This window comes from Pyrus communis, chromosome 13 (genome assembly GCF_041283825.1).
Source record: "Pyrus communis isolate YQ-2024b chromosome 13, ASM4128382v1, whole genome shotgun sequence".
In the NCBI taxonomy this organism is placed as follows: Eukaryota; Viridiplantae; Streptophyta; class Magnoliopsida; order Rosales; family Rosaceae; genus Pyrus; species Pyrus communis.
Window position 1 is genome coordinate 16,525,943 of NC_142577.1, and position 71,129 is coordinate 16,597,071.

A 71,129-nucleotide genomic window follows, 5' to 3' on the forward strand; every position below is an offset into this window, starting at 1 on the left:
CTACTCGATCGCCACACGTTTAGCCTGGGCACCATCTCAGCAACAGTACCATCTGGAGCTTCACCCCCAGTTACTCCAGCCTGGGCACCAGTATCTCCAACTACTTCACCAATAGAAGCCTCAAAAGTAAAGGCATGCAAGTCCTCCGAAGAAATAGAAAAGGTCTCGAAGTATTTCCCAGCACACTCAAAGTTAGACGGCCTACCAAAGAGATGATCTACATAACTTAACTTGTAGAAATTGGCCAGATTCTGCATAAGCGAAGCCTCGAGTCCAGTCTTCTCACCTTTCAGCTGCTCGTTTTCCTTGAGCAAACCAACACGGACGCGCTACAGTTCATCCACTTCTTTCTTCGAACTCTCGTTGATCTTCAAAGCACCTTGGAGTTCCAATACTTGGGGTTCAAGCCTATCAACGACCTTCTTGAAGTGGATCACTTGATTATAAGCAGCAATCAACTCTTCATCCTTTGTATAAGCAGCAAAACAAAGTTTAGAAATAACACGCTCAAGATCTTGAATCTGAGGTATGTAACATCTAATCTCCTCATCTGCACTTTCATACTCAACTTGGATCGTGTCAAGCCTAGTCTTTAAGTCAAAGATCTCTTGGCAAGCAGTCTTAAGCTATAAAGAAGTGGGGGCAGAGATATTAGACCTTTTCAAAGCGACGAGCTCCGATTTCAACATCTTGATCTTCTCAGTAGAAGAATAAGTTTCGGCTGCCACGCCATCTCCTTAGCAACATTGGTATCCTCTTGGTTAAGAAGCATAAACTCGGTTGCCAGAATAACCGTCTTCTACATCATGGCAAGTAAAGCAATCTTCCAATACTCGGTCGTATGCGTCGCAAATGAGCTTAGGTAAACAACCTCTCTAACGCTATCGACAAACGTGGCACTAACGTCTATGTCTTCAAGCAGATTTGGTTTCAAAAACGCACAGATTTTAGTAGCCTCCCTATAAGCAGGCTTGGTGAATTTCTCACAACTGCCCATGCGAGTATTCTCCTCTTTCCCAGTAGGTGAATCAATCTTAGCAGAAGGAGGAGTAGGCCTTGGCACCACTTTAGCAGCATAGTCCACCTTATCACTCATCATATTAACAAGCCTCTCCAAAGGTGAACCAGACTTAGCTCCCAACGGACGCCTTGGCACTAGTTTCGGCACTAGGGGCACGACGGAATCTCTACGCTGAGCAACCCTATTAGCAATTAAACTAGCCATCTTTGACATACCATGCGTCATTGGCTCAAATTTAGTAACTTCATATTTCGTCCCCTTGGAAGAAGTCAAGTCAATCGCAAGCCTGGGGGTAGCCGGCGAACCCTCGCAAATAACGGAAGAAGTCTTTGGTTTTTTCTCAACTGGCATCTCTTGAGTAGGCGGGGAAGATCTTTTTTCCCAACTTCACTTATAGCGGGATCCACAACAGCGATCGGACGAGCCAATGCATCCGTCTTGATCCTATTCATCTCCTTTCTTAGGAGTAGCCCACATTTTTCCTGGCGAAGAGGACTAAGCAGCCAATGCCATTCACGGTACTCAGCATGGGAACTCAATCCATGCTGGCTTTTCCCTAATTTTTCTTTTGGACCAGCAAGTAGGAGGCTTGCATAACCAGAATTCCAGCAACCCACAAGTCCCGTGATCTCCTAATTTTTCTTAATCGCCAGCTTGGCCCATGACAAGTTCAAGAGCCCAAAGGACATGAGCCATGCAACTTGCCTTGCACTGCAGCCCAACACCACAATCTGTGGCCCTAGCCGCACAACTGCTCTTGGCTTTAGCCAAGACGAGCAGCCCAAGCATTGGTCCCAGCCACAACACTCCTTGGCCTATGTTGAGCCGACTCTTAGCCCCTGCTAGCTCACGTGCCACACCACCCCGATGGCTGCCCCGCAACAGCACTATCCAAGAAAAAGACAAGTAAAATTAAATTTTTCTTACCTCTGTGCGGTGAGGAGAAGACGAAGAAAGCAACAAAAGACGATCATCTGCACAGGCAAGTGTAGAAGATTGCTAAGGGATGGGGAATGAATATCCTCTAGCATTTTCTCTCTTGTAGGGTAGAATAAATTGCTCTATGAAGTTGATTTAATCATCTGCTTAAGGTAGACTTAAAAAGACTTTAGAAGTGATTTATTTCCCTTTCCTAGAAGGATCTAATTTCCAATTAAAGAGGGAATCTACATCAAAATAGGAAGCGATCCTATGTTTCCTAAAGCAATAACATCTATACACCTGCTGCCCTTTCCTACCAGCAGCCTAACAGGTGCGGGGGCATTTGTGGAGCCAAAAATAATCAGGAAGAATACGGAGGTGACACGTGGATTTTAGGGTAAAAAGGACAAATTACTCTTAAGGAACATCGGAACTCCTACGTGCAAGCAGTGAACAGTCATCCCTCAATCAAGTTAAAAGTGCCCAAAATAGATATTTATTCAAAACCTATTTCATCCATCCTCATCAAATCTTCTCCACAAGGTAACCCACAAATCATTCATTTCTAATTATATTAATTAGCTAATTAATAAATTAATTAGCTAAGAAATCATGAATCTCACCCAAATAACCATCCAAGTGGCCGGTCCCCATCCTTCCAAAGGGGTCGGCCACACCCCTATAAATACCATCTCATTTTCTCCAAAAATTCAATTCCAATTCTCTTGCTAAATTCTCTAAGGTTCTTTGGCCAAAGCCCCCCTCCCCCCCCTCCCAACTTCATCATGGGCGCATGAGACTCTTGGCCTTGACCTAAAGTGTTATTTGTTTTGTTGGTGTAATTTTGTCCAAGAATAAGGAAGAAGAAATTTGCATCCACATACATGTTAAAAGTGAAAGCAACGAGGTTCAAATCACACTAGCTAGAGATTTGGTTGTGCAGGGCTTCATATGTCTGCTTCAAACTTTTAATAGACTGACCTGGAAAGCAAAGTTAAGAAGAAAGATGGCCACTGCTTTATTTTTTTTAAAGTTTCAAGTTGATTTGCAATTGCATTCTTTACAGGTTTTAGAAAAGCAAGTGCCTTTGTCGTCCACGCACTTGCCCAAGGTCATGGATTTTTGAATGAGCTAAAAGAGAAAAGACAAGTATATAATTAGAGGACAAAGACTTGATTCCACAAGGATTGAGGAAGAATTCTTGCTTAAAGTACGTCGTGGCATGATCACATAACTTTGTGTCTAATTATAATCGAAATTGTTCATATTATAAATCATTCTGTAAAAATTATCTTTATAAAAATCAACTAAAACTAATATCGTTTAGTCATCGAACTGTATAAAAATAGATGGACGAATTCGGTAAAAGAATTATAAACTATCTATTTGTTACAATTGATTAACTAAACAATTTTAATTTTAATTAATTTTTGTAAAAATGATCTTTACAGAATGATTTATAATCTAAATAATTTTAATCTTAAGTACGAAATTCTATGAATAGTCTCATATTTTGAGCAGGAATTCTTTTTTTTAATGAGGGCGCCAACGCCTTTACCAGGTTGGAAAGTTACCTATAAATTAGGTTTAGAATTTTTTGTATTTGGTTTTTAAAGAGAAGGCATAATATTCTTCAAATTTCGTCTAGAGGAGGAGCTACTTTTCCAGAAGGCTACACCGGGTATACTTACTCTGAGACAGATATGAGCAATTGTTTGAAATCAAATAAGAGAGTTTTTGTCATTTTACGTGTCATACAGACACAACCGTTGTTTGAAACCAAAAAAATGTTCCCCTCCTCGTCAAGAAATAGTGTGACAACCCGTTCCTACTTTTACGATTTTATAAATTTTAAAAGTGTGAATTGACGAAAATACCCTAGAGGCGAGATTGTTGATTTTCGTTGACCATCTTTGTGAAATCTTGTCCCTGGAATTTCACTATTCATTACGTATCTCGTTATTTAAATTCGTATTTGACGTTTACGTTATTTGTATTAGTTAATTTTAATTTTGTTAATTTTAAGAATTAAATCGAATAATTATCGAGTTTGAATTTTCATAATTAACCTTTAAAAATTCGTTGACCTTTCGAGGGCACAAGTAACATTTCCAAATAGATCTCAAAACCGCAAATAGATAGGCGAAAGCCGTTTGGAATCCGGGTTTTAACGGTATAGTTATGGACATTTGAGGTCGTTTTACTAAACTATGGATTTTAAATTAATTAAAACTCCCACCATGTGGGAATTGTAACCAACCATATTATTTTTTTTAGGACCAATCAGAAATTAGGGAGGAAAGAGAGACCAATAAGGAAAGCAAGAGAAAGCTCTCAGCTTTCCCGTCAACCTATCCATGCGCATCACCCTAGTTTCGACCCGGAGGGATTTCCAGCCAACTTCCACCATTTTCCAGGCGATTTTTGCCCAACCTTCACTTGCTAACAACACACAACCTCTGTGCAACCCTTTTCCCTTCCAAAAAACTGAGCCTTTGGGCTCCTAAACTGTGAGGACGACGCACAGTGTCTTGGGGTTCTCAACGGCAATCCACCGTTCCGGCGAGTTTCATCACCCACTATCACCCTTAATCAACTCCCCTTGGATTCAGGAACAAGACCCAACCGGTGGTAGAGGCAGTGGAGCACCGGCGACGGCGAATTGAAGCTCACCCATTTTAGGGTTTCCGACGTGTGCGAGCTAATTTGGGGCCTTTATCGGCCAAACTGGACTTGGCCACATGTATAAAACTTGCTCTACTCGTTGAGATCTTCATTCTTGTAAAATTTGAGAATTTTTGGAATTAGTTGAATTTTCCAGCGAACCAGGGTGGTTGACAGCTGCGTGCGGCAACGCGTGGGCAGAGATACCATTTGACCTCCCCTAGGCTAAAATGGGTGCCCTGATTTCATATTAGACATCCAATTGTTGAAATTCCATTGTTTGGTTATATTTCCGTTAAGGGCCGCCACTTGGTTATTATATGATTCGACGATCCAACCATTGGATCGTCACCAAACTTTAATACGTAATAGTACATAATATTTAAGGATATTAGAAACTAACAGATAAGGAATCTGATGTACGGATCTTTCCGGATGAGTTTTCTAAGTTTGTAAATCTAAACGTTGGCCGCCACTTAATTTTAGTGATTAGTGGAGATCCGACCGTTGGATCGTTCCGAAACTTTAGGATGTTATTCTAGAACCTTATTGAAACTATTGGGAAGTTACATATCAGAAATCTGAGGTACGGATCTTCCGGATTAAGTTACGTATGATTGTGGACCTTACTGTCGACCTTTGATTGACGGTTGACTTTTGGTCAATGGGTTACAAATCATTCTAGAACGTCCTTAGAGATGTGTTTTATGTAAGTTACGTGTTCTATTGATAAGAATTATGAGACATGATTTGATATTTGTTTTAGGTGACGATCATTTGTGACGTTTTGATATTCGTGCTAGGGATTTGTAGTGCGAACTTCAGGTGAGTGAGTCTTTTCTTTGATATATATATATATATGTGTGTGTGTGTGTGTGTGTGTGTATTGGTTAGTTTCTATATATACAATTATTAATAAATTCTCTACGAGATTGCCATAATTAAACTTACGTTTATAAGAAATGCCTTATTGTTGGGAAATAATGAGATAATCCTATGGGATGCACATGCAAGCTTACTATAAAGGGATGCCTTGATTATATTTATGGTCATAAATAGTATGATATTGACTGGAATTGTCGAATGGCTGTGGAATGATTATAATTATGTTATTTTGCTCATCATTTGTTACATCGGTGTTAGTGCTCGTCCAGGGTCAGGGTCTTTCACGTATATGTTCACATCCACACCGCACACTCACCTTGGATCTAAGTAGGTGCCAGTCATGTCGTACATGTTGCAATAAGCAACTCCGACATCTTGTCGTACAGGTTGCAATAGTCAACTCCAACTCGTATGTGACCACAAATAGCGCCAGTCTTCACGTGATTGTAGCACTAGAGCATATATTATGATTACACCCAATCCCGTCATACAGGTTGCATTAGGCAACTCCGACTTGTGTGCTAGCACATATTGATGAGCATCAGTTCAGTTGTACAAGTTGAATAGGCGATTCCGACTTGTGTGCTAGCATAGATCGATGAGCATCTGATTTTATTATGCTACTGATGAGATATTGTGATTGGTATATTTATGGAATTATTGTTGATTTGCAATTGATTTCATACTTATACGTAGTATGATTTTCTGGAAACTGTACATGTTTTACAGCAAGGGGTTATAATGTTTTCAAAGGTTTTTATTAAAACTTTATTTTTAGGTTCACTCACCCTTGTTTTTCGCCCTTCCAGGTTTTAGTAGCTGAGCTTTCTTATCGACAAGGATTCGTGGCAACTCTTGGTGTAGATGATTACCTTCGATGGTATAATTCTCACCCTATCTTACTGTACTGTACTTATGCTTTGACGTCACGTGTGAAATAGGTTCATTCCAGCTCATAGCGCACTCTTATATTTAAGCACTTTTAGGTTTAAATTTATTCACAAATTCCACCACACTACACTTAATGGCTTTGTCACCTTCCAGGTGTCGGCCATCATAACTCGATTCAAAGTCCAAGTGGACATTCCGGGTCGGGGTGCCAAATAGACATCTCATTATGGTCTCCATGTATAGCGTGAACAAAATTGCGATTCTACTATAAAACTAATTGACAATATAAGGAGTAGTTTACTAACTTATAAGCACATACAAAATCTTTTTTTTTTTTTTTTTTTTTCTCGATGTGAGTTTGATATCCTCAACATAAAGATGGCTTGATGTGTGCTTTGTACATGTCTATTGTGTCTATTATCACTGTAACAGATTTGTACTATTACATTTGTTTTGTGTGATAGATGTTTAGGAGTTTTATTCTTTTTGTTGATTGTGCGAATTGATTTTCAGAATCAAGGATTTGGTCACTAAAATATATGTATCCATTTTAGCGCCCCTTGTAACCATTTGTTTATCAATGAAATCATGCTATATATCATTTCGGATAAAAAAAAAAAAGATAGACATCTATTTATTATATTATATTGTGATAAACGTTACACAAGCAAATCACAGACATATTTCTTGCCAAATCACTTTCTGATACATCAAAATCAATCTTCAATTTAAATCAATACGATTATTTTTCCTTTTAAGCATATATTCTTTGTACAGAAGTTCAACAAGCTTGTAATTATATATACTGATGACTCATGTACAATTGAAACCACAACTAATCAAGAACATATACCCAGAATTCTATGCTTCTCTTGCCTTCTCTATATTATCTTTCACGTTAATAGGTAATATTCTTAATTGTCGGTCCTCAGTTCTCTATTCTTTCAGCCAAACAGTAAGCCGTGGTCCAAACAATAAGTCCCAGGTAGAGGCATGAGCGGAGGAAGAGTCTAGACATACGAGGAAGGTGAATCATTTAAGTTTTGCATATAGCATACTTATTTTGTGCATATCATGAGTAGATTATTTAGATCTAATTCAATGGCCAGCACTAGTTCTAGATCCAATTTAGGAACTATACCGGACATTGTCAATGAAGAACAAAAACTTGATTTTCAAACCGATGAAAGTATTGATTTTTCCGACTGGAATATCCCAAAGATTTCAACCCAAAACATTTACAAGAAAAAATGGTCTTTGAACTCTTTTAAATCCGAACATCACGTCAAAACAGTTGAGAAGGCTTATGCTCTTAGCAAAGAACATGAGACTTGTCAATTATTTTCTCCAGAACAAATCAAAGCGCATCGCAAAAATGGTCATAATTATATTCACATTGGTTTAGTTCAAATTGCGGTTAAACCTTTAACACGAAAAGGTCTTAATACGTCTATTCTTTTATGTCTTCGTGACGCCAGATTTACTAATTTTAACGATAGTATTCTTGGAATGATTGAATCAAGTCTTTACAACGGACCTATCCATTTTGATTGTTTTCCAGATCTTACGGTAAGTCTTTCAGACCCCCACATGCTAAAAGCACTCACACTTAACATCAAAACTTCAGGATACCATGTCCTGGAAGGAACACAGCCTTTGGCACTTATTTTTCGAATTTATTACAAAGTTACTGGCACAAACATGAATTTTCAAGCCTTAAACAAAAGTCCTCGTGATCATACTCTTTTGATTCAAACAACACAAGAAAATGCAAATAGCAAGGTCCCCAGAACCATTAGGTGGCCAGATATCAGTCTCCCTTCAGATTGGTGTCTAATCAACGAAAGTAAACCAGTTGCTTTGCAAAATAGCCTTGTCGACCTCGACAATGTTGAACAATATTTTGATGGTACTGTTAAAATCAATTTCGATAGACCAGCAAGGAGATCTTGCGAATCTGTACATTCGCATAAATCTTTTGCTTCTAGCAGAAAGTCTTTTTCTGGATCCACGTCAACCGATAGACTGGGTCGAGATCAAGATTTAATAAAGTTGTTAGTAAACAAAAAATTAAGGGAACAGGAAACTGCACAACAGGAATTAATCAATGATTTGATCAAATTAAAATCTGTTGACACTTCTTCACAAGTTGCACATCCTGTTTACCACCCTCCAAACCAAGAAGAACCAACTTCTCCAACTGCTTCTGATTTTGAAACAACATCGGTGAATCACCAATTACTTGTTTTAAACAAAAAACATAAAATCCGATGGAGGAAGCTCAAAGCTGACATCGCTTCTGAGGAAAATATTCCCAGAAGAAATATTTTTAGAAAAAAGTATTGTGATGAAGAAAAGCTAGCCATTTATGCCGAATGGAAGGCTTTTGTAGAACAATACCAATTTGAAATATCTTTCTTTGATTTCATTGAAAAACATTATGAAACCAAAAACAAACTCACGGTTGTTACCAAAGAAAAATGGGTTAAGGAAGACAAAACTTTGATTTCTTCTAGTCATCCTCCCAAAGAAACTATTTTGATTTCCACTGGTAATACCCAAATTTCAGCAACTCCTTTTAAAATTCCAAAAGAGGATTCAGGTTTTAAATCTGTCATTGAGCAGAACAATTTTACAAACCAGAGTCTTCATACTATTGGAAAACAGTTAGACAAAATAGAAACAAAAATCGACAAATTGTCTCAACCAAAATCTTCTCAAAAAGAAAAACCTTTAGTAAATTTTACTGATACTTCTTCAAGCTCTACTGCTTTAAAGTCCATGACTACTTTACAAAAAATTGATCAAATGCTCCATGAGCTCAAAAAAGAGAAAGTTGTTAATGTTTTGCAAAACACTGATGTTTTTGTTGAAGAAGAAAAAACATCTACTTCAGAGTCTTCTCAGGACACAGAAACTGAAAGTTCTATTCAAAAAATTGAAAATGCTTTTCAAAACATTGATCTTCAGCCAACTTTTGATTTAAAACGTATTCGTACTCATCCAGTTAATCCCACTTCTCTTACAAAAAACTGGTATCCCAGACCAACACCTCCTGATCTTCAGTTTGAAGAAAGAAATATTCAAAATCAATTTTCAGTCTCTGCTGACAAACTATATGAATGGAATATAGATGGGTTGTCAGAATAAGAACTCCTTAACAAACTCCAACACATGTCCATGGTCGCTAATAGCTACATTTCTAATCACAATTTCACACAAACACAAATCGTTGACCTCTTAGTCACTGGTTTCACTGGAATGCTTCATTCTTGGTGGGAGAAGTACTTAACTTCTCAGTCCAGAGACGAGATTCGCTTTGCGGTTAAGAAAGATGAGGAAGGATTTCCCATCTTTAACGAAACAATAGGACAGGGAATACCCGATGGAGTAAACACACTACTCTATACAATTATAGAGCACTTTATAGGAACACCTAGTAACGTTACTACTCGTATCCACGACCAACTGAGTAATTTAAGGTGTCCAACCTTAAGTGATTTCAGATGGTATAAAGATGTTTTTATATCCAGAGTTATGCTTCGTGAAGATAGTAATCAACCTTTTTGGAAAGAAAAATTTATCAATGGTTTACCAAATCTTTTTGCTCACAAAATCCGAAATGTTTTAGTAAATGAAGAAGGTGTCATACCTTATCATACCCTTACTTATGGGAACATAGTCAATGTTATCCAAAAGGAAGGATTGAAAATGTGTATAGACATGAAGATTTCAAAACAGGTAAACAAAGATAAATCTATTGCTAAATATGAACTTGGAACGTTTTGTGAACAGTATGGTTTACCACCAATCGCTCATTCGAGCAAAAAGAAAAAAGCTCAGCTCACTAGTAAATCTTCTAAACCTCATTCCAGATTTTACAAAAACAAAAGGTCTTCCAACAAACCTTTTCAAACTAACAAGTTTTATGAACAACCCTTTTCAAACCCTAAAAAGAAGTCTTTTCGCAAACCTAAAAAGGATTTTCAAAATAAAAAAGGAAAATGCTACAAGTGTGGCAAGTTCGGTCATTTTGCAAATGAATGTAGAGTTAAAAAGGTTATTAACCAGCTGAAAATCTCTGATGAAGAGAAAGTACAGCTAATCCAGGCGTTAGAACTTAGAAACACCGACTCTAGTCAGTCAGACAATGATTTGGAATTATCCTCCTCTGATTATAGTAGTTCCAGCGACGTTTCTTCGCCAAATATTAAGTTTGGATGCACAGACACTTGTTGTAACAAAATTTCAGTGCTTAATAAACAAGAAGAACAAGAAGAGTTTTTAATGGAATTAATAAGCAAAGTTGATGACCCTGATTTGAAATCTTTTTATTTGAAAAAACTCAAAAATTTGATTTCTCTTCAAGAACCTGGCATTAGCCAAACTTCTTCTCAAAAGATTTCTCTCAGCACCACTTTGGAACGTTTTAATAAACCAAAAAAGGAAATCACCATCAAAGATTTGCAAAAAGAAGTTAATCAAATCAAATCGGAAATTAAGTTTTTAAAATCCGAAAATACAGAAATTCGCTCACAACTCAGTAGAGTCCGTACCCAAGCGCTTACAGAATAACAAGGCAGTTCTTCTTCTAACTGCGATTCCGATGCTCAGTCAGGCAAATCTTCTTCTTCAAAAGATTTTGTTTTAAGTCTTTTAGACAAAATTAGAATCAGAAAATGGTATTCCAAAATAACGATAATAATTGAGGATTTTCATTTAGAAACCATAGCTTTAATTGATTCGGGCGCAGACTTGAATTGCATTCAAGAAGGGTTAATACCCACTAAGTATTATCATAAGTCTACTGAAGTACTTAGTGCTGCAAATCAATCTCCTATGAAATTCCCAAAGCTCATGTTTGTCAACACAACGTTTGTTTTAAAACTCCATTTGTTTTGATCAAAAATATTTCTGATCCAGTTATTTTGGGACTCCCATTCATTGCTTTAATTTATCCTTTCAAAGTTCATCATAACTGCATTTCTACCAAGGTTTTTGGCCAAAAAATTACTTTTGAATTTTGCATGGAAACTGATCTTAAAAAGTTAAAACAACTTCAAAAAGACAGTGTTTCAAAAACCCTCAATCAGATTACTGCAAAATCCCAACAAATTAATTTCTTACAAGAAGAAATTAAACACAAACGAGTTGAAGAACAGCTAACGAATAAGTCTTTGTTAGAATCTATTAGCCAATTTTCTACTAAACTTGCTAAGGAAATCTGTTTGGATCTCCCCAATGCTTTTTGGCACAGAAAACAGCATATTGTTAAACTCCCTTATGTCAAAGATTTTACTGAATCAAAAATCCCCACAAAAGCACGACCAATTCAAATGAACCAAGAGGTTTTAGAGTTTTGTAAAACAGAAATCAATCAGCTTTTGGAAAAAGGAATTATCCGAAAAAGTAAATCTCCATGGTCTTGCCCTACCTTTTATGTTCAGAAAAATGCAGAATTGGAACGAGGTGTTCCACGATTAGTTATTAACTACAAACCTTTGAATGATGTTTTAGAATGGATTCGTTATCCAATCCCCAACAAAAGAGATTTGATAAAGAGACTTTCTCAAGCAACTGTTTTTTCCAAGTTCGATATGAAATCAGGTTTTTGGCAAATTCAAATTCATGAATCTGACAAATACAAAACTGCTTTTGTAACTCCTTTCGGACATTATGAATGGAATGTAATGCCTTTTGGCTTGAAAAATGCACCAAGTGAATTTCAGAACATTATGAATGAAATTTTTAATCAATATAGCCATTTTTCGATTGTTTATATTGATGATGTGTTAATCTTTTCAAAATCAATAGATGAGCATTGGAAGCATTTGCATGCATTTGCTAGGATCATTAAGTCCAATGGGTTAGTCGTTTCGGCAACAAAGATTAAGTTGTTTCAAACCAAGGTTAGATTTTTAGGATATCATATCTACAGGTCTACCATCCAACCCATCGACCGAGTCATCCAATTTGCTGATAAATTTCCAGATCAAATTATTGATAAAACTCAACTTCAGAGATTTCTTGGCTCTCTCAACTATGTTTCTGAATTCTATCCTCATCTTCGTTAACAATGCAAACCTTTGTTTGATCGTCTTAGGGAAAATCCTCCATCTTGGTCTCAAACTCATACTTCTATTGTCAAACAGATTAAAAATCATGTCAAGACTTTGCCTTGCCTTGGCATTCCAACTCTCGACTCTTTCAAAATAGTCGAAACCGATGCATCTGACATTGGTTATGGAGGTATCCTCAAACAAAAAACTTCTTCCGAAGCTCCTGAACAAATTGTTCGTTTCCATTCAGGAGTTTGGAATTCTACTCAAAGTAATTATAGTACTATTAAAAAAGAGATTTTATCTATTGTATTATGTATTAGCAAATTTCAAGATGATTTATTAAATCAAAAATTTTTGGTTTGAGTTGATTGCAAATCTGCAAAACATGTTTTACAAAAAGATGTTCAAAACATTGCATCAAAACAGATTTTTGCACGCTGGCAAGCCATATTAAGTATTTTTGATTTTGACATTGAATACATTAAAGGCAGCCAGAATTGCATACCAGATTTTCTAACCAGAGAATTTTTGCAGGGGAAGAATGGGTACTAATCAACAACGAAGGCTTCCAACCACCCTTACCCAAACCCCAGCACCAGTAAAACAAGAGTCTATTCCCGACTCTTCATCAGCCCTCGCCATCACAAACAGATTCACTCCCCTAGGATCTACCGTAGGAAATATCCGACCAAATTACCAAACAGCATTAGCTACCCCCTATGATCCATATTCTTCAATTAGATCTCCTTCACCATCAATCCCAAAAACACCTAGCTTTGCTAAAACATCTCCATATATTCAAAACCTTACTTCTGAAAAGCTTTTTTGCATCCCTCTTCATATTGATAAGAATCAACCCCCAGAGTGTATTGCTAAACTGCTTTTGCCCCCAAATTTTCATTATCTTCCAACAGAATCATACAAAAGCCTCAAATACTACCAGGCCATTCTCTCTGAGACCGAAAGCATCGCTATTAAGCCAATTTACAGCACCACTCACAAAAACAAAATATTGTACCATTCCCTCCATATTGGAAAATTCCTCACTGAGCAAGATTGGGGCATTCCCCTCTATCACACCAAACCTCTTCACACCCAACATGTTCTCATACCAAACAACCACTATAATTATTATGATTACATACAAGCTTGGACTAACATTTTTCTTCATCAGACAGAAGATTTTAGTCATTCGTGGTTTGTGACCTTTGATAAAAGGTTCAGATTAAGGTTCCCAGCCTGGTTTCCAGATTGGTGGGTTACTCATGGCCCAAATATTTCTCTTGTTCCAGATGACCTTCATCAAGCACTAAGCAATAGCTTCAAGACAGGTTTTGATCGCAGTCGCTTTGATAGTAGGGTTTCCCTATTCTCTTTATTCATGGCCAAGTACAAGGTCCCGTGGATTTTAAAATGGAATTTCCAAGAAGATAATGGTGGAATTTACAGAGCCCGATGGGTAAAATGGTGGGACAAATTCAACCACCAGAAGATCATTGATCTAGTTCGTGCAGAGTTTCCCCAGAATTCAGCCTCTGCATCTCCTTCACAGGCTTTGCCAGACACCCAGCAATTTCCTGAACTACCAAAAGTCCAGGAACCAGTTCAGTCTTTATCAGATATTAGTCCATCTTCCTCCCTCAAAGGAAAATCCAAGTCAGCCAGGTCTTCCGGCTCGAAGAAAGAAAAATCTTCGAAGACTACCCAACTTCTGGATTTGGCTCAGCAGCTCATGGCAGAAGTAGCAATGCTGCAAAAGAAAAAAGGTTCAGACTCGGATTCAGATGCCTCTGATGCCTCGTCTCAACTTCCAGCCAATTGGGCAGACCAAGTAGAACTCCAAGATGCCCAAGATCCGTTTGATTATTGATTTCTCAGAAAGGCATTATTTGCCCATGTGACCGAATCTGCAAAAGCTTCATCAGCAGTAACTGTTATCATTTCTTTTCAGACAAGTCACTGTTCTCCATCAGTGAAAAGCAGAATATTCAATGTTCATTCAGCTTTTGTAAAAGTTGCAGCGTGACTCCACAGTGATTTCTCATCATTCAGCCTGCTTTCCAGCTCTCAGCTCTTGCCAGCGGGATTCCCGGATCTAAATTGCAAGCCTCAATCATTCTCCTCTCAGCTTAAAAGGAAGACTCATCTTCAGTAGAAGGGGACTCAGCTCCATCAATCTCTCTGCGTATTCAAAAAGAACAGAGACCATTTTCAGTGAAAATCAAAACACTTGTAATACATATATTATTATTCAGGATGCCTGCGAGCTCCACCCAGTTTAGATTCCTTATCTGCCATTAGGCAAAATCAAGATTGTAATCTGCATTGCAGTAAGTTTTCAATAAAATCTATTTTCAAAATTTACTTGCATCATTGATTTTAATTCATTATTTTCATGGAATTATCATCTATAATTAATTTGATCTTATGTTTTCATGTTATCATCAGTCATCCATGGATGTTCCTTTTCAATCAACCAGAATTCTTATTAATTCAATATATTGATATGCTACTCTGTTTTTATATGCTTTACTTCCGCACTCTGAATTCTATGGACGGCTTTGCCGTCTGCTGTTGTTAGTTCCACCCCATTTGGATATATATATATATATATATATATATATATATATATATATATATATATATCTCCCTCTCTCTCTCTCTCTCTCTCTCTCTATCTCTCTGAAATATGATTTTAACTTTTGAAACGCAAGTTTTTTTACATAAAACCCAACTTAGTCTTTTTAATTGAATAAAACCCGATAACTAGGCTCCACATAAAGCAAATTCATTAATTCTATTTGACTTTACACATTTTGCATTTTCTAGATGCGTAAAATACCCCGAATTACAATTTTAATGTATGCATTTAATTCTATGCAGATTTGAAGGGAGGGATTAATGAAAAAAAAAATGTATTAATATTTAAATTCATTGCATATTAATATATCATCACAAATTGTATGTTAATAAATAAATAAATAAACATTAATGTTATACTTTTCTTCAGATTTTGTAATTGTTTTCCAAATTTGCATAAAATTAGACAATTTTAATTTAATCTTATCATTTTCTTACCAAATGAAAACTAAAAAGGGACTATGTAGTAATTTACATAAAAATATAGGTAAATTATTTGGACATACGTGTTAGTAATAAAATATTGGGTGATTTTGTATAAAATCAATACAAAGTCACCACATTGACAATAGATCAACAATATTTATGTTAATTATAAATAGGTCAATCATGTATTTGTGACACTTAAATGCATTTAAAATAAACAAAAATTACAGAATCTGCCATTACATCCGGCACCCACTTCAACCGACACCAGATTTCTCATATTTCCTAATTCTGTTTTTTTTTTTTTTTTTTTTCATTTTTTTTTTCATTTGAATTCAGACACTGTGTTGCAGTGTCCATTTCATAGTTTTATTTTTTCCATCATTCACATGCTTCATACGTACCCGTTTTTACATTTGGATTCAAACATTGTAATGCACTATCTGTTACCTGGTATTATTTTTTTATTTTTCGATTCAGACACTGCATTGAAGTGTCTGTTTCTTGGTTCTATTTTTTTCATCACTCACATGCCTTCTATGCTTAACACCTCATGTGACTCTTGATTTCTACTTTTGGATTTAGACATTGCAACGTAGTGTTCATTTCATGTTCTATTTTTTACATTTGGATTCGGACACTGCAACGCAGTGTTCGTTTCCTTTTTTTTTTTTTTTTTTTTTTTTTTTTTTTTTTTTTTTAATTTGGATTCAGACATTGCAACGTAGTATCCATTTCTTGGTTTTCAATCGTTGATCCTAGCAATCTGCATTTTCTGATTTTGAATTGCTGACCACAGTGTCTGTTTTTTGGTTTCGCATTGTAGGTGCGTAAATGGTGGTGGAAAAAGTGCGAATGTGTACAGAAACAGTTTCGTGAAAGGGGATTAAAAAACCCCAAACAGTTTCAATTGCTTAATTAGCAATCGAATTTGTCAAGCTCCAAGAATTTGCAAAACTGTTTCCTCTCTGATACATCAAGTCGACTACAAAAAATTAGTTTTTAATCCTACTCAAGTTTCATCGTTGGTATCTAAATGTTTTCCTGACTTAATGAATTCTTTCTTCAAACATTGACTTTACAATATCATCACCCCATTGTGCTTTACAGATGTAAAGACCTTAAGAAGTTACAGAACTTCACAACCCTTCATAGATGAGAAGGAACATGTCTTTGATCTCCACAAATCCCACCTAAACACTGACAGTCGAACCATTGAGAATCGATGTCGCCAATTCCTAATTCTGCTAATTCCAATTTGATTTTAGAAGCTAAGGAGAGAGAGATAGCGACGAGTTCGTTGGTACTGAAGGCAGGGCTGGTGATAGCTGCGATGTGCGTAGGCGGGTACATAGTGGGCCCACCTCTATATTGGCACTTCATGGAGGGCTTAGTCACTGTCTCCCACTTTTCTTCTTCCTCCTCATCCGCTTGCCCTCCCTGCACTGGCGATTGCTCTTCTCATCATGTCCTCTATCCTCATCGGTAATGACATAAAGCACATGTGGCATTCATTATTGACTTATCTCTAATTAATAAAAATATTTCATTGATTAAGTCCCAAACAAAAATATGTCATTGATATATGATTAAATTGTAAAGTTTTTATTGACTTTTGGCTAAATTATCTTAAAATATTCCCAGTATATGTAATAATACATGCAAAATAATTTACCTACAAAATAAATAAATAAATGTTATTTGATTCAATATTAATTTATCTATATTTGATATAATAAAATATAATTGCACATATATATTACTAAAATGTGCCCAATATATGTAATAATGCATGTAAAATTATTTACCTACAAAATAAAAAGGTATGTAACTTGATATAAGTCCAATTTTTTTAGCTAATAGTAGGAATAGTCCAGTTTATTAAAACAAGTCCAATTTGTTGTATTTAATTATTTAATTATCAATAGTTATTTGTTCAATGATAAGATTTATTATAAAAATCAAATTTCTTCCCAATTATCTATTTGCTTATTTCTTTTTATTTATCTTTTTGTTATTTCTCGTTCTTCCTCCTGCTTTAACCCCCATTTATAGATTTTATTTTTAATTTTTATAATCAACCTATATCACAAGTTAATTATATTTATCTACCTATATGATAGATTCTTTTTTTATAATCAACATGTCACAGATTAATGTGTCTTGCTTGTAGGTATGTTATGTTTTTTTCTACCTTTTAATTAGGTTTCATATCTCACGTATAGGTATCATATACATTCATATATTTGTTACTTGAGTTAGGGTAGAATGCTTTGCAGATAAATTTATGTTAGTATATTAGTTTTTTTGTTATAAGATATTAAATATTTTTTTTGGAGTTAGAAAATGCATAATACTAGAAGATTTTAATTGATTTTTAATATTTTCAGAAAATATAAAATGAGTATAAAAGAAATAAAAACATATAACTAAATAATTGGACTCACTCCTAAAAACACTCTACGTCTTTGGACCTGGATCTAAAAGCTCCTTAAAAAAATAATATATCTACTACTTTTTGTTTATGAATCTTAATTTACCTATACATATATATATACGGGATATGTAATAATGCTTTAAAAAAATTTAACTACAAAATAAAGGAATGTAATTTGATTGAAAAGATAATATATCTAGTACTTTTTGTTTATGTACTTATAATTTACCTATTGTTTAATTCTTATAAAAAAATTAATTTACTTATACTTTACATATAAATATAGATAAATTATTTTTGACACGCATATATAATAACAAATCAAAATGGCTAGTGTATATAATAATTTGTTTAAAATAATTTACCTATAAAATAAAAGAATATTAATTAAGCCTTGTTTTTTTATCAAACAATATTTATTAACATAATTAGGGTTTTGTGGCATAAGTTGTAAATATGTTGTAATAATTGGTTATATATTTATCTACATGGTAGTCTATTTGAAATTTGGATTTTATTTGAATGTTAAAATTAGTTGGGTTTTTGTTACATCCTACATCGCCTAGGGGAGTGGATCATGTAAGCCTTTTATGTATATTCTCATCTCTACCTAGCACAAGGCCTTTTGGGAGCTCACTAGCTTCGAAGTTCATCGGAACTCCGAATTTAAGCGAGTTCGGGTGATAGCAATCTCAGGATGGGTGATCCACTGAGAAGTTCTCGTGTGAGTTCCCATAAACAAAACCGTGAGGGCGTGGTCGGGGCCCAAAGCGGACAATATCGTGCTACGGCGGAGTCGAATCCGGGATGTGGTGAGGGCCTGGGCCGGGATGTGACAGTTTTTGTTTGAAAAAATAGAAGAGTCAAGAGTCTTTCTCTAAGGAACCCTTTATATATATATATATATATATATATATATATATATATATATATATAGGAAACCTTTAAGATGAGGGATCCCCATTTTTTTTTATAAAAATAGGGATTAGTTGTGGGGTTTACACCACATCGAACTTTAACGATTTGAACCGTCTATTTTTCAAGTTGTACCTCATAGATCATCCTTACAAAATATTAGCTAAATCGGAAATATTTAAGACATCTAATTGAGTTCAAAGAAATGAACGAATATTTTGTTATATAAAAAATAGTGAAATTTGATATTGATAATTAAATAGGAAAACAGTATCGGATTGAATTGAATTTTTGTAAGGATGATCTATGAATCGAGACTTACAAAACAGACTGTTTGGATCGTTAAAATTTGATGTGGAGTGGGCCCCACACCTAATCCCCATTTTGTTTTTCAAACCATGAGGATCCATTTGCATAAAGGGTCTGTGTATATATATGTAACTTTTAAAAGGACCCTCTATTTGTAGCCGTTGGATCAAATTTCAAGGATCCGAATTAATAGATTTGGTGGAAGAGATTTGAAGAGGATCTCTTCCCAAATCACACAACTTCTGCAGCCCACTGAACAAGAAACACAACGTGACATGCTGGAAACCCCACCACATATACAACTCAAAAGTTTTCAAATACTAAAACATCATTTGTTTCTTTGGTTGGCCGTCTTTTCTCACCAAACTTAGGACCCAAGTTTGCTCCAAGCGCTCAACTGGGGCCTCCAAGCTTTGCCGAAAGTTGAAACCACTTAGGCTAAGCAACCAACTCATCATTCATTTCTTTATTGCCGAGTTGCCATTCTCATTCCAAAAGCTGAATCTTTCTTAGTTGGCTGGCTGCTATGACTACAATGGCATTTCCGGAAATTTAAACCAAAAACGAGAATATTTTCTGTAGAGCAAAACAGAAAAGTAAGGTATCAAAACTTCTTCCATAAGAACCATCATAGTTCATACCCTCATTTGCCTTATCATTGCAGCGAAGTTTTTGTGTAAAGAGGAAACGATGATTTCGTTACGGTCCAATAATTCTATGTCACGTCGGACGCTGGCAAAAAAGTTTGGCTGCGCGAAGAGGGCGTGGAGGAGCTTCACCGATAAAGTACAATCGAAACTCCACAAGCTCAACATCCCCAAAGCAATCAAAACCACCGCCAGACGTCTCTCTGCCTTGCGGAGCAAGTTTCATTTTCTTATCCCATCCAAACTCCGCGCTTTCACCAGAAGTTCCTCTGGCTTCCCTAGTAACCGATACTATAACCATCACTATATCTTTGAATCCCGCATTGATTATGCACAGGGAAGATCTAGCTACCAGGACCACAACAAGCTTCATCATACTAAGAATACGGCAGCCATACACATAGACGAGCTCTTTGAAGAGCCTGCCGCCTGTGTGGACGCCAAGAAGGATCCACATTTTGGTGAGCAAGCAGAAACGACCAAGGGAAAACAGGCAGTCGATGTGGACGATGACCTGAAGGTTGTGACAAGAGATAAGAAGAGTATGTATAGCGTTGAAGATGCATGGCAGGCGGTGGTTGCTAAGTCGCCTCAGCTGCGGGTGGTGGATGAAAGAGCGGAGGAGTTCATTCACAAGTTTAGGCAAGACATGAAGCTTCAGAAGGAGAAATCCCTTCTTGAGTTCCAGGAGATGTTGGCTCGCAGTTCTTAAATTAATTATAATTAGCTTTATTACTTTGGTTAGTTTCATTTTTTTTTCCCATACAAAATATGGAAGTGATTGAACAAGCTTGAAGGTTTGCTGGTTTTTGGGTTTCAAGGTTTGACAAATACAGTGGTTTTCTGCAGAAAGTGTGAAGATGCATAGAAAGTTCTAGGTTTTCTTTTATTTTATTTTTTTGGGGGGTTTCATATAAATGGAAATGATTTATTGTGGATTGGCGAATTGATCGAAAATTTAAGATTAAAGATTTTGTGTGTGGATCTGAAATAATGAAATGATTTATATCTAATATATAATGCATTACTTTGTTGAAGTCGATTATTGAATCAATGGTGAGTCTAAATTTGGTTGTAAGTAGTGTACTTGATTTGGATAAACTCCAACTATTGATTTCCCATGAGAAAATTGTGTTTTATATAAATACATAAATTTGCACATCTTCACCCCTTTTGAGAGGTTTAGTTGTGATCATAGGTAACCGATTAGCATATATCTAAACAATAAATAATATAATATGTATAATGGAGTAAGGATTGCAGTAAGAACTCATGAAGGACAAACTAATAACCATAAGGTTACACAAATGCTCAACTTTAAGTCCTTACTTTTTGGCATTGGTAATAGACGAGTTAACATGACATATTCAAGATGATATTCCTTAGTATATGCTTTTCGGAGATGATATAGTATTGATATATAAAAACAGGAGGGAGTAATGCGAAGTTTAACCTTTGTCGGGAAGTGTTGGAATCTAAAGGTCTCCACATAAGTAAGTCAAAGAAAAAATATATGGAGTGCAAGTTCAATGGGGAAAAGGGTCCAAATGAGATAGGAATGAGGATTGGAGACCATGAAGTACCAAAAAGCGAACTCTTTCATTATCTTAGATCTATCTTACAAAAGAGCGGAGAATTAGACAGGGATCTCAACTATAAAATACAAGCTAGATGGATGAAGTGGAAGAGTGCATCAAGTGTATTGTACGATCGTCGTATGCTATTAAAGCTCAAGAGAAAATTTTATCAAACGACAATAAGGCCAATAATGCTTTATGGCATGGAGTGTTAGGCAGTCGAAAATCTACACTTGCAAAAAAGAATATGATTAAGAACAAGGATATATGAGGTAAAGTAAGAGTGACAACAATTGAAGTTATGATGCGAGAAAATCGGTTAAGGTAGTTTGGACACGTGAACTGAAAACCTACAGATGCTTCTCTTAGAAGATGCACCTATAAAGAGGCCTAGGGCAAAAGGAGTAGAGAAAGAGACATTCCAAGTCTTTAAGAAAAGATACAGAGTACTAGGGCCTAGCAGACACATGATGCAAAGCCAATCGCAATAGCGTTATAAGATTCACATAGCCGACCTCACTTGGTGGGATAAAGTGTTGTGGCGGTTGTTGTTTGTTGTTCGTTCTGCTTTGTTTTATTCAATCAATGAGCTAAAATAAAATATAATTGTGTAGGAGGCCAACATTTCAGTTTTTTTATACTAGCAATTACCGACGGAGGACTGAATCAGACGTACAGAAACTCAAATGCTACAAGCCCCTTGCACATATTTGTATATTAGTATCCTAGGATTTTCCCACTACTATAAATCATTCACAACTAATTATTAATGCACCAAAATTCACAGTATACTAGCTTCATGCACTCATGTGCGTGCAGAGGACATTTTTTGAATCACGGCGTGCTACACGTGATTTACATGTTTTAAATGTATTTATTAATGTAGATGAAAATGAATAATAAATACATTTAATAAAAGCAGTCTTTTAACTAATCAAAGCAGCTGAATCCATATTAATAAAAGAGGTCTTTCAATTTCCATCTACATTTTATTGAATTTACATTAAGATTAGAAAAAATAATATTTAAAAAACAACTGATTGCTTATTCATTGTGAGGCTAAATTCACTCCCTCCTCTTAGTATAGATAACATCGTTTGTTAAAAAAAAAGATCATTTGACAACTAATTGAATCACATTATTGTTCGCGTGCGACATATTTTTTTTTTATAACTGGCACTATGCACCTCTTAAGTGTTTAAAAATTGAGAAATAATATTTAATAAACAATCGCGTGCAACATACATTTTTTGAATCACAGCGCGCTACACGCGACTTAGACATTTTCAATGTATTTATATGCGTGAATTGCTTCAATATTTTTTTATTTCATTATTTTCTTTTTTTATCACCGCCGCTACGCGCATCTTAAGATGTTTTGAACACAACATTCATGATTTTTCTTATTTTTTATTATATTTTTCTTCCTCATCACGTGGGCACCATCAACTTTGCCATTTGTTTATATTTTTCTCTCTTTCCTTTCATTTTTTTATTCCTTTCTCTCTCCCCATTTATATTTATATTATATTTTATGATGACCAAATTACCAACTTACCCTGGCATGATTTGATATATTATTTTGGGTAGGTTTTGAATTTTTTTAGCTAAATGGCAGTTTGGTCCAATTCTTTTTGTCCGAGCTAGTAACACCAAATTGAGCCTCCGGCTTTATATATAGATTAAGAAGTACAAAAAAAAAAAAAAAAAAAAAAAAGAAAAAAAAAAGCAAGGTCCAAAGAGCTGAGACAATTGCAGGTTTCTGCAAATATTTCTCGAAGCTTAATCGACAAAATGCTAATGAAGATTTATGTGCTTACACCTTACAGTACCTAGATGAAAGGCAAAACACAGTTGACTCTTTAATGCACAAATTCTTTTATGGGATCACCATGACTTATCTTTTTCATCCGATACGTCTCCATGTCCTCAGGAGTAACCTACAAAATGCATGCCGTGGTGTAAGGACATTTATCGAGAAGTCGCAACACTCGAGCAACTTCATACAAAGAAAAGAAACCTAACACTAAAAATAAGAATAGTAAACACAATTGAAGCATAATGAGTAATTATTTATAACTCATCGTCAGATTTGACATTATATTTGCGTTTTCTTTCATCCTTCTCTTCCGCCTTTCTGTCATCCTCCTGGAAAAAAGACGCGCATGAATAAACAATCAATAAAGTCCAGAAGCATAATGGCTAGTACGGTGGTGATGTGAGTTGAGCCATTTCTTAAATTAAATATATAACGTGACATTAAAAGTAGCAAATTGAAAATGAAGCCCATGAAATGACCTTCTTAAGAGCATCATCAAGTTTTTTCTGGTCAAGGACCAAGTCATCGGGGTGTGCTAGTTCCCCACGTAGCAACCCTTTTTTCTTCTGTTAGACCAGGCGCCTCTGCAACAAATTTGAAGAATCAATACACTAAGGTAATCACAATAAACAATGCTGAAATCAACAAGAACAAACGAAATAAAGAAAATGTGGAAATCAACCACAATAAATGAAATCAGATGAAATTACTTCATATAGATAAAGCACTCTGGGTGAATAATAAAAACAAAGTTCTCAAACATTAAATAAATAAACAAAAATATATGTGAAAGATACAAACCTTTAGAGGCTACTTTGCGGGCATTAATGTTTGCCTTCATTAGGTCTACTGCTACCTCGGCCGCCTCAATTCCAGCAACACCAGTGCAATAACTATTCTGAATTGTTTGCTTAGAACACTTGTATCCCCATTGGTGATCCTTCCACCATGATCCCCAAACACTTGTGTGGTTATTGATGTAAACATCCTCTTCATACTTACTCTTTGGAAAGGATGTCTCCTTCAAAGGAAAATCAGAAGAAAATACTGTTAATTTCCTTCCGAGGACTCTACACTAGACCAATTGGACTACTAGACCATAGATGATGTTCTAACAAACTAGCACTTGCTTTAATTTCCTTAAAAGACATTTGATATCCAATAATATTTTAGTCACACATATTCACTGACAAAAATACTTTTCATGCATAAGAGCATAATCTTTCAGACCCTCGGGCAATCGCACATTAAGGTGTGAGAAAGAACCTGCCTAAATAGCTCCAAAATAATTTAGATCAATCATCCAGGAATCTAGTTAGGATATTGACTAGCAACAACATATCAGCATCAAACGGTAAACTATTAGCACGATTCATAAAGAAATGGAAGCCAGTAAAATTGTTAATAAGACTTAATTTGTGTAAAAAGATTATAGATGCATAAGACATGCACACAAACACAATCCTCCCCCTCTTATTTTGCATACAGATAAATTAAGGGTAAAAAGATCTGTAATGCAAGGCAAGATATCAAAATGGAACTTATTTGAAAAGAATTTAATATTATTTATACCATGATGCGGGAGGCAAGCCTAGGAGAAAACAATTTGAAAGCATTAATATGCTTTGGAATAACAAAGGTTTTGTATTTTAATTATTTGGGAATTTGTTAAGTTATTTTGGAAGTTGTAAGGGTGTTATAGAAACCTGAGGTTAATTAATTTGTAAACCCTTATAAATACTGTATTAGAAAGCCTTGAAGGGAGATTTGAATGAATTAAAATTGTATTTGCTTAATACAATCGAAATGAGTTGTTTCTCCTACTAAAATCAAGCATTTGGCTTGGTCGTGTGAGCGAATCCACGATTAGCGACGTGAGCGAGCTCTGTTGCCCCTGGTTGAGTGATTCTCAGGTATCTATCCTCTGTTCTTTCTATTTACCTTTGGTCTTTCCTACATTAATTGGTATCAAAGCTCTATTCAATCATGGTTGCCAGGCGTAGGCGTCGTGGAGGTTGACAAGCTCGCCAGGACTCACCACATCATGAGAGAGATCTGTGTGACATTGAGATGGACAACCCAATGAGACAAGTACAGCCGCTCCAACGACGTCTTGAGCGCTACGAACCTCTGGAACATGATGATCCCCGTCATGAAACAGAGAATGATGGATCTGATGATGAGGAGGAGAATCCTTTTGTAGGTGACAAATTTCTAAATCTTAATCTTCCTCCAAAGTTTGATCTTTGTCCAAGTCGTTCTTATAAAATTTGTTGTGATATATGTTGTTATAATTTTGTCTATGATGATGGTGATGATAAGTGTACAGTTGATGTGGTTGATCAAGAAGTTTTTCAATCTTTATCAAATTTTTATTCTAGTGGTGATGAAGATGTAATTTCAATAGTTGAAGAGTTCCAAGAACAGCTACATAATGAGGCAAAAGTTGTTGACATCCGTATAATTCATGGGGAAGATTTCATTCTTTGAGATATGAGAAGGAAACCATTGAATAAAAGTTTTTAGTATGATTTGGATTATTTCCACTCAATCCCAAGTTATCAGTATGAAGTGATTCAAAAGCATTTTCCCAAAGTGATTATTTTTAAGGGAAATAAATTGGTGTGCGCATGGTTTGGAAGAATGTGGAAAATAAAAAATTCTCTATATTGTTTTGTTTCTCGGAATTCTTCAAGGTCTTCAAATTTATTGGTGTTAAATTGGATGAAGTGGAAACTGTTAGTTGGGCATCCGAAAGATCAAGGAAAAGATCGAATGAAACTCGAGGATGAGTTTTTTCGAAGAAGAGGAGAATGATGTGGGAGGCAGGCCTAGGAGAAAACAATTTGAAAGCATTAATATGCTTTGGAATAACAAAGGTTTTGTATTTCAATTATTTGGGAATTTGTTAAGTTATTTTGGAAGTTGTAAGGGTGTTATAGAAACCTAAGGTTAATTAATTTGTAAACCCTTATAAATATTGTACTAGAAAGCCTTGAAGGGAGATTTGAATGAATTAAAATTGTATTTGCTTAGTGCAATCGAAGTGAGTTGTTTCTCCTTCTAAAATCAAGCGTTTGACTTGGTCGTGTGAGCGAATCCACGATTAGCGACATGAGTGAGCTTCGTTGCCCATGGTTGAGTGATTCCTATATCCTTTGTTCTTTCTATTTATCTTTGATCTTTCCTGCATCATACCATGCCCTTTACATCTCTGCCAGCACGATCATATTCAACTTGTTTCTCAGACTGTCCCAAAATGAGCTCATTTGGAAGTTCTTTTTCAGTAGCAGCATTGCCATACTTCTCCATAATGGTGTCTTTCATTTACGACTTCAACTTCTCCTTAATGACCTTATAGTTCTTATACAGTAATTCTGCTTGAGATGGAGCAGTCTATATGTGAATGTCTTGCCCTTTTTCAAATGCCTCCCATGCATGAATATTAAGCTGCTTGAACTCTAGAGCTTGCCCACTTGCTCTATACTTGTTATCTCATTGTAAAAATGGCAAGTTGGCAAATCAATTTTTTGTCACATTCACATAATTAAAAAAAATAAATAAACAATATTCTGAGTTCAACAACTCACTCCATAAAACTTCTCATTGGCGCCAGCATCAGGAGAAGATCTTCACACATGGACCGAGTTTTGGGATCATAGCAAGCAGAATTGACATTAAGATTCAAATTATATTTAGCTGTGTCCTCCCAAATGCACAAATATCTAAACCAAGAGAATTCAAAATTAAAACCGTGTGTGAATCATCTTTCAGGGGAACGCTAGACACAAAATAAAAAATGTTCTATATTAAACAACACACAGACAATCAAGGAGATAACAATATATGCCTGACAGTTCCAGTGCTTCCACCATTAGTCGTGCAAACACGTTTCTTGATGAAGTTTGATTTTGTGTGTGTTAATTGAAGAGAGAAGAAGAAATTAATTACAGGAAAAAAAAAAAAAAAAAAAAGAGAAGAAAATGGATGCTTCACTTTCTGCTAAAATCACAGAGAGAATGTTTCTCTCTCTCTCTCTCTCTCTCTCTCTTTCTCTATTCCTTCTCACACATTACACTGCAACGGTTAGTTATGCGTAAAGATTCTCATCGTAACAAAACAAAAATGATCTCAGCCACACATCTAGCTAAGTTCAAGGATCCTTCCACATGTCACTTAGACATAATTACAATATGAGCCCTACACTTGGTGAAATTAACCAAAGTGGGTACACAACTAAACACAAGGCTTATTTATCCGACACTCATATTAGCTCAATGCTTATACACTAACACTCCCTGTTAAGCTTTGAGCTGATATAACTCTAAGCTTATCTCTGAGATAGGTGAACCTTTCCCTTGGTAAGGCTTTGGTAAAAATGTATGCTACTTGCTCTTTGGTAGGACAATAGACTAAGTCAATAATTCCTTGCTGTAAGGCATCTTTGATAAAGTGATACCTTCTGTCAATGTGTCTTGTGCACTGGTGAAACACTGGATTCTTGGTTATTGAGATCGCAAATGTATTGTCACATTCCAAAGGAGTTGCTTCAATTTGTAATTCCCTAAAATCCTCCAGAACAAATCTGAGCCAGATAGCTTGAGTTGTAGCTTCTGATGCACTGATATACTCTGCCTCTGCAGTTGAGAGTGCAACACAATTTTGCTTAACAAATGCCCACGAGAAAACTCCATTTCTAAATGAGAATGCATAGCTGGATGTGCTTTTGTTATAATCAATGGAACCTCCCCAGTCACTGTCACAATATCTAATTAACATTGCATCCTTTCCTTTTTCATACTTCAGTCCATAATCCAGTGTCCCTTTGACATATCTGAGAACTCTTTTGGTTGTCCCATAATGTTTATTTATGGGACAATGCATGTATCTAGCTAGTAAGCTAGCTGCATACATCACATATGGCCTTGTTGTAGTGAGGTATAATAAGCTGCCCACAATCTTCCTATATTGCTCTTCATTTGCTGCTCCATTTCCATCATCCTTGCTTAATTTTTCAGTGGCAACAAGAAGGATGGATATAGATTTGCACTCTTTTAAGCCAAATTTATCCAACAAGGAAGAAGCATACTTCCTTTGATGAATGAAAATGCTTAAGTCAGTTTGTATCACTCCCATTCCTAGGAAATGATGAATGAGCCCTAAATCTGTCATTTCATATTTCACCTTCATATCTTTCTTAAATTCATTCAACATCTCTTCATTGCTTGTGGTATATACTATGTCATCCACATAGATAGACACAATTAGGATATCTTTATCTCCCTTTCTTTTAGTATAAAGAGTTGTTTCACTCAACCTTTTCTCAAATCCACACTAAGCAAAGTAGTTGTCAATCTCCCTATACCAGGCTGTAGGTGCCTGTTTTAGTCCATAAAAAGCCTTGTGCAATCTGTAAACCTTGTCCTCCTTGCCTTCAATTACAAATCCCTCAGGTTGGTCAACATACACCTCTTCCTGCAATTTTCCATTAAAAAATTTAACATCTAGTTGGTACAGCTTCCAGCTTCTTTGTGCAGTAAGGGCAATTAATGTTCTAATTGTATGTAGTCTAGCAATTGGAGCAAATGTCTCATTATAATCAATTCCTGGTTTCTACACATACCTCTTAGCAACCAATCTTGCCTTGTTCTTTTGTACTGAACCATCCAAATTCAGTTTGGTTTTGAATACCCATTTCCAATGACTTGTTTATCAACTGGTCTATCTACAAGCTCCCAAGTCTCATTCTTCTCAATCATTAATAATTCTTCTTCCATTGCCTTTATCGAGGACTTATCTTGTGCAGCTTCTTCATATTTCTCAGGCTCCACAATGCAAAGATTGCACTGAGCTAGAATATCACTGACATTCCTCCATTTCACTGGAGTATGATCATAAGACTGTGAAATCTTTCTAGACTCATGAGTAACACTTTCTTGTTCTTCAGTGCTTGAAAAAGTACTGGAACTGGAGGAACTTTCTTCAACCTTACTCAATATATGTGAACTCACACCAATCACATTCTCAGATTAATTTGGAATATAGGTCACAGTAACAGAATTCTCTGAGTTTTCCTTCCAATTCCAGGACATGGTTTCATCAAAAACTACATCTTTGGACAAAATCAACTTCTTAGTGCATGGATAAAATATTATGTACCCCTTTTCACATGTTGCACATCCCATAAACACACCTTTGTCACTCTTTGCATCAAGCTTTTGTCTTATCTCAGTTGGTATATGCACATAACAGAGTGATCCAAACACTTTTAAATGTCCAATACTTGGTTTTCTGCCACTGTAGGCCTCAAATGGAGTTAAATTGGCAAGAGCTTTTGTAGGTGACCTATTTAGAATGTAAACAGCTGTATGTACAGCTTCAACCCATAGGAAGTATGGCATGATTTTATCATGAAGCATTGCTTTAGCTATCTTTACAAATGTTCTATTCTTTCCCTCCACTACTTCATTTTGATGTGGAGCATAGGCCATAGATAGCTCCCTTTGAATTCCTTAAGTTTCTATGAACCTGTCGAACTCATTTAACATAAATTCACCCCCTTTGTCACTCCTTAGACCCTTCACTTTGAAACCACACTATAATTCCACCATTGCTTTAAACTTTTTGAAGCAAGTTAAGGCCTCATATTTATGTCTTAGGAAATAAACCCATGACATCCTTGTGTGATCATCAATAAGAAGCATAAAATATTTGTTCCCAGCAATTGATTCATTTTGCATGGGACCACACAAATCAATGTGTATTAGCTCCAATGGACTACTTGCTCTCCAAGCTTGCTCTTTGGGAAACCAATCTTGATGTTGTTTTCCTAATTAGCATCCTTCACATACACCATCAACATCTTCGAGATAGAAGACCATGCACCATATCATTCTCTCTAAGCTGCTTAGGGCTCTTGAGATTGAGATGACCTAGACTTTTATGCCAAGTCCAGGTACAAGGAGTGATATTTATCTTTAACACAATCAGATCATTATGCATCAAAGACAGAAGGTAGCATCTGTTCTTTTTCATTCTCACTTTTATAACCAAATTATCAAGTGATGGTCCATCAAAAACACTACACATTTTTCCTCCAAATAGCAAGTAATATCCATGCTCATCCATCTGACCAACACTTAGCAAGTTCTCTTTCAACCCTGGTAAATACATCACTTCTCTGATATATTTCCTTCCCTTGGTTTTATCAATCACAAGAGATCTCATTCCTACCACATTAACTAGATCACCAGTTGGCATTTGCACTTTTATGGCCACATTGGTTCTCACATCAACAAGAAGATTGACATTTCCTGTCATGTGGTTGCTGCATCCACTGTCAATATACCAATTTCCATTCACCTTTGCTTCAGTAGTTGCACAGTTAGTATATAATAGATTACTAGATACCCCCATTTGATTTGCACAGTTAGCTTTTTGAAAAACCTTACCCACAGTGCACTCCCTAGCCCAATGTCCAAATTTATCACAGTTGTGACATTTGGATTTTCCCTTATATTTGCACTCACCAAAGTGAAACTTTGAGCATACTTTGGACTGAAGTTTTGTCACTTCTTGATTCATGGAGAATGAAGAGTTTACATTATGTGCAAGACCCATAAATGACCTTTGCTGAAACTTAGGCTTTGAATCCCACTTCCTATCTTTTGCATTCTAGTTCTTCTGAGATTTAAACCCACTAGGTTGAGAGTTACCCCTATTCTGTTGCCCTTCGAACTCACAGAGAATGAGGCAAATGCCTTATCAGTAGTGTCAACAGTGTGCAAATCAAAACGTTATTCCTGGCTTTTAAGGATTGCTAGAACCTCATGTAATTCAACAGTCTATACATTTTGTATTCTCCATCACAAGGCAAATGGGATCATAAGGTTTGCTAAGACTGATTAAAACATTTTTCACAAGTCTTTCATTAGATAACATTTCACCAAACGTCTTTATCTAGTTAATCAGTTCATTCAAATGTGTAAGATACCCGGATAATGATTCATCATCACGCATTCTAATATACTTAAATTCACGTCGAAGATTTTGGAGTTTAACCGACCGTACCTGATCACCACCATGGTATTTTCCATATAACATATCCCATGCCATCTTTGCTGAATCAGTGTTGGCAATTTGAGGGAATATTTGATCTGAGACTACACTCTGGATAATACCCAGAGCTTTTGCATCTTGCATATGTGCAGCCATTCTTTTCTCATCGTCTTCGTCTTTTGAGCTTCCTTCAACCTTCTTATTCTTCTTCAAATCTGAGGTAATAACCCCTTTTTCAACTAATTTCCATAACCCATGAGATTTGAAGATCTTCACCATCTTGATTCTCCAGAACTCGTAGTTCTCACCGAAGAAGATCGGAGTTCTCACCTTAGAACTTCCAGATCCAGCCATCTTTTAGCTTAAATGGTACGAACAAAAATTGAAATCAGATTCTATGGAGTTTCGACAATTTCACTTGAACCAGAACAAGCTTGAATGCAGCTCGATTGCTTCAACATCGATGACGTTAGCTTCACAATTTACGCCCAGATCTTAAATGATCGAACCTGGCTCTGAGGCCATGATGAAGTTTGATTTTGTGTGTGTTAATTGAAGAGAGAAGAAGAAATTAATTACAGAAAAAATGAGAAGAAAATGGATGCTTCACTTTACTAAAATCGCAGAGAGAATGTTTCTCTCTCTCTATTCCTTCTTACACATTACATTGCATAATGGTTAGTTATGCATAAGGATTCCCACCATTACAAAACAAAAATGATCTCAGCCACATATCTAGCTACGTTCAAGGATCCTTCCGCATGTCACTTACAATATGAGCCCTATTCTTGGTGAAATTAACCAAAGTGGATACACAACTAAATACAAGGCTTATTTATCCTAAACTCAGATTAGCTCACTGCTTATACACCAACACTTCTCAACCTTTGCAAAATCCATTTGTTTGCTTTCGTCAACCTTGGCCTCATCTACCTTCTGAGCATCGTCATCCTCATCATCTTCACTAATCTCTCCTTCCCCAATCAGCTTATTATTTTTCTCCTCCAACTTTTTATCTGCAGCTCCTTCAGGTACTTCCTTCTAGCTTCGTATCTCTCAGTGATACGAGCATAAGTTGCTACATCAAAACCATTCCATCAATTCCGTTTTCCATCATAATCCAGCTCAAAACTCTCTATTTTTTCATCAGGTGCAATGTGCATGTTTGTCCATCTTGCTCCTTTTTTTCTAGGCCTCTCCATGCACAACTTTGTGGTATGCGTGATGGCCCCATAGCTAGGGCTGGAAAAAAATCCCAAAAATCCCAAACCAAACCGAAAAAATCCCAAACCAAAATTCCCGAAATTTTCGGTATGTCATCCCGAACCAAACCGAAATTTTCGGTATGGGATTCGGTATTGCATCTCCTTTTTTTCGGTATTCCCATACCGAATTGAAATAAATATTATATATATATGTATTATTTTTTCATTATAAGAGAATTATTTCAACCGTTCATTGTTTTAGATTTAATCTGTGCCGTTCATTTGTTTTTAGGTTAGATCCCCATTTCAATTTTCACTTCCGTTCGATTTCCATACTTCCAGCAGCCTTCCTTCACGGCTTCACCAGAATCACCCATTTCAATTTGTCTGTGAGCTTGAAGTTGAGTGCGGATAGAGGTAGTCATTCAAGGAGTGGAGTGCTTATAGTGCAGGAGTGCCTCTGATTTTGAATGACAGTGACTCTGTGGTTCAGTACTACGTCCCTTACCTGTCCGGCATTCAAATATACGACCGCTCTGCGAAATTGGCAACTAAGACAAGGTATACATTTTACTCCATACTTTTGGCTTAATTCGATTTATCATTTGTTTTGTAGTTTAGAAGAATTTCAATATAGTTCTAGTTGGTTATAGTCAAATACATGCATTGTTTGTATTTTCTTTCATGATAGTGAATCAGTGATAAGTGTACCGTTATCTCTCTGCAAAATGATTTTTGTCCTGCATTTACTCAGAGGTAAATCCAAAACTGAATTTGAGAATTTGTTGTTGTTCTTGATTGTATGGTGCGTGCACTTATGGTAAACGGGTTTCATGGATTACTATGTTTGTTTACTCCTTGCATCATAATATATACTTTTAACGGAATCAGTGTATACTGACTATTGCCCGTTGCTTACTTTAGTTTACATATTTTCTTTTTGTCAAAACATGAATGGTTTATTTCATTCATTTATGTTATTCAAAGATTGATGGTCATTTATTGATAGGCAACCAGATGAGGACAGTGATAGTGACTTCAGGGATTCTAGCAGTGATGGTAGCTGTGATTACGAAACTGATAGGCTAAAATATTTGAGTGAGCAGCGGAATCACCAAATTATGACTAGTGAAATTCCTCGTAGGATAGAAAGATTATCTTTGAGAGACCCGCATTTACCACCCCACGAAGACTGTTCCAGTGATGAGGGCGAATCTATAAATTCTCAAGGTTCCTTACTGTTTGAGTATTTTGAACGGGACCTTCCTTATTGCCGTGAGCCTTTAGCTGACAAGGTTATAATTTCATCTCTCTAGCATCAATAGTGATATATCTTGTTATTTATGACCTCCCTTTTTTCGGATGTTGTTCTGAACTTCCCTTTCTACAGATACTTCATTTTCCTGAGCTAAAGACACTAAGAAGCTGTGATCTACTGTCATCCAGCTGGATATCTGTTGCATGGTACTATAGATCACTGTTTTCGTTTACTCGTTGTACACTGTCGTGTGACTAATTGGTTTTGGTATGACCTTTTCAAGTATCCAATTTATAGGATTCCAACAGGACCAACTCTAAAGGATCTTGATGCGTGCTTTCTAACATACCATTCACTTTTTACACCCATGAGAGGTACTTTTTAACTCTTTTAGTTTTGCTTAGGATGAAAGTTTGTTCCCTGACATTTGGTCTGCATAATTGATACTCTTGAGATGACATGTTATTTCATTTTGATGTTTTGGTCTGATTTTATAAATTGTAATCATACATCATAAATGAGATACCACGTTGTTTCGTTTGGTGCTTTGGTCTGATAATATATCTTTTATTCATATAGCTTAATGAAATAACAAACCATAAACCATATATTAGTTTAACTGCTTATGTAGTTAGATAGTTTTGTATGCTTATTTGAAGACCAAATATAGATAATATCTATGTTACTGCGACACCCACTGCGAAGGAATATGAGATAAAGACCGGTAATATGTATACTGTTTATATCCAAAAAATATCTCTAAACAATACTCATTATAAAGAGTCTTTGAAACAAATTAATGTTAATCTTCTCGTAGCGAACTGCTTATTTGATGAATTATGGATGGCTAGACGATATTCAATTTGATTGATTATTTGTTATTGAATGATACATGAAAGTATTGAATAGGCAGATTTCTTTTGATTTCTGTTATATATTTTGAGTTATTTTTCTCACAACCATATATTTTCTATGTTGAATGCTCAGATTTTTGAACCATTTATTTTATTTATTGATTAGAATTTGGATATATGTTGAACTGTGGTTGTGATATATTAATGTGCATTGTTATTTTATTTGTTAGGATGGACGGGTCTAGTAGCCAATCTAGTACACCTATGGTCTTGGTATTAGGAAAACGAAAACAAACCCAACCTAGTGGTACCCTTCAACTAGGCACTCCCTCACCTCAAGATTATTTGCATAATGATTATTATGAAGATTGTTGGGATGCTGATCCGAATATGGAGGAGGATATTGCATTAGAACAAATAGAAGAAGATGAGGAAGAGGGGGAAGATGGGGAAGAGGAAGTAGAAGAAGAAGAAGAAGAAGTAGTGAGACAATGGGAGGGTCCTCCTCGGAAAAAGGGCAATAGGAGAAAGGGTCCAAGTCCGGCGTGGAATGATGCTAAGAGGGTAACGATCACCGATAATAATGGGGAGAAATCTTTCATGGCCGAATGCAAGCATTGCAAACTCTTAGTACCGGCACACCCTATAATTCATGGGACGACGGGAATTCTTAAGCATTTGAGGAAATGCCCGGGTTCTAGTCTCTTTGAGAATGTGGATCCGAAGCAACCTACATTGACACAAGCGAGGATGGGAGGTCCGGTTGTCACTCACACTTTCAATCAAAAAAGACTTGATAGAAGATGTGTGAGGTGGATTATAATAGCGGAGATGCCTTTTAGGGTGGTTGATCAAAAAGACTTTCGAGATTTTATTCATGATTTGAATCCAAAATACAAACTTCCTAATATGCATAAGGTGGCGGCGGCGGTTTTGGAGTTGTATGTTGAAGAGAAGGCTAAAATAAAAAGTGTGATTGAGGGGTTGAGAGTGAGTATTACAACCGACACTTGGACCTCAATTCAAATGATAAACTACATGGTCATCACGGCCCATTTTTTGGACATTAATTGGGGGTTGCATAAGAGGATCCTAAACTTTGTCCAAGTTACTTCTCATAAGGGTGATGATATTGGAAAATGTCTAGAGGTTTGCTTGAATGATTGGGGCATTGATAAGGTGTTTAGCATTACCGTTGACAATGCTAGTGCAAATGACACCGCCATTGCATACATGAAAAGAAGACTCAAGTCAAATGATACTCTTTTACTTAACGGGGCTCACTTGCACATGAGGTGCGCTTGTCACATCCTCAATTTGATAGTTAAGGATGGAATGACGGAGCTTAGTTGTGAAATTGATGCTATAAGAAATTGTGTGAAGTTTATACACTCATCCCCAGCAAGGTTGGAGTCTTTTAGGGAATATTGTGTCTTGTTGAGATTTGATAGGATGTCAAGTATCCCTTTTGATGTTGTCACAAGGTGGAATGCCACATATGAGATGCTTAATAGTGCTTTCAAGTTTAAAGAAGTGTTCTCTAAGATGGCCTTTGAGTGTGACTCTTTTATTGCTTACTTTAAAGAGGAGGTCTCGAAAGAGGTTGATGGGGTGACAACAAAGACCAAGCGGGTGGGTCCTCCGGAGGTGGATGATTGGGAAAGATCGATGAGTTTTGCTCACTTTCTTAAAAAGTTTTATGATGCCACCTTGACATTGAGTGCAACCCTTACTCCAACGTCACACTTAATACTTAGCACAGTGATTGCCTTGCAAGTGGAGATACAAGAACAAATTTTAAACGCCTCTAATGCCACTTTGCAAAGTGTGGCTACCTCAATGAAGCTCAAGTTTGACAAATATTGGGGTCACATTGAAAAGGTGAATCCTATTCTCTTTGTAGCCCAAGTACTCGACCCTAGGTACAAATTTGATATGTTGGAGACAAATCTAGAAGAGCTCGGCTATGGATGGGACAAAATAAGGGAGGAGAAAGTAAGGGTTAAAGGCTATGTTACCGAGTTGTATAATGCATACAAGGAGGGAGTGGTCCTTAGTAGTAGTAGTACTAGTAGTACTAGTAGTAGTGCTACCTCAAATGTGGAGCAAAGATCAAGTGTTGTACTAGATGATGTGGGGGGTGTGATTGTAGATATTGATGTTGCTTCAAGGATGACAAAGAAGATCCAACGAAAGCGAGCGGAGGCACAACAAAATGAGATAGCCAATGAAGTGGATATGTACTTCAATGATCCACATCAAAGCCTAACATATGAGGGTTTCAATCTTTTGGATTGGTGGAAAGGAAATTGTGCTCAATATCCAACTCTTAGTAAAGTTGCTAAGGATGTTTTGGCCCTTCCTAGTAGCACCGTTGCTAGTGAGAATGCCTTTAGTCTTGGTGGGAGAGTTGTTGATCCTTTTAGAACTTCCTTAACACCTAAAACGGTTGAGGCTTTAGTGTGTAATAGTGATTGGCTTAGAGGAAAAGAATTTTGTTTCTACAAGGAGCCTACACTTGACGAATTCCATTTCTACAAGGAGCTTGAACGCTTAGAAAGAAGTAAGTAAACAATTTAATTTCCTCTTTTAATTTCTTAGTATTTATTATCTATTAGACTATAATTCAATGTAAATGATTTGTGGTTTATTGTTTTAGGCACGGCTAATTTGGGAGGTGAGGAGAATACAACACAAGAAAATGAAATGCCACCTCCACCTCCTCGACCACTCCAAGTTGAAGTTCAACAACGTCAAAATCAATCACTACCTCCACGACCACCCATTGCAAGGGGAAGGGCTCAACCATCAACATCAAGGGGAAGAGTACAAGTACCAACAAGAAGGGAGCAACCACAAGCATCAACAAGATCAAGGGGACGAAGGGGCCGAAGAGGCCAACAATATTTATAGACTTTAAGCTTTGCTTTTTAGCTTTTGGTTTGTAACATAATTATTGAAACTTTGGCTCATAACTAATTTTTTTGATTTTGGGTTTGTTACTTTATTTATTTTAAAACCTTGGCTTGTAACTACTATTTTTTCTTTTGAGTTTGTTACTTTATTTATTTTAAAACCTTGGCTTGTAACTACTATTTTTGTTTTTGAGTTTGTTACTTTATTTATTTTAAAACCTTGGCTTGTAACTATTATTTTTGCTTTTGGGTTTGGTACCTAATTTATTTTTATTGCATGCATGATGCATGTGTAGTGGGCAGATTGAAACTTTGTTATTATTGAAACTTTGTGCACAAATGGGTAGCGGGTAGATTGAAACTTAATTTATGAAATTATATCAAATTTGTGCAGTGGGCAGTGTGCAAATTAGTATAAAATTAAATAACAAATTGGCAGTTTGGGCCTAAAAGCATAATATGTCAAATTTTAGTCCAAAAGCCCAAAAGCATTTCGGGATACCCGAAAATTTGGTTTGGGATTGGTATTGAATTTGGGATTCCCAAAAATTTCGGTTTGGGAATCGGGACAAGGGTTTCGGTATGGGATCCCATACCGAACCACCCCTACCCATAGCTGTCAATAGAAAAGTACGAAAATCCCAGGCAATATATAAATGGGGCTTTTAGATCCAAGTAAAAAAATGTAGAGTGTTTTTAGGAGTGAGTCCAGTTATCTAATTATATGTTTTTATTTCTTTTATACTCATTTTATATTTTCTAAAAATATTAAAAATCAATTAAAATCTTCTAATATTATGCATTTTCCAACTCCAACAAAATATATTTAATATCTTATAACAAAAAAACTAATATACTAACATAAATTTATCTGCAAAACATTTTACGCTAACTCAAGTAACAAATATATGAATGTATATAATACTTATATGTGAGATATAAACCTAATTAAAAGGTAAAAAAAACATAACATACCTACAAGCAAGACATATTAATCTGTGACAGGCTGGTTATAAAAAAAAGAATCTGTCATATAGGTAGATAAATATAATTAACCTGTGATATAGGTTGATTATAAAAATTAAAAATAAAATCTATAAATGGGGTTTAAAGCAGAAGGAAGAACGAGAAATAACAAAAAGATAAATAAAAAGAAATAATCAAAGAGATAATTGGGAAAATTTTTTATTTTTATAATAAATCTTATGATTGAACAGATAACTATTGATAATTAAATAATTAAATATAACAAATTGGACTTATTTTAATAAACTGGACTATTCCTACTATTGGCTCAAAAAATTAGACTTATATCAAGTTTCCCCTATATAAATCCTAAATCTAACACAAAATATAGTAAGAAGAGTTTAAATTTTTCTTTCATAAGCTAAAATATGTATCATGTTCCAAAAAAAAAAGTAAAAATAAGATATACAAACTTCTGTTACTAACATTATTATATAATTATAGTGACGATGCACAACCAGATCAAAACTTGTTTGCAGGCATTCGACAATTTAACCACCGAGTTTTGTTTCCTGACAAAACTCATGGTACCCTCATAAATTATTGAAATATTAAGCAAATGTGTCTAAATTCTTTGATCAACTAACAAACCAGTTTTGACAAGTGGATATACGAATCTTCCGAATTATTAGCTATGCTTACATTGACATCCCAGTGAAAAGACATTGTCATTAAACTCCCACTACAAGATTAGCGAACAAAAATATTATATCTGAGATTCAGTTACAGACATCTTAGTGCAGATAACAAGATAGATGTGGTATGATGGCAGGACAAAAGATCAGGAACCAATATTATAAGCAATGCATGATCCATACTTTTCACATGCTCCCTTCGGGTACTTATCAGCCTGAAAAGTTTTTGCACCTCTGTCATACCAGGATTTTGTATAATTTTGGATCTGATTTCCATTTCCCTTGATGTTTCAAATTCTACGCAGAAATAGGAAGAAAAGACCCTAAGCATATGTCGCATTGACATATAAGTATGGGAAAGGGGTTTTTACGGATCTTAGAACGTTAGCTTACCGGTCTAATAGTCTTAAGATACCATGGGCGCATTTGACATATATTAAGGAATATGAGGATTAATCTCTTTCCCATTATCATCGACTTCAGCTGGCGCTAGCCCAGCGTTATGCGCTTCCTCCGATTCCATCTGCTTCCGATAATCCGCCCTTGATTTGAAAGCCGCTGGACGCACATAAAATGGAACAAGTCAGATTACAAAATTAATAGATATATTAGAAAAAAATTGAAATTGCGATATAACATTCGTACTGAAGTGTAAATTACGAGGGCAAACTATCTCGAAACAAATACAAAGGTGAAATCAAACAATTCACTCCAATATTGGTATATGATGTTGTTGTCCATAAATTTATGCATAACTTACACGAATTTGCAGTAGTACATTATAAATGGTTAGAGTAATTGTACTTGATAACTTACGCGAATTTGTGGTAGTACATTATAAATAGTTAGTCGTTACATTAACAAAAGGGGATTGATGCGAGATTTATACGCACACAAATTAAACCCTCTTTTTATCAATTGTAGTATATGTATAAGTAGGGATCGTTCTGGACCGGGGATTAGGAGGGAATGCAAATCTCTTGGAAACTGACTCAAAAACGTAAAATAAAGTTTAAAACACTAAACTAGACTCAAAGAATGCAAAATTAAAGTTTAAAACACTAAGACAAACCAAAAACTCAAAATGCTTTAAAAAAACACAAACTAAAATGATTTCTAACTAAATTGACATTAAAGTAAAGGGGGATTTAAGTTTATACGAAATTAAATTAAATGAACAAATTAAAACAGAATGTAAATATGGAATTGATGAAATGGAATGAATGGATGATAGAATAGCTAAGGGGTTCATCTCCATACATGTTACACTTGCATAATAAAAAGATTTCCAATTGCATTTCAACAAATCATTAATTCTCAACGCCCCGGGTCAATTAGGTCCGCTTAAATTAACCGTCAAGTTTTCCTTAAGTTAATGAATTGGATGGGTTAGCGCAACGCAATTCACAACATTCTCCAAAAGTCCTTTACGTGAAAAGCACAATAAAGATACAATCAAAAATCATTAAGCATCATGAAAACTTTAAGTGTTGACGAGGCATTCGTTACTATGGAATACGCATGAAACTTATGCCAAGAATTCATTTAACGCGATTGTTTATAAGCAACCTCCACTACTTGTGAATATAAGTTCGTAACTATTAGGTGAAACTCACTTATACTCTAGCGTCATATTCATGCATGAAAATTAAGTGTACACTCTCAATAAACATACATAAATAAGTTATCAATCAAACGGTTAAACAAATTGAACCACAACTTATGAAACGCAATTAGAAGTAATCAAATCAAAATGCAAGCATAAACATTTATTTCGAATCACCCCCTAGCTAAAGGGGGTTTTAGTTCCTCATTACGTTGAAATCAAAGAAACACCTAAACATTCCAACAACTCAAACTTGAATTGTATGAACGTTTAGGCACTCTTCTCTTCCATTCCTTATACGTACAAAACAAAGAGAATTAAAATGAAACATTGAAATCAAAGAATCACCTAAACATTCCAACAACTCAAACTTGAATTGTATGAACGTTTAGGTCCTCTTCTCTTCCTCGTTGTTGTAGCACAAGGTCTAAGGTGAGGTTTGGGGGATTATGGAAATGTGGAATGGAGTGAGGAGTGATGGAAATGGAAAGATGGTTTTGGATTCTAAGGGGACTCACGGCAAAGAGAAGGAATGGAAGTGTTTGTGGTGTGTTGTGTATGAAATGAGATGATCTTGAATGAATGAATGCAAGGGTATTTATAGGAGTAGTGGAGGGAACATATGGTTGTTTGTTTAAGATGCAAGTGGCTAATTAATGATGGAAAAGTATGTGATTTAAAGGATGCAAAGTGAATGAATCATGAATCATTGTGGATGAAAGGTGGAAGTGCATGTGTTGATGACTAGGTTAGTGGGTGGAAATCTGAAAATGGCATATAGGAATGGGAGCTCACGGTTTGAATGTGTAAAGTGTGTGTGAATGCATGTGAAGATGCAATAAATAATGCATGTAGGGTTAGGAAATAATGAAGAAATGCATGTGAGATGTTTGGAAAGGAAATGGGAACCCACGGCAATGAAGTTGTTTTGTGTTGTGAATTATGATGAATGCATGTGAGTTAAAGAGGGAGAATGTGGTGAAATGATGAAGTAGGAAGGTGGAAATGCATGTGAGATGTTTGGAAAGGAATAAAGAATGAATGGTGGAAATGTGAGTGAATGATGTGCATGTGTGAGAATGCATGTGGAATTAAGAGGAGTATGGAAGTGAAATAAATGAATGATATGTTAAGTGATAAGTGAATGATATGTGGTGAGTGATAAGTGAATGGTTTGATAAGTGATAAATGAATTAGTTTAAAGGGCTAGGGTTTAAGTACATAGAATGGGCCTAAAATAGGTTGGTTTGTATGGCATAATGTGTTTGATTGGGCTAGAGCCATTGTTTTGTGTCTTCAAGTGCATACAAGGCCTTCAAATTCGTCCATCCTCTTGGCTCCATGGATAAGCTATCCAATCCATGCCCAAAAATGCTCCAAATGGCCTCAAAATGCACTTTCTTGCTCCCTAGGCCCTTAGAACCTGAAAACACACAAAAGAAGCATAAAGGACTAAAATAACGAGAGAAACATAACGTAAATGCACGAGAACAAGCCATTTAAGTCGCATGAATATGCTCCTATCAGGGATCAATTTTATTCCCCAAATATTGTGCAGAAGTACATATCTGAAATACCATTAATCACTCTCACCCTTACTCACACTATGCAAACAAAATATCGATAACTTAATCCATCTTCTTCCCATTATATCGCGTTTAAATTTATCCCAAAATTAAAAAAATAATCCAATAAATTTTAATTTTCAATACATGGGGTGCTATTAATTTTCATGATTATTCAAAAACTCAGACCAATCTTCCCAAAAATTAAAAATCCCCCAAAAAACTACGCATATTTTGATGATTCACTCTAGAAACGCAAAAGAAAGGAATTTTCTTCAAAATTTAAGCCGTCGTTCGTTCCTTGTTCTTCAAGATTCTAAAATAGTTAGCGACAAACAAAACCCAGTAATAATTTGGATTTGAAAGGCGGGAGACTCGAGAACTGGGGAGGCGACGATATCTCAAAGTCTGAAACTTTACCTGATGCAGTAGTCATGAATGAGATTGAATGCAGGAAGAGCAGCGCCAAAGGAGCGGAGAATGTTCTTGAAAAATAGAGGAACACCGAAAGCGATTATTTCATATGACAGGGTATTTATATGGGGAACTATTTGATGATCTTAGAGTTGTGATTGGGCCGCTTATCCGAAAAAAAAAAAATACATTTGGGACTTTAACGACCCAGTTGGTGACTTCGTCATGATATGTCTATCATTTTGGCCGAAAAGCTTTTGGTATTTTTCTTAGGCTCTGCCAAAAAAGCATTCAAACTGATCGAGTCAAGTGAACTAGAGTGGTTTCATGCGGTTTTTACACACAAATTAAGTAAGGTTTACTTTCATGCTTTAAGGCATAAACATGTTTCAAAGAATAAATGTTGAAAGAACATGTAACCAAAGATGACAACGAAAAAATAACGGGTCATTAGCAAATTTCGCAGGTTTAAAAAAAACCACAAGATGATTTAACTAGTCAACAGTACGTTAATTATTCGTAATACATAGACATTAATTTTTTAATGAATCTTGTGTCATGTTATCGAAATTTGAAATCTGACAACATAAGTATGTAACTTGAATTTTACTGGTTAATACAAACATGCTTTTCTCTTAACTAGTTAGCAATGAGTTTACTTGGTGTGAATTAAATAGCTAATGCCTAATTCAGTATTAATTTTTCATACGTGTTGCGCATGTAATTGAAATTCATAGTCTGACAAAATAAGTATGTGACGAGACATAAATCTAGCAAAAAGTAAAATTAATTATTATGCATATTTTTTATATTTTATAGGGAAGAAAATGTTTACTTTCTAAGAACCTCCTTTACTTGTAAGAGTACATCTTGGATCTGCTAATTATGTTATGGTAGGAGCTCCACTCATGACGACTTGGTTGAATTGGGAGAAGCTGTAAGTATTATTGCTGGTCAATCTATTGGACAATCGAGTACTCAACTAGCATTAAGAACTCAGAAAAGACTTGCACAAATCACGTTTTTTTTTTTTTTTTTTTTTTTTTTTTGGGGAAAAATGCTTCTTCACTTCTATTACAAACTAAAACATACACATAAGCAAACCCAAGGCCCAAACAACACACATAAAGAAGTAAAACATCGGCCCAAAAAACAAACTACAAAGGGCTAACCAGAAGTTGAAGCCCAAAAAGCACAAAAGACCACAAACACAAGAAAGTTCTACACCAGTCACCGCTAATTGCAAACGGACCAAGTCCTCGTCCACAACCAAGCATCGCCAGAGTAATTGCAGCATCACACCTCGATGAACGTCCCGAGCACAACCACAAAGTAAGTATAGCCAACAATCAGGATCAAGTTCGTGGCAACCCACGAACAACACTGCCAAAAAAGGCAGAGATAGTAAGAAGGTGATGGTGTTGAACACCTGAGCCGGTGGGAACACCGGAACTCTACACACCATCCCGAAGTACTGCAACAAATTGCGGTTTTGAAGCGGCTGTAGATCGGAGTAGAGTCGGCACTAGAGAAGGTGGGCAAAATGAAGACCCTCACCAAGACCCGGGGGGGGGGGGGGGGGAAGAAGCTCTCACAAAAGGAGAGAAAAGTTAACTCTACTCTTTTGTTTGGTTAATCATGTTTGGTACAAAATTAGTGGACATTGAGATTCAAACAATGGTTTAGGATTTAGGAATTAGGGATTGGGGCAAGGTGAGAAAGGAAATGAAAATGCAGGGGAGAAAGTTATTCTCACTCATCTATCCCATTGGCTTGTTGGTGTACTCTCTACCCACGTGGCAACTTCAGCTTAAACAAGACCCATTGGTTTATAAACTTTAAAAACTACGCAGGGATCATGACGATTGGTAGTTAGGACACACATCACGAGACCGAATCTAAACGGAATATCCCTCCTCCGCCTCTTCCGCATCACGCACCTTACCACCACGTCCTCTCCGAGTCACTGGCTTGACGCCGAAACATGCCGCCGTCAAAGCGTCCACTTAACTTCAAAACGCGGTCGTTTCGAGCTATCCCCTCTTAGCTATCGCATCTCCTTGGCAACATAAATTCCACGCATATATAAAGACCTCTTCCCTCCGCTTCCTTTACTCTCTCACTGTAGGCTCTTCTCATCTGCAAATCCACTTCGCTACCTCATATCGATCGATTCGTCTCCCTCCTCAGTTCTTCGGAATCCATGGCGAAAGAACCAGCTCGCGTCCTTGTCACTGGAGCCGCAGGTACTGTATGGAATCCATAATCTCACTGTTTCTTCGATTTTTAAGTTAGTCCTGGTCGATCTTCTAGATCTACGATCTTGTTCTTGCTTGTTAACTTGTAAGTTTATATGATTGATGCACCGTTTAGATCTGTACATGATTAATCTTATATATATATATATATATATATATATATATATATACACACGTATGTATATGTATGTATGTGTATATGTGGGGGGGGGGGTGTGTATGCATGTGCTAGGACTGAGAGTGAGAGGATCGACGAAGCAGTAATTAGATCGATGTTTTGAAATGATATGGAATGTGATTTGTTGAAGTGGCGATCCGATTTGGATGAGTTGTGAATTTGGATGATTTTCGAGTGAGGGATGTGTGAAATTGTTTATACTGTGGATTTGAAGGACAAATTGGATATGCGCTTGTGCCAATGATCGCAAGGGGAATCATGCTCGGAGTGGATCAGCCAGTGATTCTGCACTTGCTCGATATTCCACCAGCTGCTGAGGCTTTGAATGGTGTCAAGATGGAGTTGGTGGATGCCGCTTTCCCTCTGCTTAAAGGTAAATATTGAATAGAAATACTCGACTAATTTGTTATCTGTATATGGAACTGTGTTTTTATGTGTGTATGTTGTGGTGGAGTTTGATGTAATTGGTACTTGTTGTGTATTGTATCAGGTGTTGTTGCTACAACTGATGTTGTAGAGGCCTGCACTGGAGTCAACATCGCTGTGATGGTGGGTGGCTTCCCAAGGAAAGAAGGCATGGAAAGGAAAGACGTCATGACAAAGAACGTTTCCATCTACAAATCCCAAGCTTCTGCACTGGAAAAGCATGCCGCTCCCAACTGCAAGGTAAAAAAGTATTTAAATGTAACAAAAATTATTGGGTAGTTTGTTGATTTTATTAGGCATATGTTACTTGGTAATGATATGGATTTGTGCACGATTCAGATACACAACTCTATTTTCATGCAGATGGCTGATTTCGTCATTTTGTTTCAACGGTGTTATGCTATCTTCTCTGTTTTCTTATTTAAATTATGTAGCTGGTTCCACAGATGCAAGTTTAATAATATATTATGTTTTGCATAAGGGGTTTGATCAACCCCCTTGGAAACCAAATAGCTTTTTTTAGTTTTCAATCACCTTCATCATTTAGGATCGGATCTAATTGATTGCATAAGAATTTTTGCTTTTCTATACAACAAGAACACTTGTTGCAGTTAGAAACTCAAATTGAGTTGACATTACAATCTCCCTTTCCTATTTTGCAGGTTTTGGTTGTTGCTAATCCCGCAAACACCAATGCATTGATCTTGAAGGAATTTGCACCATCAATTCCTGAGAAAAACATCACTTGTCTGACTAGACTAGATCATAACAGGGCTTTGGGCCAGGTCTCAGAGAGATTGAATGTTCAAGTTTCCGATGTTAAGAATGTTATCATCTGGGGAAACCATTCATCATCTCAGTATCCTGATGTCAACCATGCAACTGTCAAGACACCATCTGGAGAGAAATGTGTCCGTGAGCTTGTTGCTGATGATGCATGGTACAAGATTTGATCTAGGTTTAAAACTCACTTTAGTCTTATTATTAGGTTTACTTACAGTGAAGCACTTGTTTTTTTTGAAGGTTGAATGGAGAATTCATTTCCACTGTTCAACAACGTGGTGCTGCAATCATCAAGGCCCGTAAGCTGTCAAGTGCATTATCTGCTGCAAGTTCTGCCTGTGATCACATTCGTGATTGGGTACTTGGAACCCCAGAGGTACCTATGGTTGTGTTTGATTTTCAGTTATAACATGTCATAGGGATCTATTATATGCTTATTATTTATTTGACCATACATTCAGGGCACTTGGGTTTCCATGGGTGTCTACTCAGACGGCTCGTACAATGTACCTTCGGGTCTCATTTTTTCATTCCCAGTCACTTGCCAAAATGGAGAGTGGAAGATTGTTCAAGGTAAGAGTCTGCAGTCTCTGCATTACTTGACAATTTAATTTGATTGTGACTATTCAGAGTTCTAATAATTTTTTTCTTGTTTACATTTGTATAGGACTCTCTATTGACGAGTTTTCGAGGAAGAAGTTGGATGCAACTGCAGATGAGCTTAGTGAGGAGAAAGCTTTGGCATACTCTTGCCTCTCTTAGATGCTCTCGTCCATTCCTTTGTGGGGTTGTAAGTTTGGCCTCCCTGCAATGTGTGAAAAACGGAAGTAGCTGAAGTTTTGAATAATGCCATTGTTAAGATAGAGAAATCTGTTAATGATGCATAAGCTGCTTTTGTGGGTCTTACAGTTGTTGAGCCCATTATTATATTCGGACGCTTTGACTGTTTTTTCTTTTTTAGTTGCATATTTGAACGTCAATGGAATCGAGACGTAAAATAATCCATATCTGCCTTGATTCTAATTTGTTGTCGCTTGTGGTTATGTTCATTTCCTAGACTTTCTTTGGTGTTCTTACAAGTGAATGGAGGACGGCAATAAGGACAGACAAACCTGGATTAGCCTTGTGTGTTTGTTTTGTTGTGTTTTGGCTTGTCTTTTCGAGATGTCCCTTCCTTCTTGTTGTTTTGCTGCAGCTCTCCTACTTCTCCATTTTTGTTGTATCATTTGTCTTAATTTACCGAAACGATAAACATCGGAACTACGAAGTTCGATGGAATCAAATTCAGCTTGGTATATACCATGTTTTTCTGAAGTAACTTCAGGCTTTACTGCAACCTAGTTACAAACTAATTTTCTTCTTGTGGTGGCAATAGTGTTTGCCTGTCGTTTGTGTTGTGTCGAAGAGTCATGTCTATGGACGCTAGGGGTCTGTTGTATTAGGGGTAATATTGTAAAGGACAAAACTTAATATTGTCAAGTTTTGTTATTTCAGTTGTATTTGTGTATTTGGTTAGTTAGGTGAGCCTTCAATATAAGTGTGTATCTTGTATATAAATATCTTAGTGTGTAATCTTATTGATTACGAAATGAAAATGCACTTTCCAATATGGTATACACCGCCATTGCCTAACAACCTTTACGATCCTCTTCGCTTCCTGCTCACCGACCTTTGAAAATTCTTCAAACCCTAGCCTGCAACAATGGCAGCTGCTCCCTCTCTCCTCTGTTTCTACTTCTCAAGTTCATCCTGAGCTCTCTTAAGTCACCAATCTGTGCCCTAATTCTTTTGCACCACCATTGATTTCTTCAGTCACGATCAACAACATTGGATCAATGGTTCCGATTAAGCTTACCACCACAAATTACCTCACCTGGAGTGCTTTATTTGCTACGATCTTCCACTGTTACAACATCATTGGAATCATCGACGGCTTTGTGACTGCTCATCCCAAATTTCTTCGCGATTCATTAGGAAATTGTACTTCAACACTTAATCTTGAATTTGTGATTTGGTATGAGAATGATCAAAACATTTTGATCCGGCTTAAACTCCACTCTCTTATTCTCTGATTACATGCATTGTTGGTGTTAATTCTGCTTGGGAACTCTAGTCTAAGCTTGAATCTAGACTGGCGACGGCTTCATAGTCTCACATTCACGAGCTTCGTTCTCGTCTTCGCAACATCACCAATGGCGAATCAACTGTTGTGATCTATCTCCAGCAAATCGAAAAAATTGTTGACGCTCTTGCCAACGCTGGTGCTCATGTTGATGATTCAAAACTTATCTCAGTTACCTTGCACAAATTGCCTACTAAATACGATTCTTTTGTTGGTGCAGTTCAATTCCGTCTCGGATCCACAAATCTTGATGAACTTCATGGTCATCTGCTCAGTAAGGAAGTTTAACTCAACAATCGCAAGAAATCCTCCTCGGCTCCAATTTAAGCCTTACATTCATCTGCTGGTATTCTCCCTATACCAACAGATTCTCCAAATTCTCAGGCCTATGTTGCTTAGAATGCATCCTATTTCAACTCCAATCAAGGCCGTGGTGTGGATTGCAAATTCTCAAACCTTAGAAATTCACATAATCATTGAATTTCCACAATTTCAGGAATAACAACAATAATCAGAGGAATATCTCTCGCAACAATAATCAAAGGTACAATAATCATGGTTTAATATCTAATTTCAACTACTCTGGTAGAAGAAATCCATGTCAAATTTGTCGGCAGTATGATCATGTGGCTATTGACTGTCCTTATCGCATGAATCCTATGCCAGCAAGAATTCTCAGTCTGCTTCCTGTGCTACAACATCATCCACTGCTCCATCTTGGATTCTTGACTCTAGTGCGAGTTCTCACATGACCAACTCATATGCTCATTTGCAGAATCCTGAGTGTTATAGTGGTCCTGAGCAAGTGTACATTGGAGATGGCAAAGGTTTGCCCATTCTTCACTCTAGTTCTTCTACTATTCCTACTTCTACACATGGTTTTAATCTTAAGAATGTTTTACATGTTCCTGCATTAAATGTTTTAATCTTAAGAATGTTTTACATGTTCTTGCATTAAAACAAGATTTGCTCTCTGCAAACGAATTCATTCTTGACAATTGGTGCTCAATTCTCTTATATCCTTTTCATTTTACTGTGAATGATCTTTCTTCGGAGAAGATGCTTTTTAAAGGCTCTGTGAAAGATGGCTTTTATCCATTTCACACATCTTCCTCCATTGCTGGTACTCAACATGCTCTTGCTACAACATCTAAAACCTCTCAAGATGTATGGCATCAACGTTTAAGCCATCATTCCTTCAAAATCTTAAATAAAATTGTATCTCAATCATGTATTTATGTTTCTAATAGATTGAATAAGTCCCTTGTGTTCAAGTTGTGCTTTGGAAAAATGTTCCAAATTGTCTTTCACTTTAGTACCTTGTAATACAAGCAAACCATTAGAGCTAGTGCACACTAATGTTTGGGGACTAGCACTCTTATTCTCTGTAAATGGTTTCAGATATTACATAATATGTGTGGATGATTACACCATGTACTGTTTGTTTTTTTCCTCTTCAATACAAGTCTAATGTGCTTCATACTTTTATTACATTCAAGTCAATGGTTGAAAATCTATTAAATGCCAAGATTGTTGCTCTTCGATCTGACTCTGATGGAGAATTTATTAGCACTAAGTTCTCTCAATTCTTGAAATATCATGGCATATCTCATCAACTCAGTTGTCCTCGTACTCCAGAACAGAATGGTTGTGCTGAAAGGAAACACCGACATCTGGTAGGAACTGCAAAAACTCTCCTTACAACTTCTAAGGTTCCTCATGAATACTAGGTAGATGCTTTCTTAACAGTTGTTTATTTGATCAATCGCATGCCTACTACTATAAAATGTTCTCTTTGGGAATCTTTCTTTCACAGATCACCAGATTATTCCACACTAAGGGTTTTTTCCTACAGATATTTTCCTTGGGTAACGCCACATGTCACTTCCAAGCTTGATCCCAAGAGTCAATCTTGTGTGTTTTTGAGATACAGTCTGCAACACAAAGGTTACAAATGCTTGGATTTCACTATAAGGAAAATCTATCTCTCAAGACATGTTATATTTGATGAGGTTTATTTCCCATTTCATCACATACAACTCATTTCAGCATCCTCCACAGTTACACAAGTTCAATCCTCCATGAATTCCATTTCTACATCCCTAACTTTCAATACCTTTTCCCCTGCACCAATGCATCCAAATCCTGCACTCACTTCTGTCTCTATATCCCTTCTACTTATCTCTAAGCCTCAAAACACCCTCAATGAAGACAAGCTATGCATGAGGAATTGAATGTTCTTCTCAGTACTAGTACTTGGTCCTTGGTTCCATACACATCTTCAAAGAATTTGGTGGGGTGCAAATAAGTATTCAAGATAAAAAGAAAGTCTGATGGCTCTATAGACAGTTACAAAGTTAGATTGGTTACAAAAGTTCCATCAACAACAAGGCTTGGACTACACAAAAACCTTCAGTCCAGTTGCCAAATTAGTTACAATCAGGTTACTTTTTACTATGGCAGCAAAGTTCAATTGGTTTTTGAATCAATTAGATATAAGCAATGATTTCTGCATGGTAATATCTCAGAATCTGTGTTCATGGTCCAACCTCTTGGTTTTAAGGAACCTACTAAACTTAATCATATGTGTAAACTACATAAGTCCTTATAAGGCTTAAAATAAGCTCCTCGAGCTTGGTATGAAAAGTTGCACAAAGCTTTATCTTTTCTTGGTTTTACTGGTTCACAGAATGATCACTCTTTATTTTTCAAAAAGTCTCTTGCCTTAGTGTTTGTTTTGGTCTATGTGGATAACATTCTTGTCACTGGTCCAAATTCTCAAGCCTGCAAGGATACTATATCTTAACTCGGTGCACTTTTTTCTATCAAGGATTTGGGTCCTCTCCATTATTTCCTTGGCATTGAAGTAAAAAGGTCTTCTTCTAGGATATTCATTTCCCAAATGAAATATATCTTGGATCTTTTCAAGAAAGCACGCATGGATGGTGCAAAACCATGTGCTACCCTTTTCAACAATTCTTCTCTATATCACAACTCTCCCTTTCTGCAGGATCCTACATAATACAGGTCTCTAGTTAGTGGTTTGTAGTACTTAACTTGGTCTAGGCCAAACTTATCATTTACAGTTAATTTGGTTTGTCAATTCATGCAACAACCTAGAGAATCACACTTTCAGGCAATTAAAAGGATTCTCAAGTACCTCAAGGGCACTCTTGATCTTGGTCTTTGGTTTCCCAAGTGTTCAAAGCCTCTCAACATCAATGCTTTCTCCGATGCAGATTAGGCAGGTTGTCATACGAATAGAAGATCCACTTGAGGTTTTTTGTATATTTTTGGGAGACTCTATCATTAGCTAAAGTGCCAAGAAACAACCAACAATGGCACGCTCATCTACTAAAGTTGAGTATAGGTTTTTAGCTAACATTTATGCTAAAATTACTTAGATTTGCAAGTTTTTAACTGATGTTGGGTTAATTCTGCCTTGTCTTCCCAAGCTTTGGTGTGATAACATATCTGCTAACTCCTTAGCAAAGAACCCAATTTTTCATGCCTGGACCAAACATGTGGAAATCGGTTACCACTACATTTGAGAGAAAGTTCTTTCTAAGGAAGTCTTTGTTCATTTTGTCTGCACTCAAAATCAAACTGCAAACATTTTTACTAAAGCTCTGTCGAAAGCCAGATTTCTTCTTCTAAGAGACAAACTTTCACTCAAACTACCTCAGTTTAGTTTGAGAGAGGATATTAGGGGTAATATTGTAAATAACAAAATATAACAATGTTAAGTTCTGTTATTTCAGTTGTATTTGTGTATTTGGTTAGTTAGGTGAGCTGTCAATACAAGTGTTCTAGTACCTTGTGTATAAATACCTCAGTGTGTAATGTTATTGATTAAGAAGTGAAAATACACTTTTCAATATGTTGCTTGTGGGAGACTAGATCTATTAAAGTCGCAGCCCTGACCACATATACCTCTGCTTTTTCCTTCCATCTCCATCTCCATTATCATCTGCAATTAGTTAAGGTCGAATTGGACTATATCATTGGTATCAGCCAATTCGGTCCTGGTTTTCATGGAGTTTATATATCAAGCAATTGACTCTGAATTGCTTGACAAACCAGAGTTGTTACATAGATTTATATATCAAGCAGTTGACTTTGAATTGCAATTATGCATACAAATCTTTGGACCTGAGACATAGTAGTTGTCAGATGGGTAGGTCGGTGATTTTATCACATATATCATGTCCTAGGGCTAGAGAGATGCTATGTTCAGGTGATCCCCTTATTCATAGTGCATGTAAATGTGCAACAAAGTAGAATACTCTACAACATGATCAAGGAATCTTCCGAGGTATTAAACATGATCGAGAATATATTTGTGACAGCTTAAGGGTAGTATCATATATGTATAAAAGAATTACATTGGGGTTTGACATAGACGATCCATTTGCTAACAATGACATTGAGAGTATTGTGTGGAGAGAGATCGTTTTACATCATAAGTTGCAATTGAATAGATTCTCCTCATACATTATGTATGGACTTGGGGACTATGGTATTTGGCTAGATATCCACTCATAATCTGTGAAGCCTTGAAGAGTCAAATAAGCTCTTCACAATAAGGTGGATTAAAAGGTTGGGTTTTAGTCTGCCAAAACAATCAAGAGTTTTGCATCGTCTCACGTGCTCGTCGATTAGAATCTAATGATTGCACACCCTACTTTTTGTGTGAGATGACTAACAAAGCGTTGGGATGATTAATATTATTAATCATACGGAGCAACAAGAAGTCACAAAATAATTATTAAAAGTTGAATTAATTATCATAGCGGTTTCAAGTCTAGATTGGCTATGATATGATTTTGAGTTGATCCGAGTCCATTATTAGTTTATCTCAAGTTGATTCCTTATCAACTGCAATCTTTGACCTCTCATTCTCGTCACAAGTTATACCCAAGTTCTATGGTCCTTTATGAAGTGCTAGAAAGAATTGGCGAGGCGGCATGTAAATTGAAATTGCAGAAATGGTACCAAAATTCACCCTGTATTTCATGTCAGCCGTATGAAGAAACATATGAAATTTTTTTTAGGAAATTCGTTAGAAATTCCAATTGAAATTGAAGGATTGGCAAGGCGGCATATAAATTGAAATTGCTTTTACAAAATTTGTTAGAAATTCCTGTTGGCAATTAACTTAGTGGTGAGTTGTATAAGAGCACTAGCTCCAAAGAAAATTGTGACATCCCACATCGTCCAGGGGAGTGATTCTAAAATGTATATTCTCATCCCTACCTAGCACGAGACATTTTGGAAGCTCACTGGCTTCGGGTTCCGTAGGAACTCTGAAGTTAAGCGAGTAGCACGCGAGACCACTTCTAGGATGGGTGACCCATTGGGAAGTTCTCGTGTGAGTTCCTAGAAACAAAACCGTGAAGGTGTGCTGGGGGCCCAAAGCAGACAATATCGTGCTACAGTGGAGTCAGGTCAGGTAAGTGGTCCCACCTAGGTCGGGATGTGACAATTTGGTATCAGAGCCAGGCCCTGGCCGCGTGTGTGCCGAAGTGGACGTCGGGCCACTAAGGGGGGTGGATTGTGACATCCCACATCGCCCAGGGGAGTGATCCTTAAATTTATATATTCTCATCCCTACCCAGCACGAGGCCTTTTGGGAGCTCACTGGCTTCGGGTTCTGTAGGAACTCCGAAGTTAAGCAAGTAGCGCGCGAGAGCACTCCCAGGATGGGTGACCCATTGAGAAGTTCTCGTGTGAATTCCCAAAAACAAAACCGTGACGGTGTGCTAGGGCCCAAAGCGGACAATATCGTGCTACGGTGGAGTCGGGCCCAGAAAGTGGTCCCGCCCGGATGGGATGTGACAAAATTGTAACGGTCATTTTGATAAAATATTATAATACAAAAATAGTGGAGCTGTAATCCTTCCTTCTTCCGTCCATCTCCATATCCATTTCTACTATCATCTGCAATTGATTAAGGTCGAATAGGACCTTATCGGATACGACCACTGGTAAGCGTATCCTGAAGCTTAGTAAATATGTCAAGAAGGTTTCGACATGAACAACATTATCCTCAACTCGGTTTGGTGATGTTTGTGAGTCGTGTTATTGTACGTGTCCAAAACTACGATGCCATTCCTTTGGATCGACTTTGGGCTTTTTATGCGCAATTTAGGTGGAATCGAATATCCTAACTGTGTTTCATAAGGAAGAACTAAGTAGCGGGACAACATACTACATTGTTTTGATGCAAGGAAAAGGCTTTAAATAGTTGTGTCACTTAGTCCATGTTTGGGTAAGCGATATGCAAATACCAATGAATTTAGACTAAATATAGTTAGAAATGAACTGCATAAGATTAGATGGAGGAGTTTTGAAATGCATTGCAAAGACATAAACAAAGATTTACAAATGACTCATTTCAACCTTGATGCATTATATCCACTTATTTCAAATCCCTCCAAGTTTTTGCACTTCCCTTTTAACTATATTTAGCATAAATCCCTTGATATTTGCAAGTCATCCCTTTTCTTATGTCTGAGTTTTTCTACGGCAGGTACATTGACCTATTCAATGTGATCGAACACCTACAAGTATCTTGTTAATTAAGTTTTGCAGTCATCTATTTTCTTAGGATACATTGACTTATTGAATACGAACACTTGACTTATTGAATATGAAGACATAAAAGTATCATCTTCATAGTTTCAATTGAGTGGAATAGCTCCAATTGAAAGGTCTACTACAAAATTGAGTTGCTCTAAGGTCCTTCATAGTCGTTCAAGTGAATTTGAATCCTATAACATAATTGCTACATTGTGAGTTTAACAGAGGCGAGTCTCTAGTCATCTAATATTTGTCCTACTATCGGTTATTCACTTTTTTTCCTTCCCAAAAAAGTGGGTAATTTATTGTTGTATAGGAATCAAAATGACTTAAGAATTACTCAAATTTTTTGACCCACTGAAGTCAATCTCAATTTTCCAACCTATTAGGGATGACCTAAATACTCCATTTAATAAGTAATTGGTAAGTGTTCACACTTAATATATTAGTGTACTGTGAGAAAACTGCTTATATCTACCATAACTCTCTAAGGATCATAACTCAAATGCATCATCAAATTTTATATTGATCGGTAGTTGTCTACTAAACGCACTACAAGAAAAAGAGCAAATAATCACAAAGTAAGCGTGGCTGTTGCTAAAGTAGTTATTCCTATAAACGTGACGTCACACTTTTTGACATTTTAACATGTTTTAGCTAGCTACGCCAACAATAATCACACTTGCTCTGTGGTTGTTGCCATTTTTTTCTGGCATTGGAGGTAAAGAAAATTCAATAGTCAGCAGCTGATAACTCATTTCAAAAGCCAAATCAAATTTGTCGTTCTAGTTTGTGTGTCGACATCCTATAGCCAATATAGATTGTACCACACAATGTATATGTAGTGACTGAGCCTTCCTCCCCTAGTTAAATCACACATTTCCGTTATCGTTCGTGCATGTGACATTGATCATTAAATATCTTTTCAGTTTATTTGTGCGTTCAGTGAAAAGCAGCAATCAAGACTAACAGATTTGTGGATGACTGGAAAGTCATTGGTGATTACCTTTTCGAAAAAGAAAATTGACTGGAGACTAATTAGTAAAAAAACAAACAACTAAGGACCACGAATGAAATGGATATTTTGATTCCACTTTTTAATTAATAGCCTAATTAAACAAAGAACAAAGACCATAAATAAGCTTTTAAGTCGTTGGCCCCTTTATTGTTTCACTCACTCCTACTTTAACAAGCGCATCAAATCTTCTTGGAAATTGAGGTTGTGAAACACTCATTTTTTTCCCTCTAGTTTCAACAACTTAGACCATCTTTAAAAGAGATATTAAATATAATATGCTAAAATTTTAGTTGATGGTTGATATGACAAATTGAATACAAATGCTAAATTCTCTTCTTTTCCAATAGATGTGTCAAATATTTATTTTATTATTTTATTTGGCCTAGAATTACATTAACTATGAAAAAAATATCAAAATTAGTTTTAGTTTTTATTCTATTGGTTGTTAATGGGACCCATGCATTAAAAATTAAATTAAATATATTTGACTCATTATTTGTTTGCTGTTAAAAAAGGTAATTAGAAAGAAAGAAGTGAAATGACTCACATGCCACATCATATATGGCATATCTATTGGAGAACACTAAATGTCTTTTAGGTACCGTATGGTACGTGGGACGGGATGGAACAGAGTGGGACAAGGCGTTCCGTCCCACGTTTGGTGCGCCTAAAACGGGTGGAACGAGCTGTTCCATGGGACGAGTTTTGGGTGAATTTTCGTTCTACCTCACCCCCCTGGAACAACTTGTTCCACATCCGTGGAACACAAAATTATAACCTTTTCGTCTCCTTCTTCTTCCTCCTTGTTTCCATCCGAGGGCATCTTTGCTCCCACTCCGTTCCATTCCGTTCTGTCCCGTCCCGTCCCGTCCCATTCCGTTCCGTCCCGTCCCGTCTGCATACCAAACGATACCTTAATTCTATTTGGCATATTTGACATCTCCTTTGGAGATGGTCTTAAAGTCTATATGTCATTGTTAATAAAAAAAAAAGGTAATGCTAGAGAGACTAAATTTACAGACAAAATTAACAAAATAATGATGTGTCACTAATAGATTTGTGCACATTTATCAATACTTAAGTAATAAACCAATAAGCAACTTTCATGTCATTTAGTTTCCAAACTTTTGTTTACAAATTTAGTCTCTCTAGTATTACCCTAATATAAAAAAGGGGTAACTTCATCAATCATGGATTGAGAAGTTGTGGAAAATGTGGGCGTTGACAATGTTATTTACACTCGGACACGGGAGTTTGTAAAGTTATGAGAAAAATACATGAATAGAACTCTCTTTTGGACTATGAAATGGTGAACAAGATATAGGAACTTGCTCCGTTTTCCTAATATCAATTTAAAATGTATAAACCGTCTACAAAAAAGAAAGAACAAAAAAAATTACGAGCATTACTCGAGAAAATATTCAACCAACTCTTGGTACTTTTTATCTCGATATTCGATCGTTTTATTTCTCTTTTCCTGCAGACACATATTACATGATGCTAGACACTTATTTAGATATTTTTTTTCTCGAGTTGATTTAGATACGCCCAAGTGGAAATAGCATTTCAAAAACTTGGAGGTCGAACAAGAAGAAAATTAGCTAGTAGTTTAATAATAATATTGCTTTGCTACTTGTTATACTTTTGGTTCTTATGTTCTGTATGAATCACCGTTTTATCTAGTGTACATATGCTTGAGCTAACAAAATTTGTGTACTTATTTGACTTCTTGTTCAAGCATTGTCTTGTATGTAATCATATTGTCGACATGAGTATTAGTTAGTGGTGAGTATTTGAAATCGAAATAGCCTTTTGATAAACCTCCATTCATCTTTTTAATACTCTTGTATTGATATTATTGTGTTGATTGTTAGAACTATGTTTTCTTTTTCTTTGGATACAATTGTTAGAAGTTCTAACTTAGAACTATGTTGTTATAAGCTTTTTATTTTATTTTATATTTTTACTAGAACAATTTAATTTTGGTTTTACTGTATATCCTTTTTTAACACGTATTATGTAACTGAATTACTGCAAAATGGAATACACACACACATACATATTAAATTTACATACATTAGAACAATGAGTTTTTATTTTGGTGTAAAAAAAAAAGTCCAGTTACATCGTTTTCGTCACAATCATTATTGTTACACATAAACTTTGGACAAATAAGAACCTGCTAAGGAGGATTATATATCAACAAAGTCTCTGAAATATAAATATTAATGCAGCTACATCATTTCCGTCATCATCAATTTCTTTATCCACCTTCTTTCTCTTTTTTATATAATGCACAAGGTGGTAGTCTAACTATTGGACACACGAGGACATAGTTTCCACGCCCCGCGCCACCCCCCCCCCCCCCCCCCCCCCCCCCCCCAATTGAAATTTCTGTTCAGACCAGAATTTGTTAACGGTCAAGTACAAGATAAAAAATTAACATTTCTCACCGCCAATTAAAATTTCCTCCTAAACTCCAAAGAGAGGAAATAGTAGAACTCAAAATTCTGGTGTTCCCCCATGACCAGTTCTAACGAAAAGATCATACCAAAATTCCATGCCATCATCCAAGTTTAGACCAAAAGTAAAACCCAATTCCTCCGAATCGTTGGCGGTGATCGGAAACTCGGATATTGTTTCATCATTTTCGGCCTTTGGAAATAGTAATGGGGTGCTGGAATTGTTAGCTGAGAGTGCCTCTGACCAGAAGCTGTCATCGATTTCAGGGAAGGTTTCCCACGGCTCCATGTTTTCACCTTTGACGACGATCGTATCCTGATCGCTGCTCAATGCACCTGAGACTTCTGTGACTGAGGAGGAAACATCACTAGAAGATGGCTGTGGATAATTCATATTTTCAGGTTGATCAGTAGACTGGCTTGTGACAATGAAAGTACAATTACTACTACTTGCTGGCGATGTTATTGTAGTATGGTCTTTGAGTCTTTTTTTCAAGTGGGTGTGCCATACATTTTTTATTTCGTTATCGGTTCGTCCTGGTAATCTTGCTGCAATTGCTGACCACCTGAACACGAAAGAAATGAATTAAATTAAGCATTTGCAAGATAGTTTAACTATTGTTAAGCAAGTACGTATAAAATTAGAAAAATAACTATAATAAACATATATTGATATTTGGTTTGGAGAAATGATCATTGTTCAGTAACGTAGACATATTAATTATATGTTGATGACACAACGTTAACATAATAACAATACAACAATAATATAATGACAACATAATAAACACTAATTATTCTGTAATGCAATTTCAAAAAAAAAAAAAATATATATATATATATATATATATATATATTGTAACTAATTGCCCTAAAATTTTAAGCTTAAATTTGAATTTTGACTGCAACTTTATGAGATGTGCCTGCATAGCAATTAAAGACAAAAATCTAAAACACGTATTATTTATCAAATGCATGGTTGGTTGTGATTTACAATTAAATTACAAGTCTATTGTGGTGGCTTCCAATAGAGAATCTTTTGATCAGCTCCCACTTGCTATTCTTTGACAGAAAATCAGTGTCTTTGATTTGTGTGTTCGAGAAACGATCCTGACTCTGGTTATTTTATTTTTTGTTTATAAGGGAGGCTAAGGAGAGGAGGAATTTGTGCTAGCTTCCACCTTATACCTTGAGTACATGTGTAAATGCTTTTCTTTGTTGTAACAACAAGCCTTGTTGAGTATGCTGTTGATAGTTGGCAGCAGGGTAAACGGCTATATATATATCTTGGTCAATGGTAAAACATGCATGTTTTGAATTTATAGCTTACAAATTAAAAGTTGAATGAAAATTAGAAGTTGGTGCTTTGATATATGTACCTGTTACCCAGCATATCATGCAACTTAATGATAGCTTCCTCTTCTTCTCTTGTAAAGTTTCCTCTCTTAGTATCCGGCCTCAAATAGTTTATCCACCGGAGTCTGCAACTCTTCCCACATCTCAACAAACCTATTTCAAGAATAAAAAAACAAGTGAAAAAGATGAGTACAAAGCTCAAAGCAAGTAGCAACTGGAATTTAGCAGGTATTAAGAATTTTGCAGTTGTTATTAATTCAACATGAAACATGCATAAATTGTATGTAACTTTTTATACCATCTATATTCTACACTAAATTCATCTATAACTTCAATGAGCGGAATTCAAAGTTGGGTGCAAATAGGAGAACATACTTCTATAGGTAACTTAGCTCAGGTCTGCAAATGGTATGTAAATGTATAACGTTGTATATAGAACTGTAAATTTGTCATCATGCAATGCAAAGATGATTATCTTGGTTAAAGAACCGAGTTTTGTGGCCTATAAATCTTGAGAGAAAAAACCCAGATGAGGTAACTTGTAATTACCAGCTTGCTTTGGAAGGGCACGCCAATTTCCATGACCATATTTTTGGATAAAGGATGTAAGAATTTGATCTTCTTCAGAAGTCCATGGCCCCTTCTTCAGTCCCATCTTCTCACAGCAAGGAGCTCTCCCCATCTCTCTCTCTCTCGCTCTCTCTCTCTCTCTCTCTCTCTCTCTCTCAGAATAATACAGTATTACTTTGAATTTGAGAGCTCAATATTTCTGAGGCATTGGCCTGGCTATTTATCTTAAGATCCAGTGTACAAAAAAAGGATATTTGAAAGGACCAAGAAAAATAAATTAAAAAGACTGGAAAGTTCCACGAAGTGACATGTATTATAGTGTAGGAAACACAGCCGGTTAGACTAAGTATCATAATACAATTAGTTGAATTTTTTATTTTTTATTTCTAACCAATTATAATATTAAACTTGATGTACAAGGTGATGTTCCTGGCACATTAAAAAAAATTCTCCCAGGCAGAGCTAAAAATCTATCAATCAAAATAGGGTAGTGTCATCTCCATGCACATTTTTAATTCTCAATTTTCCATCATCGAATTGAATAAATTGAAAAAAGCCAATGAGAATAAATTAACAAAATTTTGAAACGTAAAACGAATGTGTGAATAACACTATTCTTAAAATAATAACTTAATTACTAGTTTAGCAATTTGTTGTTATGATTACGATTTAGAGTTGCAGATCAATAGGTTTTGGCTTTTAGTGACTAATAAAATAAAGAAATGCTAGACAAATTAAATATGTTGACTAAATTTGCAAATCAAATGATATGTCACTAATAAAAAATAAACATGTTATTCAACACTTAAATTATAATCCATCATCAATTTTCATATAATTTAATTTACAAAATTTTATCTACAAATTTAATTTTTCTAACGTTACCAATAAAATGCGAGAGAGGACGTGTAGCAGACAAAAAATGTTGGCAATGATCTCATAAAATAATGAGTAAACAAGGGAAACTAGTAGTGTGACGTTAGATAGTTGAAGCAGCCAAAGTAATTTGGCATAGACAGCAACCTTTTCTCGTAGATTTGCTCAACAGTAAAATGGAGAAATATTCCTTGAACTATGATTTAATTATAACTTTAGTCATGGACTACAAATTTATTAAATGTTGTTCTCAAAATTCGTCAAATTGTGTAACGTTAGTCCCTTTGTGCTAACTCAGTCAGATATTTCGTTTGTCTGCTGATATGGTGAATCTGGCCTCCAGATTTTGTAGACAGTGTAGGCTCTAACTACCACTTCTCCACCTCGACAGCCGCCGCCAACCCAACCACCATGTTCACACCCAAGCTTCCACCCCAACTAATCATAACCACCACCTCTCGCTCTCGCTCTCTCACCTCTCCTAATCCAACATCCCATCACCAAATGCCCAATCCGTTTCCCTCCTTTCCTCTCATTAGAGAGAGATTTTTTAGTGTGATCGGAACACGAGATGGTACATCACGTGTCACTATACAAATGGTGAGTTATGTGTGTTAAAAAGTTAATGTCTTGAAAAAAAAAAATTTTCACCACTTATATAAAAACATGTGGTGTACCACCCGTATTCCAATCATAATAAAAAAATTTCTCCCTATCAGGGTCGTCTCTTGACATTTGGAGGGTCCTCTGCGTATTTCATATAAAAGATCATTCTTACTTACAACAATAATAATTTTTCAGACAATATATTTATACATAATTCAACAATCAATCTTCAAACGTAATTGAAACCAGCATCTCACTTTTACAAATTGAATAATCTCCAATTGTCATAAAATTACGATTTAGGGTTCGTCCATGAAAAAATAGAGCATGGTTGAAAGAGAGATACGAAATACGCTTGTGTTTGTGAAAAAAAGTAATACACAAGTTTTTATTGCTGGAGAAAAAGTGAAAAATAAATATATTATGTATAGATTCCAATTAATCAATTGTAATACAGATAAAATTATATATGACGATGATTTCTCTTTTCAATAAAATTCATTTTTAGAAGAAAATTTATACTCATATGAAATATATAGGAGGATCAAATTTTCAGGGCGCCTAAAAAATTTTGGACTCTGTGCCACTACGCCTTTTGCACGTCCTCAATCCTATGCCCCTTTTACCAAAAGCTTCCAAGTTTCCAAGTTTCCAACATAAAAGCATAATCAGAAGGGCATAATCTACCGTTTATTCGAAATCTCCTTCACCCTCTCCATGTCACTTACATTTTGGAGCTTTATGGCCCTAAATTGTTTGACTTAGATCATCGGCCTCCGTTTTGGGTCGGTTGTAGGTTTTCAAAGAGGAAAAATGAGAGGGGTGAGGGTTCGAGTGAAGGGAAGGGGCGTGGAGAGGGAAGGAGGGTAACGGGGTGTAGCTCGGCTTTTGGGAGGTTGGATTTAGGGGACGAGATAAATAGAGGGAGGTGGTGGTCGGCTATGAGGCTTGTGGTCACTACTAGGGAAAATGGCTTTGGCGTTGGTAACACTCTGTCGCAACAGGGTAATATTAGGGAGATCAAAATTTTAAATCAAATTTGCAAATCAAATGATGTGTTATCAGTAGGAAATAAGTCTGCTAATCAATGTTTAAGTAATAGTCCAATCACCAACAGTCATATTATTTTGTTTATAAATTTGATCTTTCTAACATTATCCATCGCAAAATAATGAATATATGTCATCAATGTCGTCGCAAAAGCATTATGCGACGGCAGGGCGACATGCAGTGAGTCGTCGAAATACTGGGCGACACCAACGCCATCGCAAAAATATGGTCATCGCAATTTATGTTCAACTTTCTGTTAAGTTTATGGCCATGGAGTTATGACGTCGCAGATGAATTTTTATTAAAAAGAATAATTGATAAATATATTTCTTCCGCTTAAAATTAACATCAATTGCATTTAGGGTTATTTTGTGTAAAATCATAAAAAATAAAAAAATAAAAATTACAATATTAACAATATTTATGTTAATTATAAATAGGACTATCATGTATTGTTATACTTAAATGCATTTAAAATAAACAACAATTATCAATTCCATCACTACAGTTGGCACCCACTTCAACTAACACTCTATTTCTCATAGTTTTTGCATTTTGGAATAAGTCAATAAGGATCAAATGTTGCAGTGTCTGTTTCCTGATTCTATTTTTACATTTAGATTCAGACACAGCGTTGCAATGTCCATTTACTGGGTTTGTTTTTTCCATCATTCACACGCCTCCTACATGTTCCTTTTCACATTTGGATTCAAACCCTGCCGTTTCCTAGTTTTGTTTTTTATTTTTGGATTCAAATGTTGCATTGCAGTGTCCATTTCCTAGTTCAGTTTTTTCCATCACTCCACATGTCTACTATGTTTCAAACACTGTAATGCAGTGTCAGTTTCCAAGCTTTGGTTTTTACATTTGGATTCAGACACTACAATACAGTGTTTGTTTCCTAGTTTCGTTCTTTTTAGTTGAGCAGACTCCTCCGTGTAATCAAATGGCGAGAGAGAGAGAGAGAGAGAGAGAGAGAGGGAGTGAGTGAGTGATAGAATATGCATGTTCAAAATATTTATAGAATTCAAATCCTCTCCAATCAGTTTAATGGGGATTGAAATCCAACGGGCAAAACCTTTTCCCCTTCCTCTCTTCCCTCTCATCTCTTCTTTCTTCCTTGCCCTGACACACCCCACTGCGGTTAACAAGACCTAAATTCAATTGCAAGTCATTTGTGCTATCTTTTACTTTTAGCTTTTTATTTGTCGTCTCTTTCTTCTTCCACATATTTGAGCTTTCTCTGTCTACTGTAACTTTGTTTCTCTCTCTGTAATTGTTCCATAGTTATGAAAAAGATCTCTGCAACCAAAAGACACCAATTTGCACGACCTCTCTCTTTGTTCCTTTGTTAACATCGGCTGAGATTTTAGGGTTGAAAGACCTGCAACTGAGATATGTGGTGGTGTTGGGGCTGATTTTGGGAGGGTAAGGTGAGGGACTTGCAATTGAGGGTTGTGGGCTAGGTCGATTGTGGTGGTGTTAGGGCTGATTTTGAGGTGGGGATGAATTTGATCTGGAATTTGGGGCTTTGGTGGTTCAAGGTTGAGAGCTTCGAAGTGAGGGAGAAAGAGAAGAGTTGAGGGGAAGAGAGGGAAGGAGTAGAGATTTTGGCCGTTGGATTTGTATCAATGGATGATATCCATCGGATCCTCCGCACCTCACAAAACTTATTAGGATAGGATCTAAATCCCTACTTATACTAGCTTAATGCCTATATGACGTTCATAGAGAGGGAAAGAGAGAGAAGGATAAAAGAGTCAAATTCTAACTATTTATAATAACTTAAAGCATGTGTGGCATTCATCATTGACCTTGCCTAATTAATAACAATATATCATTGATTAAGTCCAAAACAAAAATATGTCATTGATATATGGCTTAATAGTAAAAATTTTATTGATTTTTGGTTGAATTACCTTTGTGTGTGTGTGCGCGCGCGCGTGTGTATGTGTATGGAACATTTTGTTATATTTATTTCATAAAAAAAAAAAAAAAAAGTTATAGATATCATTATTATCGGTAAATAGTTGTGTAGATATCATGTTCATTGATTGATTTGTTTGAATGTTTTGATGTAAATCATATGATTCAATACATTCGAAAAAAGAAAAACTTATACTAATTAAGGAACTCTCAATTTAATTTCATATTTACTATCATGGGCAAAATAGTCATAAAATTTAAAAATAAATGCAAAAAATAGGTTTAATTTAAAGCCACATAAATGTTCGGTTAAACTAAATCAAAAGACCTCATTTTTTTGTGGGACAAGTTTTAGAATTTCATATGAACTTGCACACATTTTTAATTTATCATATGAAATTTTTAGGCGATTTGTCATATTAATTTTTCGAAATTATTAATTTGGCATCTTACCCTAACTCTACTAAGTTTTTCATCCAAAATAAATTTGTGTTCAGGGCTTTTGACCTCCTTTTTTCACAATTTATATATTAATTATTTTTATACAAAAAATATATGTACACTAGAGGTGGGGAAATAAATTGGCTTTAAACTTTTGACGTCATTTTCACAAGTTTTCTACCTCTCTTTAGTACGAACCTAGATAGTTTGGCTAGTAAAAGTGTGACAGCCCGTTCCGGATTTTCGAACTGTAGGGTTTTTGCCCCTAGTGTGATTTTTTTTTCGTTGTGTGGTTGTTTTTGGATTTTGTTGGCAGGTTTTGGACCACACACACACTCTCCCACACCCCCTCACCCTTACCCCTGTCCCGAGCCCTTTCTCTCTCCCATTTTTATCCTTCTTGTACGGACACACCCAAAAACCATCCAAACCTTCACAGATCGAGGAAACAAATTACATATTTGTGCTCGTGAGGTCCGTAGGAGTTCAACCATACCCATTTCAAGTAAGGATACCTTCGTTTTCACGTCGAACTCGGGATACCTCGATTTGGTCACTGTTCATGCACACGTTAATTCTTGTGTTTTTGGGAATTTCAAGCTTGTAGGAAGCTTGGTGAGGTCCTTAGGAGGCTCGGGGTGGTTCGTTTGAAGGTTTTGGACGTCGGGATCGTGAGTTACAAGGTTGGCCGGAGTTGGTGGTGTTTTCCCGATGTGTTTTGGTGCTTGAAAGTGGTATGGATTTGTTCCTCTTGTTGTAAGCTTCATTTTGGTACCAATTTTGTGAAATTTGGTTGAAAAACGAAGAAGTTACAAGGTTTTGAAGTTTTCCCGATTTTCCGGCGCCGGAGCTTCGCAGGAGAAGACGACGGAATATTCCGTCAGTTTGGAAGGAATATTCCTAACGGCGTTAACGGAATCCGTTAAAGTTAACGGAATATTCCTGACGGCGTTAACTGACGCCGTCAGTGTGCCAGACACGTGCCTGCGCATGGGCGGCGCGTGTGGCGGTGCCTTGGCCTACGCGTGGGGGCGCATGCGGCGGTGGAAAAATTTTCTAAAAATTTGGGGATGTTTCTGAGGTTGAGTAGATCACGTTGGTGTATTCATACACCCCATTTGAGCATTGTATGAGAAGTTATTTCGTGTTGTTGGTTATGTGCTTTAAAAATTAACGTTTTTATAGTTGTTTCGCATATAGGTGAGACCTATCCTGAGGACGAGCGCGGTCACTCAAGGCAAGGGGGTTACGACCCTTCTACATACCAGTGAGTGGGCTTTTGGTTTTCCGTATATACCTATATACTTATGCTTTTCCCAGAAAATGAATTGAAACATTTTTACGTTTATATGCTATGCTTATTGTTTGCCATTTATTTACACATTATTAGTCGCATATGTATAAATATGTTTGGTGCTGCGGACGCACAAGTAAGTGTCAGGTGAGTTATGATTTATGTTGATGTTCAGTAGTGATTTGAGATGCATAGAGAGCTCATAACATGCACCCCCGGTGTTAATGCTCCCGCCCAGAGTTGGGCACAGTCCTTCACGTGATGTTCACCTCCCGCACCACACGCTCATCTTGGATCCAAGTTAGGTGCACAGTCCTGTCGTACAGACCACTTTAGGTGGTTCCAACTCGTAGGTGATCCGCGATTATTTGCCCAGCCTTCACGTGATCGTAGCACTTGAGCGTACTTATATTACACACAGTCCTGTCGTGCAGACCACTTTAGGTGGTTCCGACTCGTGTGAAGGTATAGTTAGTGAGATGGAGATTTGAGCTTTAGATTCAGCCGTACAAGTCACGTTAGGTGACTCTGGCTAACAGATTCATGGCATTGATTTTGACATTTTCCTGAGCACTTGCATTTATTCGAGGCATTTGGCATGGCATATTTCTGAGCATGACTTATATATATGTATATGTATATTCTACTTTTCTGGGAAGTATACAGGTTTTACGGCGAGGGGTTAGAACTTGTTTGTGAAATGGTTTTTGAAAAGCTTTGTTTTTGCCCACTCACACTTTTTGTTTTGCGCCCCTCCAGGTTCTAGTTGGCTAGCACGTTTGGTGGCTTCCCAGAGGATTTCCCCGGCATATTTGACAGATTATTACCAGTGTAGGACCATCTTTGGGTGTGTTTTTGTAGCATTATTTCTCCCGGACTGCATTAGGTCTTCGAGCTCTGAACTTTGTTTTTCACACTTACGCTTGCACATGTATGTTCCTACGTTGTGTATAGCTGGTTTTTATTTATTCGTATTTTTATTATTACTTTATTAGCTTCCGCACTGTGCACATGGTTACGTCACTTCCACGTGACGGCCAGCATGCCCTGATTTCGGTCGAGGTGTGTCAAAAAGAATATATCCATGTTCATTTCAAAATTTTATGGTGAACTATTAAAAAAATAAATTAAGTTAACTAACATGAAGTTTAACTAATTACAAGCTTTTAGAATTCAATAGGGTCAATAATGTCCATTAAAAGATTAGAAAAAACAGGTGTTAAAATGTCTAAAATAACCTTGAAATGTCCAAAATAATATTGAAGGGGATCGAGCAAGGAGTTAAAATGTCTGAAACAAACTCGAAAACAAGTGCTAAGCACCTGGCTTATTTTGGATGGGAAACTTAACGGAATGAGATGAAAAATTAATGATTTCGGAAATTGATATGGTATGCCGCTTAAAATTTTAGTTTATATGACAAATTGAAAATTGAGTATAAATTTGTATGACACTTCAAAATTTTTATTTTTGAAATATTATTTTAACTTTAAAAACAAACAAACAATGGTGTTAAATTAGGGAAGGCCACTCAGTACTATGGTCTGATAATATTCCTCTTCGTTTAGAAGTGAGAGGTCTTAGGTTTAAATTTCGTGGATGGTGAAGTCGATATCAAATTAGGCTGCTCATTGTGTGACTTAGCTGAACTCCCCCTCCTCCTAGTGTAAAAATATCGATATACTTAAAAAAAAAAATTAGGGAAGCCATGAAGTTTTTTAGATGCAAATAAAATCATTGTCCACTGAATCAAATGATTTTGAGTTATTCAACTGATTGAAGTGATCTCGTCTTCAAACGCTTTGACGAAGACAATGATTTCTGTAGGGTTGGGTCAAAAAAATTCGTAAGTGTTTTCATGAATTTGATCGTTGAATATCAATGTGGGTAAGGGGATACATGGAAAGCCAAAGTTTGACTGGTATTCTTCTCAAGGATCAAAGAAAGACGCATGCGTGGGTGCGATATTCTCCAATCACTAACAAGCCAAAAGACAAATGATTGGTCGATCGATCTTACTCATATTATGAAATAACCTTCGTGAAATCACTAGATAAAGTCAAAATCCAAAAACTTAAGCGCCTGTTGACCTGCTCGGGTTTTGTGTAAGATTTTACGTTTGATGCGTGTACTACTCTTGAGATAATCTTCAGCTGGTATACATTGCACTTCTATGTCCCATTTTTGCACTCTGTTTCTAACAAAATGGTAATCAATTTCCAAGTTCTTAATCCTGAAATGTTGAATTCGATTGGAGCTTAAAGCAATAGCGGGCTGATTGTCACAGTGAATAATAGGAGGGGAAGGCAACACTTCATGAAATCCTGCAAAATAAGCATTATCCAAGCAATATCTACAACCGTAATTCATGAAAGCTCATCCTATCTCTATCGTCGACATTACTGCTTTAGTCTTGTTCTATCATTTGTATAATGGGGTTAGGTCTCATTTTTATTGGAAAATTCATATAAATGTGGTACACAAAATATAATAAAAGTAGTAGTTTTGAACTAATTATATCTCTTTTCGTATTATCCTTTTTGTGTGTAAGCACTACTAGTAAGTCTTCTCCTTTTGCACTTGTCATGCAATAGCTGTTTCTGAAGTGCAAAGAACACTTTCTTAAATCACGTTACGCACATAAATTAAAGTGTCTAATTCCCACTTCACTATTTAATTTTTAAAAATAAAACAAAACTTCAAATCTTTTTCCAAGAGGGTATCTAGCGTTTTATAACATTTATTTTGATATAATTATATGTTTACATTCAGGGATGAGAGATTTAGGCAAAGTCATATAATGTGTTCATCATAATTAGTATTGAACTCACTATTTACGAGAATCGAACTTAAAATCTCTTACTTTTAATAACCGTAGTCAATTAGAGAGTAAGTGACTGATACTAGTTTATTATTGGTGACACGTGTAAGTCTTATATTGGCTTAGTTTGTTAGAGGCAGTCATGCCATTGCTTACAAGTCAAACATTCAGGCTTTATAGGCTTTATTATGCAATGTTATTTATTATCTTAACTTTTCTTAATTTTTTTATTATAAATTTAATATGTGTTAAATATTTATTTAGGTTACAAAAAGATCACATCTATTTTGTCTGCAGAAGATTTGATCTCGAAAATTAGTCTCTCGTTTCTCTTACAATTTCTAATTTCCTTTTCGTTTTGGTTCATCATTTTTCTTCCTAAAACTCCATGATTGTGGTTCTGTTGTGACATCCCACATCGCCCAGGGAAGTGATCCTTATATGTATTTCCCCATCCCTACCTAGAACGAGGCCTTTTGGGAGCTCACTAGCTTTGGGTTCCGTAGGAACTCCGAAGTTAAGCGAGAAGGGGGCTAGAGCAATCCCATGATGGGTGACCCACTGGAAAGTTGCTTGTGAGTTCCCAAAAACAAAACCGTGAGGGAATGGTAAGCCCAAAGCGGACAATATCGTGCTATGGTGGTGGAGCGGGCCCGGGAAGTGATCTGTCCCGGGCCGGGATGTGACAATTTGGTATCAGAACCTAACCCTGGCCGCGTGTGTGCCGACGAGGACGTCGGGCCCCTAAGGGGGGTGGATTGTGACATCCCACATCGCCCAGGGGAGTGATCCTTATATGTATTTCCCCATCCCTACCTAGCACGAGGCCTTTTGGGAGCTCACTGGCTTCGGGTTCCGTAGGAACTCCGAAGTTAAGCGAGAAGGGGGCTAGAGCAATCTCATGATGGGTGACCCACTGGGAAGTTGCTCGTGAGTTCTCAAAAACAAAACCGTGAGGGAATGGTAAGCCCAAAGCGGACAATATCGTGCTACGGTGGTGGAGCGGGCCCGGGAAGTGATCCGCCCCGGGCCGGGATGTGACATCTGTGATTAACTTAGTAAAGAGAAAATATCACTAAGCGACAGAATGATTACGCTAAATGCGAGAAAAATAATATTGTTGACTTGACTATTTTTTTTAAATGATTTATGATCAATTTATTTGATTTTTATCTCATAGACTTGTATATACGAAAATGAGACTGCGGTCCAATGTCTACAAATATATGTTTTTTAATTCCTTGGCTTTTATTGGTTCGATTTCATTATCATTGAGTAATACAAGTAAAGTCTTAGTCCAGTTCATACTTTTAATGTTGCCCTAGTCATCCCACTTAGTCCAGTTCATACTTTTAATGTTGCCCTAGTCATCCCACTTTCTTCGATTTCTTTGATTTCTTTCTGTTGAGAAGGCACTAACTTCATTTCATATTAGTTAGTCATCGTTACCCAGTCACTTAGCTCATGGGTATCTTTTACACAAATTTGTCATTCTTGGGCCAGATGTTGTTGTATTTGCATGTCATTCAGTTGAAGTTCCCCCGTACTTTCCGAGCAATGCAGCTCATCACGGAGACCGTAATTTTGTGTTTACACCATGGAGATCTTAA

At 36.3% G+C, this 71,129-nt stretch overlaps 6 protein-coding genes across 6 annotated transcripts; 4 read left to right on the forward strand and 2 right to left on the reverse strand.

Moving 5' to 3' along the window:
* The first annotated feature begins 19,682 nt into the window (after window positions 1-19,682).
* LOC137736114 (uncharacterized) lies at window positions 19,683-20,855 on the forward strand. Its single transcript, XM_068475446.2, has one exon. It carries the CDS (start codon window positions 19,862-19,864, stop codon window positions 20,528-20,530), a length of 669 nt encoding a protein of 222 aa, XP_068331547.2. The 5' UTR covers window positions 19,683-19,861; the 3' UTR covers window positions 20,531-20,855.
* A 2,261-nt stretch (window positions 20,856-23,116) lies between these two features.
* On the reverse strand, window positions 23,117-26,708 carry LOC148691850 (pre-mRNA-splicing factor SLU7-B-like). Its single transcript, XM_088683132.1, has 5 exons — window positions 26,413-26,708; window positions 24,016-24,235; window positions 23,694-23,798; window positions 23,476-23,543; window positions 23,117-23,335 (listed from the first exon to the last, which is right to left on the reverse strand). The coding sequence occupies exons 1-3, from the start codon at window positions 26,539-26,541 to the stop codon at window positions 23,737-23,739; spliced, it is 411 nt and encodes a 136-aa protein (XP_088539258.1). The 5' UTR covers window positions 26,542-26,708; the 3' UTR covers window positions 23,117-23,335; window positions 23,476-23,543; window positions 23,694-23,736.
* A 5,719-nt stretch (window positions 26,709-32,427) lies between these two features.
* Window positions 32,428-34,355, forward strand: LOC148691851 (uncharacterized). Its single transcript, XM_088683435.1, has 4 exons — window positions 32,428-32,487; window positions 32,899-33,038; window positions 33,487-33,772; window positions 33,868-34,355. Exons 1-4 carry the CDS (start codon window positions 32,428-32,430, stop codon window positions 33,991-33,993), a joined length of 612 nt encoding a protein of 203 aa, XP_088539561.1. The 3' UTR covers window positions 33,994-34,355.
* Window positions 34,356-34,657: 302 nt separating this feature from the next.
* On the forward strand, window positions 34,658-37,814 carry LOC148691852 (zinc finger BED domain-containing protein RICESLEEPER 2-like). Its single transcript, XM_088682448.1, has 2 exons — window positions 34,658-37,152; window positions 37,249-37,814. Exons 1-2 carry the CDS (start codon window positions 34,767-34,769, stop codon window positions 37,500-37,502), a joined length of 2,640 nt encoding a protein of 879 aa, XP_088538574.1. The 5' UTR covers window positions 34,658-34,766; the 3' UTR covers window positions 37,503-37,814.
* A 6,651-nt stretch (window positions 37,815-44,465) lies between these two features.
* On the forward strand, window positions 44,466-47,418 carry LOC137736429 (malate dehydrogenase). The gene is made up of 7 exons (XM_068475697.2): window positions 44,466-44,996; window positions 45,401-45,559; window positions 45,677-45,852; window positions 46,275-46,552; window positions 46,636-46,771; window positions 46,857-46,968; window positions 47,063-47,418. Exons 1-7 carry the CDS (start codon window positions 44,954-44,956, stop codon window positions 47,155-47,157), a joined length of 999 nt encoding a protein of 332 aa, XP_068331798.2. The 5' UTR covers window positions 44,466-44,953; the 3' UTR covers window positions 47,158-47,418.
* Window positions 47,419-58,197: 10,779 nt separating this feature from the next.
* LOC137738380 (transcription factor MYB30-like) lies at window positions 58,198-60,691 on the reverse strand. Its single transcript, XM_068478016.2, has 3 exons — window positions 60,485-60,691; window positions 59,959-60,088; window positions 58,198-59,145 (listed from the first exon to the last, which is right to left on the reverse strand). Exons 1-3 carry the CDS (start codon window positions 60,615-60,617, stop codon window positions 58,620-58,622), a joined length of 789 nt encoding a protein of 262 aa, XP_068334117.1. The 5' UTR covers window positions 60,618-60,691; the 3' UTR covers window positions 58,198-58,619.
* Between the last annotated feature and the right edge of the window lie 10,438 nt (window positions 60,692-71,129).

Bases quoted from the DNA above. Each gene is read 5' to 3' on its own strand.
- LOC137738380 (XM_068478016.2), bottom strand. From the start codon at position 60,617: ATGGGGAGAGCTCCTTGCTGTGAGAAGATGGGACTGAAGAAGGGGCCA. The intron at 60,089-60,484 runs GTAATTACAAGT...TTCTTGAAATAG, and splicing joins TGCCCTTCCAAAGCAAGCTG to GTTTGTTGAGATGTGGGAAG. The intron at 59,146-59,958 runs GTACATATATCA...TTTCGTGTTCAG, and splicing joins CATGATATGCTGGGTAACAG to GTGGTCAGCAATTGCAGCAA.
- LOC137736429 (XM_068475697.2), top strand. From the start codon at position 44,954: ATGGCGAAAGAACCAGCTCGCGTCCTTGTCACTGGAGCCGCAG. The intron at 44,997-45,400 runs GTACTGTATGGA...GTGGATTTGAAG, and splicing joins CCTTGTCACTGGAGCCGCAG to GACAAATTGGATATGCGCTT. The intron at 46,553-46,635 runs GTACAAGATTTG...TTTTTTTTGAAG, and splicing joins CTTGTTGCTGATGATGCATG to GTTGAATGGAGAATTCATTT.
- LOC137736114 (XM_068475446.2), top strand. From the start codon at position 19,862: ATGATTTCGTTACGGTCCAATAATTCTATGTCACGTCGGACGCTGGCA.
- LOC148691852 (XM_088682448.1), top strand. From the start codon at position 34,767: ATGTTGAACTGTGGTTGTGATATATTAATGTGCATTGTTATTTTATTT. The intron at 37,153-37,248 runs GTAAGTAAACAA...TTATTGTTTTAG, and splicing joins GCTTGAACGCTTAGAAAGAA to GCACGGCTAATTTGGGAGGT.
- LOC148691851 (XM_088683435.1), top strand. From the start codon at position 32,428: ATGTGCATGTTTGTCCATCTTGCTCCTTTTTTTCTAGGCCTCTCCATG. The intron at 32,488-32,898 runs GTATGCGTGATG...GGATAGAGGTAG, and splicing joins TCTCCATGCACAACTTTGTG to TCATTCAAGGAGTGGAGTGC. The intron at 33,773-33,867 runs GTTATAATTTCA...CCCTTTCTACAG, and splicing joins GTGAGCCTTTAGCTGACAAG to ATACTTCATTTTCCTGAGCT.
- LOC148691850 (XM_088683132.1), bottom strand. From the start codon at position 26,541: ATGAAAGACACCATTATGGAGAAGTATGGCAATGCTGCTACTGAAAAA. The intron at 24,236-26,412 runs GTATGATGCAGG...TTTCCTTTGAAG, and splicing joins GCAGAGATGTAAAGGGCATG to GAGACATCCTTTCCAAAGAG. The intron at 23,799-24,015 runs GTTTGTATCTTT...AATTTGTTGCAG, and splicing joins CCGCAAAGTAGCCTCTAAAG to AGGCGCCTGGTCTAACAGAA.